This window comes from Corvus moneduloides, chromosome W, assembly GCF_009650955.1.
Source record: "Corvus moneduloides isolate bCorMon1 chromosome W, bCorMon1.pri, whole genome shotgun sequence".
Lineage (NCBI taxonomy): Eukaryota > Metazoa > Chordata > Aves > Passeriformes > Corvidae > Corvus > Corvus moneduloides.
The window spans coordinates 4,731,088-4,797,692 of record NC_045510.1 but is presented as its reverse complement, the minus strand read 5'-3'; the positions used below and the strand labels follow the sequence as shown (position 1 = coordinate 4,797,692).

The following is a 66,605-nucleotide window of genomic DNA, read 5'->3' as shown; positions in this document are numbered from 1 at the left end:
CCCATGACAGAGATCTCTATAAGCAACTTAAGCATTTACTTATAAGTTCTGGTCCAAGTCAGTTGCCTAAACATGAGCTAAAAAATCTTCTAGAATGGACCCGACTTAATTTCCCAAACGCTGACCGTTCAGCCATCTTTACAAGAGACTTTTGGGACACAGTGGGAGTTAAACTCTTTAATAATATCTCCTACCGGGATATGGCCGCCGCACAGCTGCTCCCAGCTTGCAGAGCGCTGGCAGAGCTGTTTGCTGCGGTGGCGCCGCCGGCAGCAGTCACCCCGCCGGGCCCGGCTCCGGCTGCTAGTCCGCCCCTTGCCGCCGCGAGCCCGCAGCGGAGCATGGCCCCCGCCCCTCCGCCGGACCCCGCGGCTCCAATACCCGCGGTCCGCCTGACTCGCGCCGCCCCGCCCCCCGCGCTCGCGGCCCCCACACCCCTTACCCCGGCCCCAGCCACCCCACCGAACCCTACGGCCCCTCCCGCCATCCCCGCCCCCGCCATCCCGCGCGTCTCCGCTCTCCCATCCCCCGCGGCCCCTGCTGCCCCATCCCCCGCGGCCCCCGCCCTCAGTGCCAGCGTCTCCGTGGCCCCGCCCCTTGCCCCTGCCCCCCCGTGCCCCCCCCCGGTTCCGTCATCGCGGCTCCACCCCCCCCTGCTGCCGTCACTGCTACCCCACCCCCCGCTGCTGACATCATGATGGCCCCGCCCCCCGGCGGTACCCCGGCGGGGCCAGCGCCTACCCCCCTGCTACCTACGGGTGTTACCCCTCCCCCAGCCGCGCCGGTTATGGCCATGGCTGCCATCATAGCCGGCCCCCCCCAAAGCCAAGCGGCGACCCTTCTTCCAGCCCCCCAGGTCCCCCCCCCCCACACGGCGCCGATGATAGCCATTGTTCCATCCGCGGCCGCCGCTGCTGCGTCTTCACAGTCCCCTGCCGTTCCCGAACCACCGGTGCCTACAGCGCGGGCCACGGCCGCGCTGCTGTCTCCGGCACCCCCTGTTACTGCAGGAACCCTACCCCCCCACCCTGCCGTTCAAGCGCACACAGCACGCCCCGAGCGGTCGCCCAGCCCCGTGGCAGCACAGACGCCTGTATCTACTCCCGCCCCTGCCGCCGTTTCTGTGCCGTTCCCCGATCCCGGCACACCATCGCTTGCGCTGGGAGCGCCCCAGTCCCGCGAGCCACTTGATGCCGGTACCGCGCTGCCTGCACGGAGGTCTGCAGTCTCCTCCGTTCCTGCCGCTGCTCCAGCCCCGCCTCCCGGCACCGCCGCCCCGCCACCACCCACCCCAGCCCAGCCTACAAGCTTCCAGCAGCAGCACGCCGCGATCCAGCCACCAGCCCTCCTGCCTCCCGCGACCGCAGCCCCAGCCCCTGGTTCTGCAGTCCTGCCATCTCCTGCTCTGCCCCAACCGCCTGCCACACAGACTGCGGCCATTACAGCCTACCGCGCGGACCTGATGACGCAACACGCGCATGCGCAATCGCTGCAACACGCGCATGCGCGATTGCTGCAACTCCCGGGACCAGCCGCGCATCCAGCCGCGCATCCTCCTCGCCCGCCGCCACCGAGATCGGCTGCGCCACTCCCGAGCTCTGCTGTGTCATCATCGCTGCCCCTGCCGGGTCCCATCCCCGCGCCGCAGCCGCCCCTGCCGGGGTCCCCCGACACCGTACAGCCGTATCCCTCCGCGCAGCTCAGCCCCGCCTCAGAAGCCGCGAACAGGGGGGGAACGCAGAGCAGTGATGCAGCTCCACTGGCAGGGGAGACAGAGAGCCCCTCTGCCGGAGCTGATGCTTTAACACAACTAAACTCTGAAAAGCAGCCAGATTTGTTTGCAATGACCCCCAGAGTCCCGCCAGCGAGCGACGGGAATCTTGCAACCCAGAAAGAGAAAATGAGTTCTGAAAGTTTGTCAGCGCTACCTTCTGAATCAAAAAATCCTCCAAAGTGCTCAGATTATTCTAAATTAACAGATTGCCATGAAATAAGACCCCAAATCTATAAAGATGAAAGTCTTAGTCTATTAATTAAGCCTGTGATAGCTAGCCAACAGCCTGACAGTCCTAAAACGTGGGCTGCTATCCACACTCTCGAAATTAAAGAACTAAAAAGTGCTGTAAGATACAGTGGTATTTGCTCACCGTATCTTAAACAACTGCTAAAAAGTACCCTAAAAGGAACACATCGAACTTTAAAACGCATTTTAAATCAACAGAAAGGGGGAGAAGCCCAGGATACACCTCAAAGGAGGTTGAATAAGGCTTTGTATGTTTATAATTTTTTGAATAGCTCTGCAGAAGAGCCTGATCCCCCCATCTTCAGACATTTCTTAAACAACAAAAAAGCAAAACTGAAAGAGCACCCCCTAGTTTTAATTAAGAATTTAGCATCAGGAAAAATAGAAAGACCTTATGATCTTATAATGTGGGGAAAGGGATTTGCATGTCTCTCCACAGGTGAAGGAACCAAGTGGATGCCAGCAAAGAACGTGAAGCTGTACCACGCATCAAAGCCCACTGTCGGTTCCACTTCAGCCAGTGACCCCACGAGTGGAAGCCGAGAAGCCAGCACTGAAATGTGAACTAGGCAGAACCACTGAGAGAAGATTGTCTGCCAGAAACAGCTCAAGAAAAGAATGGAGTTTTAGCATTATTTGTGTAGATGCATGTTGCTTTTAATCTTATGTTTTAATTTTTGTAATGAAACTTTACCTGTAAATCAACCAAAGACAAATGTTTGGGTTGCTTTCAGCCAAATCTGCATGCTCCGATACCATCTGTCTATCTGACACAAGCCCTGACAAACCTGTTTCAACCTGTTTAGTTGGAATACCTTTACCAGAAGGTTTTGGTAATGTTACTTTTGATAAATATTATGCTGTATGAACTTATCCGATCATTCTGTTTCCATTCACAAACAGTTACAAAACCTAAGGGACCTAGCTAACCAAATTACAACAGATAACCTGTCTTGGCTAGACAGTTTGTTTGATGGTTGGAGCTTTGCACCTTGGCTAAGGGAACTCTGTAAAATAGGCTTGATTATTCTAGTAGTAATAATTATAGTTTTAGTAGCAGTACCTTGTATACTTCAGTGTGTGCAAAAAATGACGAGTAAGACTATGTCTAATATCTTAATTGTCCATCGAAAAGGGGGACCTGGATGTTGGGGAAGATGAAACAGGAAAACCTTGGAAATATGATTGCCTGACAAAAGATTTTGGGAATATGAAAACTACAGGCAACATCGAAATGAAAGCCACTTTTGAAATACCAGGTCTTAGTTACTGAACAACTAGAAAACAATGGTATGGCCACTGAAGATAATCCCCTCTTGATGGAACAATACCCTCTGCTTGCAAACAGGTCCAAGGGTCAGAGCAGACCCTACTAGCTCAGCAGAAGGGGTCCAAAGAGTAGTTTTTAGAAGTTAAGATGTAACACTTTATGGTAATATAAGAACTCTTATAGGCTGTATGTAAATGCTATAGGATTTGTATCTTGTATTAGATTGGTTACTGACAATTAGAATATTCAGTACAGAAGATGATTTATTGTATTGTAACCAGGACTTCAGACATTCTCTATTCCTCTCTTCCACTTCTACTCTTACTTCCACTCTTGCTCTTACACCCTCTCTCTCTCTCTCACCTGCTTACTCTCTTGGGCCTGCTCAGAGCTGAGTCTAGCAGCTCTGAGCAGTGCCCCAATACCCACGCCCTTTACAATAAACCGACTGTGTCCCAAGACCTGCCTATAGAGATCTCTCCATCCGTCTCTGTCCTGACCGAACCCGCCCGTAACCTACACTACCAGTCCAGCAGGCCAAGCATTATTAAAAGTTAACATTGTCACACACGCTTGGCCAGATATTAAGAAAAATCTTGAAAAACTAGATGATTGGCAAGATAGAGGATTAGACGAACTGTTAGGAGAAGCACAAAAAGTTTATGTGAAGAGAGGAAGAAAAGGCCAAAAGCAAAGCAAAAATCATGGTGGCCACAATGCAAGGGGTTAACACATTTAAACCTATGATCCCCTCTAGGGCAGAAACCCCTAGAAACAATGCCCCAATGTTGGGGTTTTTTAGGAGTTCTAGGTTTTTTTCTGTTAAAGGAATTTTCCCCCCATACTGTTACTAAGACAACAAATCGCTGGATACTTAAGAAAACAAAGAGCTACCCACTGAGGGTGGGGTGTGCCTGGCTACTCTTTTGTTTCACCTGTGTGTGGGGTCAGTTCGGTCTCGTTCGGAGAGAGAGGAGCTGCTGGTTGTTTTTCGGCTGCTTTTCTTTCTGCTGGAAACAACACCGGGATCCCAAAGCTGCCTTCCCTGCCCTGCTGGAGGCCGGGCTGTGGCCGCCCTGCCCTGCCGTTGCTTCGAGCCTTCGCTATGTTGTAGCTGTGCTCGCCCTGCCTGCCCAGACCTCTGGGGGGTTCCCCGCTTGGATACATCGCGTCTGCCACCCGGGATTTGTGATCGTCCCTGCCGTTCCAGCCCGCCGTTCCAGCCTGCTGTTCCCGAGGGTCCGGCCGGACACCGGGGCCAGCTGCCCAGGGGTTTGTGAAGCCTTTGTTCCATCCTTCCCTGGGACCCCAGACCACCGGTGCCGCGTGCTCCCCAAGCTCTCTCCGGAGCGCCCCCTGCAGCCGCGGGGGAACCATCGCACCTGCCCTGCTCATCGGGAGCTGCCAGCGCCCCTGCCGGCTGCAAGAAGAACTGCACCCAAGGGAAAAGGGCCCGACAGCCGAGAAGGCTGGGACTGGGTTTGTGATTGTTTGCTGTTACTGCCATAGTTATTGTTGTTTGTTTGACTGGTTATATATATAATAGTAAAGAACTGTTATTCCTATTTCCCACATCTTTGCCTAAAAGCCCTTGATTTCAAAATTATAATAACTCGGAGGGAAAGGGGTTACATCTGCCATTCCAAGGGAGGCTTCTGCCTTCCTTAGCAGACACCTGTCTTTCAAACCAAGACACCCAAGTAACAGGGGAAGAGGGAGGAGCAGACCGCTAATGGGAGCAAGAGACCGAAACCCGAATTATAGCCAGGATGTTTCAAACAGTGCCTTCTTTTATTGTGGAAGGGAGGGCCATTTTAAGAGGGAATGCCCAAAGTGGAATAGAGACCTGGAGGTATGTAAAGAAGTACAACAGGACAGAATACAGGACTAGGGGTGTAAGGGGCTCTACCTCTTGGGGGATAAATATAATTCAGAGCCGTTGATAATGTTAAAAGTAGGGCCCCAGGAGGAGGCATTAGAATTTATAGTTGATACTGGGGCAGAAAGAACTTGTGTGGTTACTATTCCAAAGGGGTGTAATGCAAGTAATGACACAATAAAAGTAATGGGAGCAAAGTGAGAAGGTTTTAAGGCTCCTGTAATCTAAGGGGAAACTAGAATAGGGATGTGAGATGTTTTATTAGTTGCTGGAGTAGGTTGTAAGTTATTAGGGAGAGACATGCAGATACAATTAGGAATAGGGGTTATACCTGAAGAAGGAAAAATGACAGCCAAAGTGCTACAGCTCCACCAAGAAGATGAGGAAAGAATTAACCAAGAAGTTTTGGGCTGGAGAGGGGAATAGGGGAGGATTGGATATTGACCCCATAAAAATAACAATTGAAAAGGAAGAATGTCCTATACGTGTACGTCAGTACCCCATATCATTAGAAGGAAGAGAGGGCTTAAAGCCAGTAATCAAAGAATTGATAAAGGAGGGGACATTAGAACCTTGTATGTCTCCTCATAATACCCTTATTCTCCCAGTAAAGAAGCCAGATGGGACTTATAGATTAGTCCGGGACTTAAGGGAGGTTAACAAAAGGACTAAGACTTGATACCCAGTGGGTTTTTTTTCCCCAGCTCCTTTTCCTCTGGAGAGTTGAACTTTTGTTTTCCTGGGACTTCGTTTTTTTCCTTTTCTCTCTGCTGGACTGTTTCAACATCAGTATACATCGGGAGGACTTTCCACCAAGGCCTTGGCCCCAGAGGTGGGCCCACCACCCCGTTCCAGCTCCAAGGAGGGGGAGAGAGAGATCTATGGAAGGACTCTGAAATTTTCCCGGGTTTCTCTCAGCAGAGCAAGAGGTTTTATTAATTTAGCATCATTATCCCTTTTCCTGTGTGTTTGTTAAATAAATAGTTTTTATCTCTTTCACTTTCCTTCGAGGAAAATTTATTTTTTCCCGAACATGGTGGGGGAGGGGTGGTTGTAGCCTGTCTTCTCTCAGAGGATATATTTCTAGATTTGGCCATGTCATAGGTTAGCAAGCATAGTCCCGGAAGGGACGTCCTTGCTAAGGGGTGCTTACAGTTTCCTCTGGGAACTGATAGAACCTATCAGCTGGCCAGTTTGAATATGGACAATTCTCTAAGCCACTTAAAGTTGTGATCACCTCTGTGATCCACATTTAAGAATAGGCAAACTCCCCCTCCAAGCTCTCTCTCGTTTCCGGCGCTGGGACAGGTGGCTGCGGGCCCCGTGTGGGGGCCAGCGGGCCCAGCCAGGCCCTGCTCGGGCCAGGCCGGGCTGGGCCACGGCCATCCTGAAGCCATGGACCTGTTCCAGCCATGGAACCCCCCCCACTGCCTTGCCGTGGGCAGCCGGAGCGGCTCGGCTCTCCCCCCTCTCCACTGCGATAAGAAAAATTCAACATCCCAGCTGCAAAGCTGCAAGGCCGAGGTGAGATTAACCCTTTTTACTGCTGTGAAGAGCTGAAAACCTGAGGGAAGAGAGAGAGGAGATGCTTAAAGCTGAAATTCTCTTGTGAAGCTATGATATATCAGAGTATCCTGTTGTAATTTCATGAAGATATGGGGGGTGGAGTGTTCAACTCGTGAGCAAAAGCACCTGCGTTGAGATAGGCAGATGCTGACGCAGCTGTAATTTCATGAGAAGTTTGGACAGGGAGAGATGAACCAGATGAGGACTTTTGCTCCAAACGGGAAAGGAGAAAACCTCAGTCCGTAGAGATGAACCAGATGAGGACTTTTGCTCCAAATGGGAAAGGAGAAAACCTCAGTTCCTAGAGATGCTCCCAGAGATAGTCCTAACGATGAAGATGATGAAGACCCTTTGCTCCCAGGGAAGGAGAAGGGCCTCTGTTTTTGTTTCTGAACGGCTCAACCTTAAAATTATACCCCAAAAAACTTCAAGAGTGGACCCTCGAAAGCAGTTGCGGGAAAAGCTGCAAGTCGGGGGAAAGGACTCACACGCAGGCAGAGAGACTCCTCTTCCTAAATGGACTGAACAATATTTGGAAGTGGGCGGCTGGCTCGTTGTGATACTGTTTTCATAGCATGAGCAAGAAGAGACTTCTCTTTCTAAATGGACTGAACAAGGTTATTATGGAAGTGGTAAACAGACTGAACATCTTAAGGGTTGTCTTTTCACATTGTCAGTGGGAGAAGGGAGGAAGGTGGGGGGAGGAGGAGAGTTCTGAAGGTGGTATAATTTTTTTTTTCCTCTTTTAGGTCTGTTAATAAACTTCTTTATATTCTTTCAAGTTTGGTGCCTGTTTTGCATTTCTCCTAATTCTTATCTCACAGCAGATAAACAGTAATGAGTATTTTGGACCAAACCACTACACTAAATTGGTGTTTCTGCCCGGTTACAAACCGAACCCGTGACAAAATGGTGGAGAATGCGGGCAATTGATGAGAACTGTGAGATAATGATTAATTAGGAGGAATACTGGGCAAAGCAAGTATTAAGTCATAAGTTAAGTAGCATGATAGTGAGAAACTTATATTGCAGTTGTATTGAACTATCTAGGAGTGGAATATGGTAGAAGTTGAATGTAATTTTGATAATAATTCTTAAATGTGTCTTCACAGAGGTGAGGGGTGGAGAATGTCATAGGTTAGCAAGCATAGTCCCGGAAGGGACGTCCTTGCTAAGGGGTGCTTACAGTTTCCTCTGGGAACTGATAGAACCTATCAGCTGGCCAGTTTGAATATGGACAATTCTCTAAGCCACTTAAAGTTGTGATCACCTCTGTGATCCACATTTAAGAATAGGCAAACTCCCCCTCCAAGCTCTCTCTCGTTTCCGGCGCTGGGACAGGTGGCTGCAGGCCCCGAGTGGGGGCCAGCGGGCCCAGCCAGGCCCTGCTCGGGCCAGGCCGGGCCGGGCCACGGCCATCCTGAAGCCATGGACCTGTTCCAGCCATGGAACCCCCCCCACTGCCTTGCCGTGGGCAGCCGGAGCGGCTCGGCTCTCCCCCCTCTCCACTGCGATAAGAAAAATTCAACATCCCAGCTGCAAAGCTGCAAGGCCGAGGTGAGATTAACCCTTTTTACTGCTGTGAAGAGCTGAAAACCTGAGGGAAGAGAGAGAGGAGATGCTTAAAGCTGAAATTCTCTTGTGAAGCTATGATATATCAGAGTATCCTGTTGTAATTTCATGAAGATATGGGGGGTGGAGTGTTCAACTCGTGAGCAAAAGCACCTGCGTTGAGATAGGCAGATGCTGACGCAGCTGTAATTTCATGAGAAGTTTGGACAGGGAGAGATGAACCAGATGAGGACTTTTGCTCCAAACGGGAAAGGAGAAAACCTCAGTCCGTAGAGATGAACCAGATGAGGACTTTTGCTCCAAATGGGAAAGGAGAAAACCTCAGTTCCTAGAGATGCTCCCAGAGATAGTCCTAACGATGAAGATGATGAAGACCCTTTGCTCCCAGGGAAGGAGAAGGGCCTCTGTTTTTGTTTCTGAACGGCTCAACCTTAAAATTATACCCCAAAAAACTTCAAGAGTGGACCCTCGAAAGCAGTTGCGGGAAAAGCTGCAAGTCGGGGGAAAGGACTCACACGCAGGCAGAGAGACTCCTCTTCCTAAATGGACTGAACAATATTTGGAAGTGGGCGGCTGTCTCGTTGTGATAATGTTTTCATAGCATGAGCAAGAAGAGACTTCTCTTTCTAAATGGACTGAACAAGGTTATTATGGAAGTGGTAAACAGACTGAACATCTTAAGGGTTGTCTTTTCACATTGTCAGTGGGAGAAGGGAGGAAGGTGGGGGGAGGAAGGTGGGGGGAGGAGGAGAGTTCTGAAGGTGGTATAATTTTTTTTTTCCTCTTTTAGGTCTGTTAATAAACTTCTTTATATTCTTTCAAGTTTGGTGCCTGTTTTGCATTTCTCCTAATTCTTATCTCACAGCAGATAAACAGTAATGAGTATTTTGGACCAAACCACTACAGGCCAAACCAGAACAGTCTCCAAATTTATTTGGGCAAGCCTTAGAGGAAATATTGCAGACCTTCCCTAAATCCCCTAGGATAAGAATTACTCAGTATGTAGATGACCTTTTAATATCGGGAGAAACCGAAGTTAGAGAGGCTACCATAACACTTTTGAATTTTCTTGGGAGCAAAGGATTGAGGGTGTCAAAGAAGAAATTACAATTTGTGGAATCAGAAGTGAAGTATCTTTGTCATTTAATAAGCAAGGGTAGTCAGAAATTAAATCCTGAAAGGATCACTGGGATCTTATCCCTTCCCCCTCCTTCTTCAAAAAGGCAAGTTAGAAAATTGCTAGGGCTACTAGGCTATTGTCGGCTGTGGATTGAAGGATATACTCAAGCAGTAAAATTCTTATATGAGAAATTGATAGAGGGAGACAAGGTAAAGTGGACCAAAGAAGATAACAGTAAACTAGAGGAGTTAAAGCTTAAATTGATCTCAGTACCAGTATTAGGTTTACCATCAGTAGAAAAACCCTTTTTCCTGTATGTGAATGTATGACACTGAACCGTGACATAAATCAAATCCCTCCTGATGGGAGAGAATTTTCTAAAAGTCCTTGCAAGGAGTTTCAAAGATAAACCGAGACTTTTCCTTGATTTTCAATGCTTCCAGATAGCTGTTTATTAAGTCTTATCAGAGGAACAGAGCCACTAGCGTGACCCAGGTACAGCATAGAGCACAGAAAAGCAGGAGTGAAGGGTCTCTATCAAGATTTACACAGCCTTTTAAAGATATTTTAACCAATAGTTACTGAAAACGTACATTATTTTCTCTTTTCTACCAATTATTCAGTAATTTCTAGTTCTTGTCTGATCGTTGGTAATTTTTTCCAAGGTTGGTGGCTAAAACAGTGTTGTTCAGGGGGGTAAGAACCCTTAAAAACAGGCAGAGAAATATTCTTGGCACTCTGGGTTCCTACAAATGTGGAAGATGGAGTAGCTCATGGGGTTTTAGTTCAAGAATGGGGAGGGGTAAAAAAACCTGTAGCTTATTTATCTAAATTATTGGATCCAGTGAGCTGTGGTTGGCCAGTATGTATTCAAGCCATAGCAGCCATCGCTATCCTAGTGGAAGAGAGCCGTAAACTTACTTTTGGAGGTAAACTAATTGTATACACACCTCATGCAGTTCGAAATGTGCTGAATCAAAAAGCTGAAAAAAGGTTAACTGATTCAAGGATGTTAAAATATGAAGCCATTTTGATAAACAGTGAAGATTTAACACTGAAGGTAGACAAGACTTTAAATCCAGCTCAATTTTTATATGGGAAACCAGAGTGATTTAACACACAATTGTTTAGAAGTTAACCAATATCAAACGAAACTCTGAGGAGATTTAGCAGAACAGGCCCTCCCAGAAGGGGAGAAAGTATACGTGGATGTTTCATCTAGATATATACAAGGGAAAAGAATGTCAGGATATGCTTTAGTTGAAAGGGAGAGTATGCAAACCATTGAAAAAGGGAAATTACCTTCTAGTTGGTCTGCTCAATCTTGTGAATTATACGCTCTAAAAAGAGCACTGGAGAATTTAGCATATAAAAAAGGAACTACGTATACTGACTCAAAATATGCAATTGGAGTAGTGCACACTTTTAGAAAAATTTGGGAAGAAAGAGGGTTGTTGAATTCAAAAGGCAAAGGGTTGATTCATGAGGGACTTGTTTTAGAGGTTTTAGAAGCACTAAAATTGCCCGAGAGCATAGCTGTATGGCATGTGTAGTGGTTTGGTCCAAAATACTCGTTACTTACTTATTTACCTTCTGTGAGATAAGAATTAGGAGAAAGCAAAGCAGGCACAAAACTTAAAAGAATATAAAGAAGTTTATTTACAGACCTAAAAGAAAGAAAAAAAGTCAGACTAAACCTTCAGAACACTTCTCCTCCCACCACCTTTCTCCCTTCTCCCACTGACAACGTAAAAAGACAACCCTTGAGATTTTCAGTGAGTTTACCACTTCTATAATAACCTTGTTCAGTCCACTTAGGGAGAGGAGTCTCCCTAAGTCATGCTGTGGAGACATCTCCACAAGAAACAGTTCTCTCATGGCTTCAGTGTCACAGCAAGACAGCCGCCTGGGTTGGTTCTCTGCTTGCATGTGAAAGTCCCTTCCCTCAACTTACAGCTTTCCCTACAACTGTTTTTGAGGGTCCAATCTTGAGCTACTGGGGTACTATTTTAAGGATGAACCATTCAGAAGCAAAGGTTCTCTTCATCTATCTCTGGGAGCATCTTCAGCTCCAGGAACAGAGGTCTTCTCCTTCCCTGGGAGCAAGGGTCCTCATCAAATTACAGCTACTGTCATTTGCTTATTTCAGCACAGGTGCTTTTGCTCACAATTGCAATTTGAATGCTCCAATCCCCCATGCTTTCATGAAATTACAACAGGTACTCTGATGTATCATGGTCCATCACCATAGCTTTACAACAGAATTTCAGCTTCTAAGCTCAAAGCATCTCCTCTTTCTCCTCCCTCAGGGTTTCAGCTCTTCCTTCTTCACTGACTTTGGTGTCTTTATGGTGTTCTCTTCACTTGCCATCACCCTTCCCTTTCCTCTGACTCGGGAGAGGATTGATGTCTGCAGGCTTCATCTGTTCTGGAGGAAACTTACAGCACTAAAAGGGTTAATCTTACCCGGTCCCGCAGCTGGAATTCGCTTTTCATTGTTGGTCACATGATCTTTGCCAGGCAGCGGGACAGCCTCAGACGAATCTTCGGCTGCACTGGAAGGGGGGAAGGTGGGGAGCTGGACCACGCCGCCTGCACGGAGCAGGGCTGTGAGGGGGTGGCGGATGGAACAGGGCTGTGCCACGGCTGACCCGGCCGGGCCGAGCAGGGCCCGGCCTGGCCCCGCTGGGCCGCCTGCAGGCCCCCCCCGATACCTCTCCGAAAGCCGGAAGACAAGAGAGCTTTCCTGGGGTTTGTTTGTTCTTAAATGTGGATAACAGAGGCATGTCAAGCTTCTTAAGTGGCTTAAAAATCTGCCAATATTCAAACTAGCCAGTTGATAGGTTCTTTTAGGTCATAGAGGAAGCTGTAAGCACTTCTTTTCAAGAGAATCGCTTCTGTGGCTGATGAAGCCTTCTTTACTGAAAAACCAAAGTATGCTAAACCATGACAGCATGTCAAAGGACACTGTCTTGGTTTGAAAGACAGGTGTCTGACAAGGAAGGCAGGAGCCTCCCTCGAGATGGAAAATGTAACTGCTACGGTGCCTGCTGGGCTAGCATCCTGACACCGAGCAAACTTCTGCCTGCCCTGAGTGGGTACAGATGGAGACCGAATGCGGAGCGGGGGGACGGGCGAAGCACCAGCTCAGGTTCGCCTCGCCTCCCATTGTCTAGGGCACGCGAAGGAGGTAGGATGAAAGCGGAGGGGCTCCTCGTGGGGGAAGAGGGTTTATTCAGGAGCAAAATCCATGGAGCAAGCCAAAGCCTCGCAGCTTGCGGGGGCGTTTTGTACCCCTGCCAAAGGGATGTGGAAAATGCACAGTAACCAATAATACACCAATCAGGGGGTGTTACAGAGGCAGGGAGAAGGAATTACAACAAATGGGGGAAGGGGTAGGCGGGGGAGGAGTAACAGAGACCAATTAGCTGCTGAGGAACCTAGATCTCTCTGGAAAAGAGGCCAGATATGAGAAATATGGGGAAGGCAGGGCTGCGGCCAATGATAAGGCATGGATTTATGTATTTTTCACAGCCTTATGAATGCTCAGGGCTCTTGGGCTGGGGCAGCATCCAACCAATGGAACTTTGGGTCTACTTGATCCAGCTGACCCTGGCTTTGGCCATGGCTCACTGCAACATGTAACCTCCTTCCCTCCGAATTATTATAATTTTGAAATTAGGGGGCTTTCAGGCAAAGATATGAGGAATAGGAATAACAGTTCTTTACTATGTTATATATATATATGTATGACAAGGCAAACAAGCAACAATAACTATGGCAGTAACAACAAACAGAACCAGTAATCCAGTGCCAGCCTTCTCAGCTGTCAGGCCCTTTCCCCTTTGGTGCAGTTATGGTCACAGCTGGCAGGGGCGCTGGTGGCTCCCGGTGAGCAGGGCAGGTGCGATGATTCCCCTACAGCTGCAGGGGGCGCTCCAGAGTGAGCTCGGCGAGCACACGGTAATAGCAGCTTGGGATCCTGGGAAGGGATGGAAAAATGGCTTCACAAACCCCCTGGGCAGCCGATGCTGATGCCCGGCCGGACCCTCGGGAACAGCAGGCTGGAACAGCAGGGATTAGCACAAATCCCGAGTGGCAGACGAGATGTATCAGACTCCGGAGCTGCAGCAGGAACCCCGGGACGTCCCGGCAGGCAGGGCGTGCGGAGCTACAGTGCAGCAAAGGCTCAAAGCAACAGCAAAGGAACGGTGGGGGCAGGGCAGCTGTGGCCCGGCTCCCAGCAGGGCAGGGAAAGGCAGGCTTGGGATCCCGGGGTTTTCGCTGAGGAACCTGAGCAGATGGTGAAAAGGTCCCTCTTTTAGTGAGGTAGGGTGTTAGGGTCCCATTGTAATGGCTGCGCCAGCGAGCAAGCGCCACACACGGTAAAAGGAAGGCAGCGGAAGGCAGAAACCTGCAGCAATGATGAATTCTCTCCACAATGATGGCATCCTTTTTTTCCCTCCGAACACCGGGAGAACAAGAGCCCTAGGGGCTGTACCCAACCCTGTAGGGTATGCCCAGCCACTGCCCTGGAGGGATGTCTGCTGAGATAAGGAGATGGAGCAATCTCCCAGCAGGACTCTCTGGAAAGGGAGCTACTCTTCAGTTATGGTGAGGAAAAGATAGACCCAGAATCCTCTGGGAGACCCTATGCAGATCTTTTGTAACCCATTGGCCTTTACCTTCTGACACCCACCCCCTGTATCCCTATAAAAGCTAGCCCTCTGCCCCTGCGAGGGAGAGGGCTCGTCCCTAGCTTCCCCTTCGCCGGAGTACGGACCAGGAGTACGGACCAACAATAAAGCTACTTCGTGCGGAACCAGCTACATGAGCCTCTCGTCTCTCTCTGGTCTGGCCTGGAGGCTGCCCTGCAGAGCTGAGCTGAAATCACGAGCTGATAATCACTAAAGAGCTGACAGCTTCTGCACGGGCCCTCCTAGCTAGCAGCTATGGGAAGATACCAGGCTTCGGGAAGGCGATTCCTTTTGGGACCATCTCTCCGGACCGGTCACCTCTTCCTCGGTCAGAGCTACTGACCCCTCACCTGCTGTAATACAACCCCTTTTTCCCAGTTCAGATCTCATGGCATCCCTGCCCTACATGAGAAAACCCCAGGTGAAAGAAAGTAGCCAGTTGGACCCCTCCACCTGTGGCCAGGTCTTTTTGTCTCCTGGCAACACATTTAGGGAAAATTCTTTAATAGAAAAAGAAAAACAAAAGGAGAACTCCTAAAACCCCAACAGATACCAAAAAGGGATGACCCCAGAGATAAGAGGGAATAATTTGGCAGACCAAGAAGCTAGAGATGCAGCAGAAAATGGGAGTGAAAAAGTTATGCTGATTTTGACTCAAAGCCAGGGAGAATGGGAAATTCCAAAATTTATTACAGCAGAAGAGAAAGAATTAAGTAAGATAGGGGGAGAACAGGATCAATCTGGAAAATGGAAACTCCCTGATGGGAGACAACTACTCAATAAGCCCCTGTCTAAAAAAATATTAGAAGATATGCACCAAAAGACTCATTAGGGTACCCAGGCTTTGTGTGATCACTTTTTAAGGAATTATGGGTGCATTGGGGTTTTTGGACTAGCAAAGCTAGTAACTGAGAGATATATGAGTTGCCAAAAAGTAAATAAAAAGGTTATGAGAAAAACACCATCAGGAGGTTGGGAGTTAGCCATGCGACCATTCCAAAGCATCCAAGTGGACTTTACCGAACTTCCTCAAGTACAGAGATGGAAGTTTCTATTAGTAATAGTAGATCACCTGACTCATTGGGTAGACGTGATTCCAGCTGTTAGAGCCACAGCAAACATAGTATTGAAAACCCTTTTGGAACAAATCATTCATAGGTATGGAATGGTTAACAAAATAGATCCAGACAGGGAAACACACTTTACATCAAAGGTATTACAGCAAATTACTCAGGCCCTGGGAATAGAATGGGAGTTACATACCCCGTGGCACCCACAGAGTTCGGGCCGGGTAGAGAGAATGAATCAAACTCTGAAAAAGACCTTAACCAAACTGATGATTGAAACCCAGATGTCATGGATAAAGTGTTTGCCTTTAGCATTACCGAGGGTCCGGACACAACCCAGATAAGATACAGGAGAGTCGTCCTATGAAATGATGTTCGGATTGCATTTTTTGAGCTCCCATCAGGAAACTGCCACTTACAAGGAAGGGGAAGCAAGAGTTAAAAAATATGTCACCATAACTGCACAGACTTTAGAAAATTTGAGATTGAAAGGAATAATCCCTCAAACCACACCTTTAGATTTTAAAATCCATAATATCCACCCTGTGTTGATGCCTTCTCTGAGCTGCCCTTCCCCCTCCCTGGTCAAACAAGCCAGGACTTGTCCCTGTCATGTGCTCTGAACTCCTTTGTTCCAAGCACGGGCAAAACCAAATGTAACTCAAACTCTTTAGCAGTGTCTGATTGGCCAGTCACCCCAGGTCCACCCCCAGTTCTCCCCTTTCCCCTTTTCCGAATAAAAGAAGGACCCAAGAGGGGGCCCGCTCTCTTTGGCTTTGCATTCCTTCTGCGAACATCTGTGTGTCTCTGTCTCTTATTGAAAGCAGGACTATAGCTTAAGCTGAGAGCTATATTTCTCCCTCTTTGCTTCTACTGGTGATATCAGCTTTGCAGCTACCATTTGCCACTTTCAGAGCTACTGAAATGCTAGATTGACCGTGCTACCTCTCTAGGCTGCTCGAGGCTTTCTAAGGCATTGAACTACAAGCGCTAGCCGGTAAAAAGCTGTGAGTATTCCACAACCCTGGGGAATGGGTATTGGTTAAAACATGGAAAGAACAATCTTTAACTCCACAATGGGAAGGTCCTTTTCAGGTACTGCTGACGGCTGAAGCAGCAATCTGGACCAAAGAAAGAGGGTGGATCCACACCAGCCAGATCAAAGGACCTGTGGAAGAACCTAAGGAGTGGACCATAACATAGATGCCTGGTGATATGAAATTGACTCTTAAGCGGGGATTGGGTGGTAATGAACTGGGATGACCCAAATAATCCCCCAAGGATAACAGACAACTGGGAAGTAAGGAGAAGCTTATATGAGTGGTTTCAAGTACCCACTGGAGAAACTCTAAGGAAACTCAGATACCCTCCCTGGGGAGGGATAATTCCCCTCCAAACAGGACGATCTGGTTTATATAGATCTCAAACCCAGAAAATATTGGCTATAGTTTGTGATTTGTATAAAGAAGAAAATCGCTTATATCCTGACCTAAGGGTCGAATTACAGCCACCTCCTGTACCAATGCATATACCGTGCCTTATACACTCCAATACAAGACATGCTAGCTGGGTTATATGTAAATGTACAGATTGTAAACGAAAATGGTATTGTAGCTCTCATAAAAGGCACCTGCATTGTATGACGTCGCACAAGTGACCTACCAGTTTTGAACAGACAGCTGTTATTAGAAGTAGAAATAGTTAGTTTAATCTGTGGTTAGGAATTATTGATACCAAGTGAGTGGGAAGTCCCTGAAGAGCAATGGGAATCCACAATATCCGAATGTAAGCAGAGGTTTGCCTGGAAATTGGATAAGAGAAAATAACCTGCTTTGTGGATGGGGATTACTAGTGCCTGTTGAAGAGTGAAAAACCCCAATACTGAAGTGCCAAAAGTGATTTACTTAGAAAAAGAGCGATAGGGAAATAGAGGGCAAGACCGGGTTGGCTGCTGTACTCGCCACCAAGAAGATTATAGGCACCTGCTACGGGTAGCAACCCCATAGGCATGGGAGGTGGGGATATAAGTCATACCAGACCTCTGTTACTCCTTTTTCGTCTCTTCCCTTTTGGAGCTCAAGAAAATTCATGTCACAAATGCTATAAATCGCTTTACTTCAGTAACACTCAAGGTTCCTTTTTCACTGCTCACACTCATATGGACAGTTACTGTTATGACCCATCCAAATTAGAAACTTGCACGCAAGACGGGCAAACATATTGGGTTGCAGAAAATTTAGGATTAGATGGTCAAAGGATTATAAGAAGTGAGTGTCCAAAAGGAGAAAGATGGATTTGCTTTACATTTGCCCTAGGGGGTGGAATCCAGGTCCACGATCTGGTAAAAGAACAAATAGTAAATGAAGTGACAAAACAAACACCACAACCTAACCCCAGGTCAACCCCACATGAAGATTTATACACAAAAAGCAAGCAACAATTAGAAAAGGAGATTGAAACCTCTAGATTAGGGAAAAACCTATTTGTAGATCTGGGAGAAAGAATAAAGAACTAAATGTAACTAACTGCTGGGTTTGTGGAGGGGCCTTAATGACAGAAGAAGGGCCATGGAAAGGCAGTAGCCTAGGCCCTGTTGAATTCCTTAAATGGAACAGAAAAAATATAAAAGGGGAAAACCGGCAAGAAGGATGGATTTTAAGTTCAACAGTAATAGAAGAAGAGTGCCTCTGGCGAACTGGGAAAAATTTTCTTAAAAGAGTAAGAAATACCCCCTGTAAAAGATATAAAGCTAGCAATGAGACTTCTACATGGTGGATTCCTGAAGAACCAATGCAGTATTGGGTCCGCAAAAAACTTAAGGGGAAGAGTTGCAAATATAATACCAAAGTTGAACTTTTCTTGTGTGAAGATGCAGGCAAAAATCCCTGTTTTAATATTCCAGAGATATCCAAATTTTGGAAAAATATAAATCAACAGGGTACTGACTATTGGAAAGCACCAGATGGCCTATTTTGGATATGTGGGAAAAGAGCTTACCCAAAACTCCCCCCCAGTGGAAAGGGAGTTGTACTCTGGGAATTATACAACCAGGATTCTTTCTTTTACCAGGACCGAACAGGGATGATTTAGGGGTACCAGTTTATGAGGCCTTAAAACGAAAAACAAGGGCAGTAATTGGAGGATCTCAAAAGTGGGGAAATGAAGAATGACCCCCTGAACGGATACTTGAAACATATGGGCCAGCCACCTGGGCTCAGGACAGGAGTTAGGGATATCAAACCCCAATTTATATGCTAAACATTATCATAAAACTTGTCGCTGTTGCATGCGGGGATGGCAAAAAATGACATAACTTCAGGTCAGACAAGATGATCGAAGCCGACCCTTTAATGCCAAAACCCCATCTTTTTATAGCATGGATCGCAAAGGGGAAATTACATGATTGGCCCCTTGGCTAGCCACCCACCAAAGTGAGTGGCTGAGGGGTATAACCACCCATTTCAAAATATTATTCTCAGTGAACCAAAAACAATTCCACTATGTTCTCATAACAGCCCTGCACCTGCAAATGTTTACCAACTAGCAAACCATCAGACAGATAGCTTGCGTGAGAATGGAGACTTTCACATGAGACAGTAAAAAGTGGAGAATTTTTCTCTGCTAGCCTCCTCAGCATCTACAAAGACTCCAAGCAGTCATGGAAAAAATAATGAATAAAACTGCCTTAGCACTGGAATTAATATCAAACCAACAAAAACAAACAAGGGCTGCTGTTGGAACCCTGGCTTCTGAGAATTTCAGCCTTTCAGTGCTGACAAGCAGTGATTCTCAGATGCACACAGTATTTGACCCGAAACCTTGGGAAGAGCCTCCTAAATTGTGTGATAACACTGAGGTTATTGCTGTGTAATTAAAAGTTATATCACTGGGTGGAATATGTAGAAATGTAGAAAATTACGCTTAGGGGATATAGGTAATAATAGGTTACAGTATGGAGGATTTGGGGTGTGGATTTATCTCTTCTTCTTTCTCCTTCTTCTTCACAAATCTAGGGGTTATGGTATTGGTTCAGAAGTCCTGCACTGCGGGATATGAAAAGTTAGTAATTGGGTTGTAATTAAAAGCATATTACTTGTTATTTCATAATTGGTTAATTTAGACTTTAAAAAGCCTTGGAAGTTAAGACTCATGGCCATTTTCCACCCTGCCAACTAAGAGGCACATACTGTGCAGCTGTATTATAGATAAGATATAATAAACAACAAAGTCCGAACAAGAATTCTCGATCTCCTGCATCTTAATTCAAACTCTGAGTAAAAGAACTTGAAATTCAGAAACAGAGAAAATTAATAGGCTGCAGTGTATCAGAATAGATTGGCATTGGACTACCTATTAGCAGAAGAAGGGGGTGTGTGTGGGAAATTTAATACATCTGATTGTTGCCTGAAAATAGATGATAATGGAGATGCCATTCTGGATATAGCCAAGGATATCCGGAAAATAGCCCATGTCCCAGTTCAAAAATGGGAATCGATGCTAAAAGCCAGCTGGTGGGACAATTTATTGGGAACAGAATGGTGGAAAAAGCTTTGCTTTTTCCTCCTATATGCAACAGCGGGTTTATTATTTCTGCCTTGTATGATTCCTTGTTTCATTCACCTAATCACCAGTGTGGTACAAAGAATGTCAATAGTGGCAATGCCTATGGACCCCAAACTAGCTACATCTGGATCGGCACAAAGGTAATAATGGTGTTAAAGAAACAGAGTAAAACAAAGGATCTTGACCCCTATGAAGAGGCTAAACTGATTCTTGAAAGGCATGAGCATATTACTAAGGTTAAAAACAATTATTGCTCAAGCCAAATGGTTTAATAAAAAAAGAAGAGGAGGGATTGTGATAAACAGCTATTATAGCATTGGCTTTCACGGGTAGTGAAATGTAAGAAATATTATGTATTGGAATATGTTAGGAAAAAATATGTGCATGTTAAGAATAATTTTGCTATGCAGATATTTACTAGTTAACATTATAACTAGGGTTAAAGTTACAAGATGATTATATAGCTCGAGTTATAAGATACCTATATAATTTGAATTATAACTTTTTATACAATGTAATAGCTAGTATATAGTTAACTAATCGCTTAATGCTTAAATAAATGGAAAGCCAGGTGGATAATCTCAAAAATAGACAAGATAAGAGAAGCAGCAGGATGTGCTACTGAGAAAGGAATTCAAACAGGTTGGACCCAGAAAGACCTAGGAACATCATAACTGTGCATGCTCCAAAGATAAAGTTGAAAAGTTCAGAGTAAAGGAGAACTCAAGCCTTCATCAGAGAAGACCCCCGAAGACTCTCATATCGTAATACACATGCTCTAAAAGGCGGGTCGGGGGAGGGATTATGTTAATCCCTTCTAAAAAAAAAAAGTAAATTAGTTCACAGAAAAACTATGCATATGCATTGTGGTTCATTAATATGCATAATGTTAAAGCATATAACCGGGAAGTTTGTGTAAGTGTGCGTGCCTCTGGCTATGAGCTAAGCACCCAGCACTGTCCTTTGCCTTAAGTGACCTTTGTCCCCTATTGTCCCTTATTAAATTTATAAAACCCCAAAAAAAGAGGAGTGGGCTTCGTTTCTCACAGCATATCTGACAAGAATCCCCTAATTAGGAACCCGCCTGGTGAAGTAATTCCCCCAGTTCTAGTACCTTCTAGATTCTTCCCCCCTTAGGATGAGATCCAGGCCCTGTTTACAAAAGTATGTCTCAGAAAGCTGGTTTCAGCCTTGGTTTCTAAGGAGAACCAAGATAGCATAGGGATCTTGGAATTTGTTTTGTCTTTCTGCCTAGGAAAATGTTGAAACCAAGCTACAATATGAAGCTACAAAGCTACAGGTATATGTGTAAAGGATACAGAGAATATATAAAAGAAAAAAGGGTAAAAACCTGTTCCGGTTTGGCCAAATTTAGAAATACATCCTCTGAGAGAAGGCACAACCACCCCTCCCCCACCAGGTTTGGGAAAAGATAGATTTTCCTCAAAGGAAAGTGAAGGAGATAAAACTATTTATTTAACAAGCACACGGGAAAGGAAAATAATGCTAAATAATAAAATATCTTGCTGTGGAGAAAAAACCTGGGAAAGTGTTAGAGTCTTCCCTTTGGTCTCCTCGGAGCTGGGGCTTGGGCCAGGGCCAGGCCCTCTGTGCCTGGTGGAAAGTCCTCCCGATGTGCTCTGATGTTAAAGCAATCAAGCAGTCCAGTAGAAAAGGGAGAAAAATCTGAAATTCCAGGGAAGGAAAAATTCAACTCTCAGTCTCTCTCCGGAGAACAAAGCAGCTGAACCACTGGCCAAAAAAACTGTCCTGGGCGCAGCAAGCTGGGTGCTTCCTCCCTCCCCTGCCGCAGCTGGAAACAAATTGCTATCTGTGTGTGACCTTGAACAAGCTGCAAACTGCTTTGAAAAAGTTTTGCTCAGTTTTTTCCTTCCCCCTCTCAGGCTCAGTTTAGAGGCATAGAAAGGCACAGGAATTAATTTCTGGGCATAGGCAGAGATATGGGATACACATCATAAGGTCACCCCAAGACAAAACCAAAATGACATCACCTGTTCAAAAGAGGAAATCCAAGAGCAAATCAGTTTGCATAGTGAGTTACAAGGGGGAGGCAGGACCCTCGCAAACAGTTGAAAAGACAGGCCCAGAGATAATCACCCAATCCCTGTCCCTGGGTGACCTGTGAACAGTTCACCCACTGGACAGTTGAGTCCATATTGACCTGGCTGCTTCGACTATGGGATGCTGCGTCCCAAGAGAAGAACCTAGAGGATAGTGAAGCCGGACAACTAGGATCTCTGTCCTGGGATGTGGTTATTGACCAGGGGGTTGGAAAGAAGCAAGAAAATCTCAGCCTCTGGAGGTGACTGCTGTCAAGTGTGAGGGAAAGATACCTTTGCAGGGAAGACCTCTATGTGCAGCAAGGCCAGTAGAGCACTATGGAGCAAGGTATCCAGTGCCTGAGACAACTAGCTGTGATGGAGATAATTTTTTCGGATGACAAACAATTCCCTAAAAGTCCAGACTGTCTGGTGTACATCACAGATGTGGATGGAATTTGTATGGCTTGGGCCAAGCATATATTCCCACTACCTAGCACTGAAGCAATGGAAGAAGGGAGAAGACACAGTGGGCACTTTGATTACCACACTCTGGAGATATGAAGACACTATTGTCCCGTTTAAGGCCCACGTCTTGGCCATGCAAACAGACCTGGCCAAGCATATCCAGAAATTGGAAGATAAAATTGAAGAAGGCCATCAGAAACTCAGGAACTTAGGGAGGGAATGATCCATGTCTCACCAGTAGAGACCAGAGCCCCTGCTATTAGGAGAAGGTGCCCCCCTGGCCAGGGAGAGAGGGTACACACCACGAGGTAATCTGTGGTTTTACCTGCATGACCATGGAGAAGACATGAGGAGATGGGATGGAAAACCTACCTCTGCCCTAGCAGCATGAGTACATGAGTTGAAAGGAGGAGCAACTACCACAGGAAACTCGTCAAGGATAAATGCCTCTCTGGTCTCTCATGGGCAAGCCCCTAGGCAGAATAGAAGGGATGATGTTATGTCTGATCCTCTGGAAGGGGCCTCCAGGTCATACTTATAGGGAAGGAGAAACAAGTACAATGACCAGAACTAGAAAGGCCCTGCCTCCAGCCAGGTGGAGGAAAGGAACAATTGGATATATTGGACTGTGTAGATCTGATGGCCCACAAGAGTATAAGGCTTTAGCTGATACCAGTGCACAATGTACCCTGATGCCATCAAGATATGTAGGAACAGAATCTATCTCCATTTCTGAGGTGACAGGCGGATCCCAACAGCTGACTGTACTGGAAGCTGACGTGAGCTTGACCAAGGGGGAGTGGCAAAAACACCCCATTGTGACTGGTCCAGAGGCCCTGCGTATCCTTGGCATAGATTACCTCAGAAGCGGGTATTTCAAAGACCCAAAAGGGCACTGTTGAGCCTTTGGGATAGCTGCTGTGGAGACAGAAGAAACAAGACACTTTAATGCTTTGTCTGGTTTCTCAGAGGACCCTTCTGCTGTGAGACCACTGTGGGTTGAAGAACAACAGGTACCGATTGCCACTGCAATGGTGCATTGCCAGCAATACTGAACCAACCAAGACTCCATGATTCCCATCCATAACATGATTCATGAACCGGAGAGCCAGGGAGTGGTCAGCAAGACTCACTTGCCCTTTAATAGCCTGTGTTGGCTTTGCACAGCCTGGTTTTTGGTAGCAGGGGGGCCACAGAGGTGGCTTCTGTGAAAAGCTGCTAGAAGCTTCCACCACGTCCAACAGAGCCAATCTCTGATGGCACTGAAGATGGACATGGCGCTGGCCAAGACTGGGCCAATTAGAGATGATTGTAACACCTCTGTAATAACATATTGAAAGGAATGAGATAGATTTGTCTTTACAAACAAACTGTGGGTCTGCTGATAGGTAAAGCTAGATACTGAGAGATGAAAGAAGCAAAGGGGAACCATAAATTCCATAGGAAAAGAAAAAAAAGGGGGGTTTACATTAAAAGGGGATCTGTATTAGGCGATTCAGGAAGCCTGTACCTCTCAAGTACCTCAGCCAATGGGGAAAGAGAGAGGGAAATGCAGCCAGGAAATTAGGATAAAAAGGAGGCTGCGTCCTCTAACAATTTGAGAGACCCCATGGGAAATGCCCATGGCCTCTCCCTTTATTCGAATAAAGTAACAGGACTCTGTCTCCTTTTTGGACATAAACCTCTGGTGTTTGTGGATTAGTTTTCCTGACAATATTTAAGAAGAAAATCAAAACAAAGTGGGGGCGCAGTTTTAATTCCAGCTAGAGAAGAAGATGAGGTGAGAACGTGTGAGGGAAAACAACATGGAGACACCAAGGTTGTGGTGGCTGGTGAACATACATTACAAGGGACAGAGAGTGTCACTGTTGTACCGGGGACGGCGAGAAGAATGACACAGAATTCAAGTCCAGGATAAAATGGGATTATTTAATTAATTACAAACTCGTTTATATAACTTGGTTCGCAAGAATGGCTAAGGCTATTGCTCTCTTAACCATATACCTCTGTGCCGGTTTGGCCAAATTTAGAAATATATCCTCTGAGAGAAGGCAGGTTACAACCACCCCTCCCCCACCAGGTTCAGGAAAAAAACCTAAATTTTCCTTGAAGGAAAGTGAAAGAGATAAAAATTATTTATTTAACAAACACACAGGAAAAGGATAATGATGCTAAATAATAAAACCCCTCGCTCTGCTGAGAGAAACCTGGGAAAATTTCAGAGTCCTTCCATAGATCTCTCTCTCCCCCTCCTTGGAGCTGGGATGGGGTGGTGGGCCCACCTCCAGGGCCAAGGCCTTGGTGGAAATTCCTCCTGATGTATTCTGATGTTGAAACAGTCCAGCAGAGAGAAAAAAGGAAAAAACGAAGTCCCAGGAAAACAAAAGTTCAACTCTCCATCTCTCTCTGGAGAAAGAACAAGGAGCTGAAAAAAACTGGCCGAAAGCAAGCAGGGTACTTTCCCCACTCTTGCTCTGCTGCTGCAGCTGAAAAAAAAGTTGCTATCTCTGTGTGACCTTGAACAAGCTGCAAACTGCTTTGAAGAAGTTTTACTCAGGTTTTTTTCCCTCCTCTCAGGCTCAGTTTAAAGGCACAGAAAGGCACAAAATTAATTTCTGGGCATGGGGCAGCGATATGGGATGCACATCACAAAGTCACCCCAAGACAACCTCTCAGAGTGATTGGCTGAATGCTACGACACCCCATTCAAAATATTATTCTCAGTGAACCAAAACATTCCCACACAGCCGACACCTGCAAGATAGTTTACAAATTCTCGAACTGCTTTCCCAGCTAGTTTGCATGAGAAAGAAGACTTTCACAGGAGGCTGTAAAAAGCTGGAAAATTTCTCTGCTAGCTTTTTTAGCTTCTACAAGAGAGTTCTCAGTAAGACAGGTCCCTAGTACCACAGGAGCCACTTTGTGTTGGGGTGGCCAAGGGGGCTTCCCCAGGATGCTTGTTCTGTTATGTTAATCTATCCCAGTTTAGATTCCCCACTTTAACATCAACAGAAGCAAGAAACCAAAACAAGAGGAGAAAACATGCAGCTGTCCGAGGATGATGTTTTTAGCTTAGATTTGTTTTCTTATGGGTGGTGGTTGCAACCTATCAATAAATTTTAAGAGGTGTTAATGTAGAAGCCTATGAGGACACAGCATGAGTGCCAAGAGACTATATAAATGGAGATTTTGTAGAATAAAATGTCTTTTCTGTCCTTTTGCCTTCTGACGGAGGTGGTGCGCATTATTCGTGAGTGTCGCGTCCGTCTCAACTGCAACAGTCTAGGAGCTCACCTCCCTCTCTGGACAGGAGGAATGGTGGTTGATTGTCACTTAGGATCACATTTGGCTTGGCAATTCCAGTAGGCCTGATAAGGCCACTTGTTTATTCACAACTAAAGCCACAAAAGGACTTAATGTGAGACAACAATCCTGTATCTGTATACTCCCTGCTGCCTGCTGGGCTCTTCCAGGGCAGGTTAAGGGATGCAGCCCCCCTTCCAGCCCCAGGAGCACATCCAGAGGAGAGATGTGAAGCAGACACATTGTGAGCTGCTTGGCAGAAAACCTGCAGCAGGCAGGGTGGGAACATCTTTGCCATAGAATAGCCTCTCACCTTGTGGTTAGGGAGAAGCTTTGAAACCTCTCAAGAGAACAAAATTGAAAGTGGGTCTCCCATGTCCTGGTAGTGTGCTGTGGCCACCATGCTGTTGGGTTAAGATGGGCACTGTCCCTTTCTACCATCAGGAGATGGTAGAAACCTTTACTGCCCTTGATGCCTTTTTCTCTGGTTCTAGAAATACGAGCCAGACACAGTTAGGGTGATAAAAAGGGGTTACCTTTATATAAGGATCTGTAGTGGTTTGGCCCAAAATACTCATTACTGTTTATCTTCTGTGAGATAAGAATTAGGAAAAACGCAAAGCAGGCACAAAACCTGAAAGAATATAAAGAAGTTTATTAACAGACCTAAAAGAAGGAAGAAAAAAAATTATACCACACCTTCAGAACTCTTCTCCTCCCCCCCACCTTCCTCCCTTCTCCCACTGACAATGTAAAAAGACAACCCTTAAGATGTTCAGTCTGTTTACCACTTCCATAATAACCTTGTTCAGTCCATTTAGGAAGAGGAGTCTCTCTGCTCGCATGTGAGTCCCTTCCCATGACTTGAAGCTTTTCCCACAACTGCTTTTGAGGGTCCACTCTTGAAGGTTTTTGGGGTACAATTTTAAGGTTGAGCCGTTCAGAAACAAAAGTTCTCTTCACCCATCTCTGGGAGCATTTCATCTCTAAGAACAGAGGCTCTTCTCCTTCCCTGGGAGCAAAGGGTCTTCCTCATCTTCATCTTTAGGACTATCTCTGGGAGCATCTCTAGGAACTGAGGTTTTCTCCTTTCCCATTTGGAGCAAAAGTCTTCATCGCTTCCATCTCTCCCTGTCCAAACTTCTCATGAAATTACAGCTGCATCAGCATCTGCCTATCTCAGCGCAGGTGCTTTTGCTTACGAATTGAACACTCCACCCCCCATATCTTCATGAAATTACAACGGGATACTCTGATATATCATAGCTTCACAACAGAATTTCAGCTTTAAGCATCTCCTCTTTCTCTTCCCTCAGGTTTTCAGCTCTTCACAGCAATAAAAGGGTTAATCTCACCTCGGCCTTGCGGCTGGAATGTGGCTCATCGAAGTGGAGAGGGGGGAGAGCCAAGCTGCTCCGGCTGCCCACAGCAAGGCAGTGGGGGGGGGAGGGTTTCCACAGATGGAACAGGGCCCATCGGCTCCAGGATGGCTGTGGCCTGGCTCGGCCTGGCCCGAGCAGGGCCTGGGCCGGGCCCACTGGCCCCCACACGGGGCCCACAGCCACCTGTCCCAGCACTGGAAATGAGAGAGAGAGCTGTGGGGGGGTTTGTCTATTCTTAAGTGTGTATCACAGAGGTGGCCACAATTTTAAGTGGCTTAAAGAATTGTCCATATTCAAACTGGCCATCTGATAGGTTCTGTCAGGTCATAGAGAAAGCTGTAAGAAGAACATCACTTCCGAGACTTAGCTTGCTAACCTATGACAGGATCCTTAGGTGCACAATTTGTCAGGTGGAAAACACCGAAGATTCACACCCCGCATAACGTGTACAATTTTTATAGATTTTGCAAATTAGCATATCTGACAAGAGTTCCCAATTAGAAGCACACTCGGTGAAGTCATGCCCCCCATCTCTAGCACCTTCTAAATCCTCCCCCCTCAGATGAGGACTAAACCCTGTTTATAAAAAATATGTCTCAAAGAGCTGGTCTCAGCCTTGGTTTCTAAGGAGAACCAAGATAGCATAGGGGTCCTGGAATTTGTTTTGTCTTTCTGCCTAGGTAAATACTGAAGCTAGGTTACAGTAATAGACTACAGAACTACAAATATATGTGCAAAGAATACAGAGAATATATAAAAGAAAAAAGACAAAAATCAAGACAGCATCACTCTTGCGATGAGCCCTTTGCAGAAGGATGCTACAGGCAGAAGCTTCAAGAACACAAAGTAGAGGAACAGTTCAGGTCTGAACAGTGTTGGATCTTTGTGTTCAATGCCTGCTAAAAGATTGAGGTCTTCCTGGGCATGCACAGCACAGCCTATGGAATTGACATTCCAGTAGGATTAGGAGGTGGCTGCCTCTTACACAGGAGTTTTCAGGGACATGATTTTGGACTTACATGCCTGTATTTTCTGCTTAGGATCCAAAAGTTCAAGTCAGCTCATACAAGCTAAATATCCAAGGCAGTTGGTGCACTGGGGGAATAATCTGGGTAAATCTCAAGAAGGGCACATGCTCAGCTGCCTCAGTCCTGATCTCAGCACCAGATATGTGCTAGGCTGCCTCAGAGCAGTTGTTAACCTCCCAACAAAGCTGAAAACATGCATTTCATTTCCTGACACCATCAGCAGAAGCTCATACCTTTACACTTCCACCACTGCAAGCCCTCAGCAGCTGAGTGTAAATAGTTCCATGTTTCAGGGAAGCAGAATTAAGTAACAAAAAATGTGCCATTTGTTTTGGACTTGATTGATGAACACAATGACTAGGTAATAATTCCCACCATGTGTCAACTACTTATGTTTCACACCTCTCTTCCAGCTTTCTCTGAATGTTTTGTTGTTTCTGTGATCTGCTGCTAACAAGAAGCTGCATGTGAAGGTGCTTCCCATGAAAAGGCCCTTTTCCTCCACTGGCAGTACATGTAATTTTTAGAAAGCTTTCCCTTAAAGGCAAAGGTACATTTTAAGGCAGGTAAATAGAGAGCTGCAGTCACAATTAGAGCTCTACAGTTTTCAGCCATGTAAATATTTGTCATAGTTCAAATATTTTCTTCTTCCCATCTGGGTGAAGTCCTAGCTTCAGAGCTATGGAAGTTTTTAGCTCTAAACAAGAGATTCAAAAATAGCCTCCTGCTCAGAGCATTTATACAGGCAGTAAGTTCTTGCTCTGCTTATTTCTAAACACAGAGTTAAACCCAGACTCTCGTGCCAGGGAGGTGCCTGGACACCAGACTACTGGCTGCTCGGGAAGTAATTTCTCTTTTTCTTCCCACTCTGTCAAACTTTTCTTTATGAGCCTTTTCCTGGAGCTGAGTTCCACTTTCAGGAAACGTTTTGGTTTTATTGAACCACTGCTTTGTCAGATTTCCCAAGCAGATCTAGTTGCAAACGCTGCCTAAAATGGAAAAAAACCCCAACTTTTTACTTTAACAAGTAATTTAAATTATTTTTTTTTAATGGTGCAATAAATACCAGTTGTGATTTATAAACATGAATAGACTGTTCGGTATCGTCTCCTGGATACCTGTTAAACGATGTGCTTCTCTATTCTCATCCTGAGCTGCCATCTAGCTGCAGCCCTTGGCCTTGCTCCTGGGTCTGGTTTCGGCTGATTTCTGGTCTGCAAACAACAGTGGCCTTGAGCTGAGAGTGGACAGACGGTGTGTCCCGCGGAGAGACACGAGGACGCTGGCTGATGGGCACGCACGTTTTACTTCCACACCTCGGGCTCGCACATGGGGATGTGCCATCCTGACCGGTCCCTCACCCCTCCCGTCGCCGCGCCTTTACCGACGGTCCCTCCCACTCCCTTCACTCGGCACGGCGCAGCGCCAGGACTCTCGCGAGAGCGGGTGGCTCTAGATGCTCCTGGCACCTCCTACATTTCCTCTTCCCTGCCGCTGTCTGGAGGTGAGGACTTAAGGCCGTCAGTGAGCCGTCTCAATCCGCCCCCATCCTGCTCAGGGCGCTCTGGAGAGGCGATGAGGGGGCGAGAGCTTGAGGTCTCGGTCCGCCTCAATGTATTCGCCCCTTGGTATTTGCAGGGCTGGCGCGGGAGAGGACGGGTAGGGGTTGGAGATCGCGAGCTTGGGGGTAGCTGGATGGTGTGAGGTAGAAGCAGGCCCTAGGGAGAGGCTATGGCAGTGGTGATGACTTTCTTAGGACACCTTTGGATTTAATTGTGAAAAGACAGTGTAATTTCTGAGCAGCTCCTGTAGTTAGTTATCGGCAGTAAGGTGAACAATCCCGGTTCTGCTTATCAGTGTTAGAAGCTTTAATATGGGGTTTTTAATTGCTTTTTTTGCAGCTGAGATCCAAAAATGGTGCGCTACTCTCTGGATCCAGAGAATCCCACAAAATGTGAGTTGTTTTTGTGAATGTTTGAGTAGAACTTGACCAAAGTCATTGAGATTGTAATTCCAAAAGTTCATCTTTTTTTTTTCTCCTGCAGCATGCAAGTCACGGGGATCCAACCTGCGAGTGCATTTCAAGGTAGGCAGTGTGTGCATAGTAAGAAATGCAATTTCATTTGGTTTTGGTTTGGTTTTGGTTTTTTTTTGTTGGGCATTTTTTGAAGAAAGTGTCTCTTATTCTGTATCATTACATGGTTGCTTAAGGGTGGTAGTGTAGGTTATGGCCTATGTTTGCTTTAGCTGCTTGTAATGGTTTTCATCCACAGGATCAAAAATAAGATACCGTGTCCTAAAGAGTTTTCTCTCTAATACAGATAACAAAATACACTAGGAAAACGGTTACAGTGAATTTAGCAGGAGGAATGGGGCTAAGTGAAATGTGACATTTGTTTCATTTGTCTTACTCTGCCTTTCTGGTTGTTTGGAAGGAACATTGGATTCACCTGCTTATGTTGCTGCTCAAGAAGTATGGCAGGGGAGGCATGCGGTGTTTGGCATGAGGGCATAGGTCCCTCTGGAAAAGGTTTAGGTGTGGCAGTAAATCCAGGACACGTTTAAGTTAACCATGAAACCAAAGCTGAGCAGATGCTTTTCTGCTCCACAGTGGTACATAATTCATGTGAAAAGAGATTTCTGTTATCTTGATTTGCTTTTTTACTATGATCAGGTAGGATTATAGTTACTCTCTGACTTCTGCATTTAGTATGTCTTAAGCACTAATACTTTAGCCTTAATTTTTCTTTCTTTTCTCCCCTTTATAATTCACTTACAGAGATACTTAGATTGTTTCTATCTTGTGTTCTCATCACTTCCTCTGAGGTGCCATATTTGACATTTTAGTAGGAATTTATCCTTCAGGCTCCTGCTTCTTTGGATTAGCGGCCAAGGAGGAGCTATGAAAAGCATAAATACTCAAATTTTAATTTTGTTGGTTGGAAAGATCTAGGCATTAGGTAAAAAACAATAAATATGTGTTAGAGCTGCAAATTCAGTAATGGCAGTCATCCCAAAGGTTAGAAAAGTAGATAGCAAAAAAAAAAGTGTTCTTAATTATTCTTCATTCTTTAATTTAGGTGTGGGGCTTTTTAATGTGTGAGTGCTTCCTTTAAATTGAGTTTGTAGCAAAAAGAATAGGATCCAGGAAAGAGGAGTGGTTTTGCTCACATTGTAACTTGTACAGATGTGTTAACAACTTCACTGTGCTCTGTATTGCTAGAACACTCGAGAGACTGCCCAGGCCATCAAGGGCATGCACATCCGCAAGGCCACCAAGTACTTGAAGGACGTCACCTTGAAGAAGCAATGCGTTCCCTTCCGGCGCTACAACGGGGGAGTTGGTAGATGCGCCCAGGTGAGGTCCAAGATGAAAATGTGGGAAGGATGCTGTGTCTGATTAAAAGGAAAAAATGATTTTGAGATGGTATGGAGAATAGTCTGTCATTGTTGATTATAACTTTGTATTAAAATATAGAATCATAGAATGTTTTGGGTTGGAAGGGACCTTAAAGATCATCTAGTTCCAACCCCCTGCTATGGGCAGGGACACCTTCCACTAGACCAGGTTGCTCAAGAGGGAGAGAAGAGTTAATTCTGGTACAGCATTACATCTACTTGCAGTGTCAAGCAATTGATCAAAATTATTTGTTTTGTTATGCAATGTTAATAGAAGAGGATGTAATGGCAAGTTAATGGTGCCTGAAAGGTAAATTGTATTGTACTGGGACAAAAATGGAATTATTGTTGTCTTCTTCCAGGCCAAGCAGTGGGGCTGGACGCAGGGACGCTGGCCCAGGAAGAGTGCGGAGTTCTTGCTGCACATGCTCAAAAATGCAGAGAGCAATGCTGAGCTCAAGGTAGGCTGTGTCAGCATTACTGAATGCAAAGTGTTCATGTCGTGCTGTGTGTCAGCACTCCTGAACTGGGTGTTTCTGACATGGAAGGCCAGGTAATGACTGCTTTGTCAATGAAACTGAATTGTATCAAGGTGTTGGTATACTCTTTGTTTGAATTAGGCTGTGTGTGTTTTTCAAGTTAAAATGAGAGTAATAATTTTTCACAGGGGGATAGTTTGCACATGGTTATCAACTGTTTAAGTGGTGTTTAGGTCTCCTAAAAACTACAAAACAAAGCAAAATGTGAACTCTTGGTCAGTTTGTATCTTTGTAATATACTCGGTGCTTAATTTAGTAATTTTGATGGCAGTGGTGACTGTCTTAGGACACCTTTGGAGAAACCGTGAAATAATAATTGTCTCTTTCTGAGCCATCAGCATAATTTTAAATTGATTGTGATGCGTAGAGGGGTGGTCTCTGTTTTTCTGATTTTGGAACTTGCTCAGTTCTGTGACATTGCCAAGTTCGGCTATTTTATTTGCCAGCAGTGGTATGTGTCTGGGGGGGGGGTGATTATTCATGTTTTTGCTGTGGAGACTATTTATTTGAAGATAAAAAACAAGTCACAAATTTTATTCCTCTCCCTGCTAGGGTCTTGATGTGGATTCTCTAGTCATTGAGCACATCCAGGTTAACAAGGCTCCCAAAATGCGCCGACGCACATACAGAGCACATGGTAGGATCAACCCCTACATGAGCTCCCCCTGCCACATTGAGATGATCCTCACTGAGAAGGAGCAGATCGTTCCCAAGCCAGAGGAGGAAGTTGCTCAAAAGAAAAAGGTAGAGCATCATACCCTTAAGTCCTCTTTAATGTCAGCAGCAGGAAAGCTGATTGTTCATACTTGGCATTTTTCAGGCAGAAGGGTTGCTGTGATGACTATCTTAGGACACCTTTGGAATACCTATGAAAAAAACCAATAAGTTCTTTCTGAGCAACCTCAATATTTATTGTGAACACAACATTGATAACTTCCGAAAATGGTTTTCAGGGGTTTATATCGTACAGGGAGTTTGTTCTTCCCTTCCCCAGTCCATGTGTGTGAAACCAGGATGTGCTGCAATAAAATTTAAGTTGCAAGCCTGTAAGCAATGTAGTACTTATAGGGACACTTATGTATATGCAAGTATGATCAGTGGATCATTTTGTAAACAGGTAAACAAATTTCTAACAGTTCTCAGTACCTTCAAAAGATAACTGTACATTTATTTGTAACATGTTTTGTGAAGGTATTGTCTCATTTTGCCACTTTCTCATTTCTGTGTTTGTTTTTCAGATATCCCAGAAGAAGCTGAAGAAGCAAAAGCTAATGGCTCGGGATTAAATCTGCTCTGACAGCTGTACATAAATAAAATGAGAAAGTTTAGATTTATTGTGTGCATTTCTCTGCTTTGGCTTCGGTAGGGTGTTGCTGTGGGACAGCCACAGGCAGTGAGCACAGTAGTCGGGATGCTTGTTGTTGCAACGCTGGGGATGCTGTTGACTTACCGCTATTATTCATATATAAAGCGAGAACACGCTCGCAGGAGCGTGGAACGTGGGAACACGCGCAGGCGTTCACTTTCCTTACCCCACTGTCCTGGCCCGTTCGGGCTGCCTGATGGTGGCTGCAGCCCGAGTGCGGTGACTAGCAGCCACCGCCGGGCGCTGACGCGACTTCTGGGGGCGGGGCGTAGGCCACATGACGCGGACATCGCCTTCTCCCATTGGCCGCGAGTGAGTCGGAAGTGTGGGGACCACTTCCGGTGTGGTGGAGGAGGCTGCGGCGGCCGGTAACGGCGCTGGATTGGTGCCGGCGGAGGTGAGTGTGGGGTGGCCTCCGACGGGACTGAGGCTGCTCCCCCAGAGTCTTTTCGTGGTCTGCCGCTCCTCTAGCCTGGCTGGGGGCTGCCCTTCTATGGGGCCGGAGCGGCTCCGTTAACCGGGAGCGGACGGAGTGAACCCCGAAATGTAATAGCCCATGCTAAGGTGTGGAGCTCTTGTGTTTCAACGCGTGTTTGAGTGGAACTTCACCGATTCGGAAAAATCTTTGTGCTCCCGCCTTTCTTTCAGCGGGAGGGGGAAACGCTGCTGCGTTTTTCTTATTTTTTTTTTTTCTTACTAACCAAGGAACAGAGCATCACCAAATCACAGAAGAAACTTGTGAACGGTATTTTACTCTATTAGGACGGGTGTTATACTTTCAGTGGCTTGCTTTTACATCTGGCAGAGCTACGACTTATTTTTTGGTCTGAAATCTTCACACAAACTGGCTGCAGAGACACGTACAGTTAGCTCAGAAGGCCAGCCTGGGGTGTTCCCTCCAGCCATGTTCTTTAGCTGGTGGATGAATCCACAAGATATTGCTGGAAATTTTGTATCTAGGAAATTCTGGCAGAGAGTATCTGAATTATCTTTTTGAATGGTTTTAAAGGATTAATTCATTTGTGTTCTCTTGACTGAAGATTTCTCTCTGACTTCAGAAAGTAGATCCTGGAAAACTATATTTGAAGCAGCCAAAGCTACACTTGGAAGTAGTCAACTGAAAACTGATATTTTGTTCTTCCACAGGGCTAAAAATCTTTAGGATAGCTCAAAAAAAAGAGTGAAATTGATCCCAGATGAAGTGTGCACATCTACCTCTTCATTCTCCATCTTGGAAAGCTTTTGTTTTGCTTCTTAATGTAAGAATTCAGAGAGCAGCCTAAAAAGGAGGAATGTGAAGGGCAACGTTTCTGCTGTGCAGCAGAGCATATATATTGCCCATTAGCGATATATATAATATAATACAATATATATTGCTCATCATCACTGAGAGGGTGTGCCGGTTTGGCCAAATCTAGAAATATATCCTCTGAGAGAAGGCAGGCTATAACCACCCCTCCCCCACCAGGTTCAGGAAAAAATGAATTTTCCTCAAAGGAAAGTGAAAGAGATAAAAACTATTTCTTGAACAGACACACAGGAAAAGGGATAATGATGCTAAATCATAAAACTTCTCGATCTGCTGAGAGAAACCTGGGAAAATTTCAGAGTCCTTCCATAGATCTCTCTCTCCCCCTCCTTGGAGCTGGGACGGGGTGGTGGGCCCACCTCTGGGGCCAAGGCCTTGGTGGAAAGTCCTCCCGATGTATTCTGATGTTGAAACAGTCCAGCAGAGAGAAAAGGGGAAAAAAATGAAGTCCCAGGAAAACAAAAGTTCAAATCTCTGAAGGAAAAGGAGCTGGGGAAAAAAAACTGCTGAAAGCTGGCTGGAAAGAAAAGCAAACTGGGCGCTTCCCTTCCCTCTCACTCTCCTGCTGCAGTTGGAAAAAAAAAAAAAATCTCTATCTCTGTGTGACCTTGAACAAGCTGCAAACTGCTTTGAAAAAGTTTTGCTCAGTTTTTTCCTCCCCCCTCTCAGGCTCAGTTTAAAGGCATAGAAAGGCATAAAATTAATTCCTGGGCATGGGGCAGCAATAGGGGATGCACATCACAAAGTCACCCCAAGACAGAGGGACAGCTCTAATCCTACTTAACTGCTTCCTCTCCCAGTTGTACCTTTCTGCCCCTGTGCTTTGGTTTTCCCCTTTTTTTCATCGCAGACTTCAGGTTCCTGTTTTTGAAGAGTTCCTCCTGGTTTGTGGAGAGAGGGAAGGAATAATTTTCTAATAGTTTGGCCAGTTGTATGGGATTGGTGTGGGATCAAGTGATTCTTCTTGCACAGGAGGAAGTAACCCATATTTTCTTCTCTCAAATCCTGACTGGGATTCTCTTCCCCCCTCCCACTGACCTGCCCTTCAGTGGTAGCCAGCCATTGGGTAGATTTGAGTCCTGTTGTTTAATTTCACCTTAAATAAAAAGGGAATATGAAAAACAAACCTTTTGGACCCGCTGTTATAATATAGTAAGAACTGGATTAATATCTGCAGCTTGCTGCCCAAACTATTTTTGTGTGGTTTAAGCAAACACTTTTATTTTCTAAATTTGTTTTTCAAAGTTGCAGCTGTAGGACTAATGAATTAATAGCAAGCTCCTTTTTTGTTAAAATATCAAGAATGTTTCCCTTGTTGAGAACTTTATAAAATTGAACCACACAGGATTTTTGAAACATTAACAGCTAGTGTATAATTTAAGAATGTTTTATGTTTGAATATTGACTAAAATCTTTCTTCATTATTTAAAGACTTTTTTTTAGCTCATGGCATACAAACAGTCATCCTAAGTTGTTTTTGTTTTTTTTCCTCACCAGCTTTGTCACAGAACAAGAAGAAGCTATGGTGTGCATTCCTTGCATTGTCATTCCGGTCCTCCTCTGGGTCTACAAGAAATTCCTGGAACCGTATATCTATCCCATTATCGCACCTTTCATTAAGCATGTATGGCCCAAGAAAGCTGCGCAGGAAATGACAGCCACAAAACAAGGTCGAGAAGGCAGTGGTGGAAATCCACAGGCACCTTCAGCCACAAAAAGAGATCAGGAGGATGAATGTGGAATTTATAAAGTAAGATTAATGCATTTAGCTAACCAGGGAAACTGCGGATAAAGTACCCAGCAATAGTTAAGCAGGGGCACCGTAAAACAGTAAATCGTTGCATGTTTTTACAGACATTTTTGAGGCTATTTTCTTATGAAAGGGAGTTGCTGGTACTGAGCCAGCTAGAAATAGTTGCTTCAAGACTGCTTCTGGTAGGTCTTGGAAGGATAGGAATTGCACCTGTTTTCTGAAACAGCTTAGTTAATTTCTTTTTTTTTTTTAATGCCTGGCTATTCTTTTAGAGAAGAAAAAAGTCAAATAATTGGTACATCACACCAGATACATGAAGCAGAATTAAAAATAAACAACAAACCACTCTTCAGCCACCTCTGCCTCTTGTAATGGGGGAAAATGTTTAGTGCATCTAAATTGTGCATTTATTATTTATCTCTTCTTTCAAAATGCAAAGGTTTATATATCTTGTCTCTGCCCTCGTTCCCCTCCTGAAGTAATAATTATTTGTAGATCTAAAGAGACACCACCACTTTGGTTTTTGCTGCAGATTTCTTCATAGATCATTACTGGCCCTGCTTCTAAAAGCCATTTTCATCACCGGCTGTTACTGTTCTGGGTGTGAAGTCCTTTTTTGACATCCCATTTATCATGCTGTCTTTTATTTGCAGTTTGAAAGCAATGGCGTTGCAATTGGAATTGCCACAAAGAGGTCCACAGAAGTTTGTGACAAGAAAATGGATTAAAGGAATTAAATCCTAAGGATTTTATTCCCTTGTGTCCAATATGAACTCATGGTATTTCTCCTCTCACTTTGAGACTTTTTTTCTTTGCATGTTTTAGCTGAATAAAACCCCTTATCACTTACAGGAGAGAGTTTATTTTGCCACAAAAATGGCGGCTAGTACATTTATTAATTTAAAATGTTGGAAAACTGAAGTTTTTCTATCTTCCTCACTGGAACTACTTTTCATCTATCACCTATTTGATGTGGTTGGAATTTATGTTTAATAACTTAGGAATAAATATAGCTTTGAAACGTAAATGTATCTTAGCATCTTAATTTTATTAACTGCTAGTGTAATCCTTCAGGCTTTCACCTTAAAAGCTATGGCTATTCTTGACCTTGCTTAAGAACTATGGATTGCATTGTGGTGACAAATGTGTCATGGTTAAATTATGAAGAGTTTAGATTTGTCATGCCAAATCTCTGGATGAGCTAAAGGAGTTACGCTATATGTAAAATTTACTTAACTTACTAAAAGCAGAAAGTCTTGATATGCTACTTCCATTAATCATTTTCCTGGAAATATTGTGCGTTTCTTTCCTGAAGAGGAGCAGCAGAGGCACGATGCAAGAGAATTGTTGCCTTATATTCTGTTGCAGTGGTTTAGAATGCTGTAGTTCTGTCTTCCAAGAAAAGCCCCACCCTCCAACTAAAATCTCTTTAACATGCTTGAGGAATTTGAATTATAATAAACCAGGATTTTATTTAAAAATAAGTTGCTTCATACAATTGTTCTTAGTCTTCTGAGCTATAAATATATAAAGCGATAACAAAGTTTTTGAAAACCTGGAGACAGACCCCAGGCAGAAGATCATAAAACTACTGACTTCATAATAAAGACCAGCTTTGCCTCCTCCTGGGAAGATGCATTCTGTTACTGACCCGCATCCCAATTGTGAAGTGTTTTAGATGTCCCTGTGCTTAGTAAGGAATAAAAATTAATTCCTGCTTTGTCCTCTCTGCCAAAACAGAGTGCTCTTTAAAAGATTCAAAACCATTTCAGCAGTTTTAGATTGTTAAGATTTATTTTCCCTAAAATCCTACCTAAGATATGCCTAAAAAGGCTATGCTATTTTCCCATTGTTTTTGACCTCTGTATCATTGGATATTTTGCCCACATTGTTGCAACAAATTGTACCCTTATCAGTGAGAACTTCACCTGGTAAAAGGTGGGTGTAATTTTTGCTGGGGTGGATTGGGTTTTCTAAACCAATCAACCTCCATCTCACCCTAAACAATAAGTTCCTCTCCTACCACTACTGTCACAGTTCATGCTCTAAATCTGAAAGCTGGGAGCTTTCTAAGGGTCTAGAATCACCTTGCAATGAGAAAGGAGTAAACTGCCTGAGAAAGTCACTCCCACGTATTTCAAATTGAATCAGGGGAAGAAGGGGATGCAGAGATTAAATGATTTGCTAAGAAGTTGTTTGTTAAAAACAATGCATACAGCTTGCTCGACACTTATTGTGCCTACCAAAGCAGGATGAGAAGATAGAAGACTATTGATAAAGGAAAGGAATCTTAAACAAAGATCCTGTTTTCGAACCTAAAACTAACTTAAACCAGACTTGAAGTTTGGACTTGGGCCAGGAACATAAAGAGCATGCGCAGGGAAGCAAGGTGAAAAGTTCAGAATCAGGAAGACCCTTTACTTCATCTCAGCGACCCCTGCCCCCGACCACCAGACGACACTGCACAAGCGCAACGCACATGTAAATGACTTTTGGGCTCATTGTAATATGAGGCGAGGCTAGGTAATGAATATGTATACGCGTATTGGGAAACTTTATGAATATGGAACTTGTAACCCAATATATACCAAGCTGAATGCAGCTGTCGGCACGCATGACTTTGGAGGAACTATCCCCCATGCGTCCCAGTGCTGGAATAAACATACCTATTTTACTACTTATTCCAGTAGTGGAGTCTTTTCCGCATATCAAAATGGCTGTAGAAATGGAGATTGATGGCAAGTGTGCAGCTAAACAGAAGTATGTGTTCTGACATTGTGAGGATATCTGAAAAGATTGTCCCTTTGCTCTGCTTCCTGTCTGTCATACATGAAATCCCTATTTGTGCTTGGTCTTTGCATATTAAGTGCTTTAATTAATTAATTTTGAGTTAAATATTTTTAAATTGAATGTTAAAATTAACCCATCAGCCCAGGTACAAAAATCAAGTTCCATTATCAGTGTTTTCAATTGTTCAAAGTAGTTTATTAAGAGAGTTGCACCCTTCCCAGTTAAAAATTCCCCAGTTAAAAATCCCCAACTTATGCTCCCTTTTCAAACTTCAAACCACCTGTACACCATAAAAGTTATCTTTCCTGTGTTTAGTGTATACTTTTACAAGTGTTTTAAGATGTGTTGGATGTATTTTAATACTTTTTTAGGTGTTTTTACTTGCACTTTGGTTCCAAGGCTAACTCCAAAAACCCCAGTTCTAACAGCCAGCAGCTATTTTTAGCCCCATAGCCGTTACCCTGTAGGCAAGCTCCATGGCAACCTGAATTTTAATGAAGGCATTTTAGCACCCTTATCTCAACTAATACCACCCCTCTGACAACGATGAGCCATTGGTGGGCGGAGATGATCTGTCAAAGGGAAAGCACCAATCACTTTAAACCAAAGGGGCGGGCTGTGGGTGGGCTGTGGGCGGGCTGTGGGTGGACTGGGGTGGAGCAAAGGCACTATAAAACAACAAGACAGGCTTCAAAAAAACAGACAGAGAGAGTGTCCCCTGCAGGCTAGTTGTGGTGGACATCAGTGCTGGGCATTAAAAGCCTTACTCCTATTAAGGAGCCTTTAGTAACCTTTTACTTTTGGACCAGCCAAAAGCCAGCCCAGCACTGCAAGTCCTTTTTCTCTACCTGAGGTCCAGTGCTGTCTCAGCCAGAAGATCTCAAATCCCTGTGCTCCTGGGGCATACCATCTACTGAGCCATAGGATCCCAAATTTTTATATTTTTCTAATTTCTGTAATTTTTTCATTTTTTTCCGTTTTCAATAAATTATTTTAATTTTTTTATTTAACTAAGAGTTGTCTCATTTCTCACACTGTCTCAGGGCAGGTAACCTCAGCCACTTTTAAAATGTTGGGCATCTCATAAACAGGCCAAAATTTTAGAGTATATCCACCCCTAACAGGTGTGAGCACAACAAAAAATAGAGCAAGAGCTGTACCAGGGCTCCTTCAATTTGTAAATGTATGCAGTCAACTTATAAAGTGTACATAATTAATTATTTTGAGTTATTTAGGATATTATTATACAAGAAAGTACAACAGACTAACATGGCAAATAAAGTGTATAGTAAATTAGACTGTAGGCTTGTTGTGGTTTGACGCAGCTAAGCGTCAAGCACATGAAATCTGTTATTTTCATAAGGGGAAAATAAGAAAATATTGAGGAAAACTAGAGAGCTGCGAGGCAAAACAGGTTCAAACTTAAATGGTTGCAGTACAAAGAAAGAGTTTATTACTAATAGAATTTAATGTAAAAAGAAATAACAAGAAATTAAAGCAAACCACCCCCCCCCTTTCCAGCACTTTCTTCCTTTTACCCAACTCGCACAAAGGGTAGCAGAACATGGGATTTTAGTCAGTGTTGCAGTTCTTGAAAAGTCTCTCTCTTATGCTTAAGGAAAAAAGGGTTTTCTTCAGCTGCACATGGTTCTCAAACTGCCACCAACAGCAGACCTGCCCAGAAAGAAACAATCTGCTGTGGTGTAAAACATCTCTCCCATGAAAAATCTCACAGTTCCTTTACACTGCAAAACATGGGCCATCACATGGGGTTATTAATCTTTTTAAGGATGCGTTACTTTGGCCTGAACACAAAGGCTTTCTTCGCCACAAGTCCCTAAAAGCCTCTCACTGCTTCTATATAGCCTGGCATAGGCCCTCCTCACAATCTTCACAGGCCACACGTGAGTTCTCCATCCCCCCATCTACTTCAAATGGATTAAAGAGACGAACAGTTTGGGATATTACAGTTTCTTACCACGGCATGCAAGAAGTTTTTTTAAGCTACACGCGAGAAATGCAGCATTGCCCTCTTTTCTCCCGTCACCATGTTCAGCTTCGTCTCACGTGACTCACTTTCTCTCTGACTCTGAAGCCACCATGTTGAAGAGTGTTCTTGTTCAGGCTTTACAGTGGAGGAAGCCTCGCTCTCTTTGTGCTGCTGGCTGCATGGTGTCTTCTTCAGTTTGGCACAAAGTGTGCTGGCTGCAGACAGGAGGCTCCGCCGGCTCCCGTTGGCTCCGCGTGGAGAGGAGAGGGACCCGCCGGTCCCAAGAAGCTGTGCCAGATGGGGTTAGCTGTGTGGCAGTCCATGGCTGGTTTTAGCTGCCTGCGGCTCTGGGATAGTTCCCCCCCAGCGACCCAGGATCCATGCCGCGGAGTTGGGAAAAGGGGAGGGGGGCAGGGGCCCTGGCCCGGCCCGGTGGGGCTCGGTGGGGCCCAGAGGCTCTGAGGGCCCCCACCTTCTGGCAGGCGAGCTGGAAAGAAAGGGAATTCCTGCCTTTCCGCGCGGTTTAAATATGTAAATTGTAAGAAGCATCATTAGTCTAAAAGACTGTCCATCAACTCAGGTTCAACCCACTACACTAGGCTTGTAACCGTGTGCCAGCACTGTATTTAAACACCAGGCCTACCGAAAAGACTGCAAAAAGCAAACCAGGCAGATAATGTGAGGAAAATTATACCATTTTGTGCTTTGTGGAATGGGGTTTCAGTACTTTTATTAGCTGCAGTTAAACTCTAACATGAGTATTCTGCATCGTGCAACTTTCCTGAATGAGATACTTCACTGGAAGTTCTGGCAGATTGGTGTTACAACTCTTCTGTTCCTGTTCTTTTCCAAAAATAGGTCAATAATCCTATTGTGTTGTGAATAGCAAAACAATCAGGAGAAAGCAAAGGAACTGCCTGAGCCTGATCATCTGCTGGGATGCAAAGAACTGTACAAACCCTTGTTTAAGAAAAATAAGTAGACAGGAATTAAGGAAATAATTACATGAGAGAATAATATATATCAAGTAATAATAATATATATCAAGTAAATTGAATTTAACTGAGAAAATTCCCATATTTTTGTTACTCACTAAAACCAAGATTTACAATAGGGCTTAGGCACATAATGATGTAGCAGCTTCATTTACACTAAAGACTTAGAAAATTGCCAAGTAGGCATCTTTAGGACCCAAAGTACTTCTGCAAATCTAGTCCTAAGATCTTCAGCATTAAAGCTGTCTGGTTTTATTTAAATACTGTTGAGGAAGGATCAAAAAATCAATACTTGAAAATAGTTGAAAAAGAATTCAAATCAACTAATTTTGAATATTTTTTTATGGACAGGTCTAAATGTTTCATGGTACCTTCCATGTGTTGGTTTGCACAGGTAGCTGGATGCCAAGGACTTAATTTAAATACATGTTTAAAAAACTGCAAGTATATGCAAAAAAAATCTTAAAAGTTGAGAAAGTTTTATGTTGCTGATTATTTTCATGTGCCTAATTCTGCAAGCAAAGAATTGAAGATGATCAGACCCTAAGGATGTCTAAACTGATAATGAATTTTGTGCAAAATTATCTTTATTCAGATGTGCTCATAGCACACTGTTAAATTCTCCCCACAAAGCTGATCTAATGACAGTAATACAATATGTTGTTATTACTGAAATATAGCAATCACACCCCAGCCTTCTGGGAGCAGTTGGGCATGCTGCTAAGGTTCAATCCTTGGAGTCATTCCTTCTTGATCTCTGTACAATGCAGAATTTTAGGGCTGAAAGAACAGTTGTTTCAGAGGCTAAAGGTAAAGGAAATGAAGAAAAATTTAATTTAGACTTAGATTAACTAAATCTGCATTCACTGAGAAGTAATTCTGTTTCATTAAACTATTACCATCCTCATGAGCTGTTGAAACCAGGTGGGGCAGTGTTTCCTTGCCTCCTCCCCCCAGACTATCTTTCTGTTAATTGCCCATCATTGTCCTGCCACCTGACTCAGAGATAACTCCCTCTGGACTATCTTCTGTTAATGAGTCTAATCAACACTTGGCCTCATGACTCATTACCCCATTGTGAGATGCTCCACCCAGAGGGAGGAACCAACCCATCGTGGATATAATCTGGGACTCTGAACACCAGAGACTACCCTTTCCACTGGATTTCCAGAGGACAGGAGCTACATAGCCACCATTGGACCTTCTGAGGAAGAGCAGACCCTTTTTCTACAGGATCACTGCTTCAGAGGACTGCAGCCACCATTCTACCAGACTGCTACCACCACCCTGCCTAACAGGGACTCAGGCTGTATCTTGACTCTGTCAGTTTGAACCAGTGTTTTCTTTTATTTGTTTTCTTTTCTTTTTTTTAATTTCCCCCATTAAATTGTTATTCTGACTTGGTGCCTCCCATTGGTTTGTTTTCAAACTAGTACAGACTTGAAAGTAGGGATTATCTTCCTTGTGCAGTTTTCTAATTCTTCCAGCCACTCCTGACAGAAAGTCAGCTAGTTTCATTGGGAGCCCAACTTAAATGCCTCTATGCTTCCAGGTGGGGTTGTTGGAAATTATATAACCGTCCTAATTAATTTTTCTAATTAACTGTTTAATTAACTTTTGAATTAATTGTTTTAATCATAATCAGTGTATTAGTCTTAAGCAGTGTAATTTTCCACTTTAGCCAGCACATAGCTAAGCTTTTTTCACAGAGTGCTATTGTTAGAGAGCCGTTATTAGATCACTGAAACTTTAAGTTTTGCTAAACTAACCCTGATAAGCTTCAATGAACAAAGCTTGGGGGAGCTAAAGTCTGAACACCTGGAATCCAGAATATATAGCCCTCCAAGGATATGTTGAAGTAACCAGAAGATAAAGAAGAGACTAACAAAGACAATTCAATATGTGCTAGAGACTCCCTGTCTGGGAAAAAGATAATAAAAAGAGTGAAAAATGTGGACTAATTAGCATGAGAAGCGAGAAATCAATAACCAGTAGAAGATAGAATACTAATTAATGAAGATAATTATGTAATTTAGAACCACTGAACAATGATTTCTTTGCTAAAAATGTATAGATAGGTGAAAAGTTTTGGAAGTCATGTGCATGTAGGTGGAACCATCCCTATGCACCTTGGCCAGAATAAAGTAATACCTACTCCCTAATACTAAAAAAAAAGTGTTAGAGAGTTTAATTTATCCCAATGTTTTTGGTGATGCAGATGGGACAACTGCTTCTGACGTGTCACGGATTCATGGGATCGAGAGGGGCTTCAGCATGCACCAAATGTTTTTCAGGGAGATCCTCTGATCCCCTGATCTAGTGAGTTCAGGGCAAGGCCCCATGGATTTTATTACAGCATTACTGAGGGCATAAAAGGTATACCTAACTATGGCAGCTGGTGAGGGGTCAGTAGCTCTGACCGAGGAAGCTGTGACCAGTTCGGAGAGATGGTCCCAAAAGAGATCGTCTTCCCGAGGCCTGGTGTCTTCCCTCAGCTGCTAGCTAGAGGGCCCACGCAGGAGCTGTCAGCTCTTTAGTGATTATCAGCTCATGATTTCAGCTCAGCTCTGCAGGGCAGCCTCTAGGCCAGACCAGGGAGAGAGACGAGAGGCCCGTGTAGCTGTTCCGCACGAGGTAGCTTTATTGGTCCGTACCCGGCGAAGGGAAGCCAGGGACGGGCATCTCTCTGCCCTCGCAGGGGCAGGGGGCTAGCTCTTATGGATACAGGGGGTGGGTGTCAGAGGGTAAAGGCCAATGGGTTACAAAGGATCTGCATAGGGTCTCCCAGAGGATTCTGGGTTTGTCTTCTTCTCGCCGTAACTGAAAAGTGGTTGCCTTTCCAGGGGAGTTCTGCTGGGAGATTGCTCCATCTCCTTATCTCAGCAGACATCCCTCCAGGACAGTGGCTGGGCATACCCTACACCTAACCATAAGCTGTGGCTGAAAATCACTGCAGAAATTGAGCTCTATAATATAATTGGGTTATAAAAGTGGTGATACAACTGTAAAAAAGGAGTATGATATTTGGGTTATAAAAAGGAATCACTAGTGATGATATAATTGGCTATTTTCTATTAAATATCAGCATAAAACTATGCGAGTGTCAAAGGGTGTGGGTTTGAGTCCTACTGCTTAGTTGGAAAACTATATAAGTGAGAATCAGGAGGTGCACATGTGGGTTCAAGTCTTACATGCCTACACATTAGCTGGACACAGTGCTGCATGCACACGAGCTGCCTTGTAGAGGGTTTTGCCAGATGGTCTGCACCTATTAGACCCTATGATAATCGTTAATGCCTGAAATGTAAATTATTTCGTGAATGTGTTATAGTATTTTTGAGCCTGCCTGACTTGGGGATGCCTGTAATGTATATATATATTAAAAAAAAAAAAGAAAAATTCATTTGCTGTAAGAGTGTTAAATGCAAGTGTTTGTTTATTGTGTTTTTACGTATTTGATGTGTATTAAATGTTTGTTTATTGTGAATGTTAGAACATAAATTGTCAAAGCATCTCCTAAGCTAGGCTTGTGTGTTTAGAGTGCTCTCTAGTGTTGGCACAGCGAGACTTACTGTTTTAGTGTTAATTATTGAGAGTGTGTTTAATCTTCAGTTATCTTTTAGTAATTGCAAGGTCTGGATTTGCATTAATTGTGGATCTGACACTAAAGTGGTTGTCAGCAAATTAGAGATTTGGTATCATAATGGGATTAGGCTTGTGTTCACAAACCTGGGAAGGGGGAATACCAAGATGTTCACCTTAAGGTTGTATTTTACAACACTGGATGAAGTTTAAAGGCAACCCTTTAACTTGGAAACAGTTAATAGAATACTGTAATCGTTGGTGGCCAGAGTATCCATTAGATGATCAAGAGAAGTGGCCTGTTAATGGTAGTGTGGGTTATTATAAGGTTTTACAGTTAATGTAATTTTGCCAGAGAAAAGAGAGGTGGAATGAAGTGCCTTATGTAGATCTGTTCTTTGAATTGAGAAACAGTCAAGATTTGAGAAAGATGTGTGGTTTGATAGCAAGGGAACTGAAGGATTCTATGGTGTTAGTTTTGGAGAAGTACAATAGGTGGAAATCTCCTGAACATGGTTGTTTGTCGTGTAATACTGGGAAGTGATGTATGAAGCATGGTTGTGCAGAGGAAGACATTGAACTGTTGGTAGGCACTGGAAGGAGGGAGAGAGGAGCTGAGGCTGCAGCTGAGGAGTTTCCTCCAGCTGCAGGTGAAGGAAGAACAAGTGGTAAAGCTGACAGAGGAGTGGAAGAAAGGATTTCGGGTTTGGAAAACAATGAAGGGTTTAGTCTGGTGGCAGGGAGAACACACAAAGGAGGAAAGAGAAGGAATGAGGAAAAGGGAGTGATCCAAGCCCCTTTCCAGAAGGCAATGGGGGCAGAATGACTGATTACAGTTAAGGTACTTTTCTTGGTGACAGATTTAAGATCTTGGAAAGAATTGGCAGGAACATGTTAGGGACCGAGTCCGGAGAGCTGGCCGGATAAACAACACGTACACCTATATGATTAAGCATTGTTCTCCCTTTATTGTTCAACTATGCCAACTTATATCTACTTTTGCAAAGATTCACGCCCAGTGGCTCTAGACGGCCTCTAATCAGCGGGGGAGCTGGCCAGTGTATACCTTGCCAAGGACTCTCAGGCCTGCCTGCAGCCAGGTGCTTTCCAGGCCTGTCTGCAGCCAGGGGCCAGTTCAGGGGCTTTTTCTCAGCAACCCTGGGTTGTCCAATCTTTCCAGGGGTATCATATGCCCTTGTTCCATAAGGAATCCCTCTACAGGAACATATAGGGAAGATCCTGAGAAAGTGGCTAAAATCTTTGAAACCATCGTCAGGACTCAGGATCCATATGGGAACGACATAGAGGTAGTTTCAGATACACTGCTAACTCTGGGTGAAAGAATTATAGTAATAGCAAAAGCGAGGGAAGAGGTTGAGAGAGTGCGTGCTCAGAACGTTCAGCAGAGAATGGTGGATTGGCATTTCTCTCTTGCAGATCCCTGGTGGGATCCTAAAAACCTGGGTCAAAGAGAATTATTTATTTGATATCAAAGATTAGTTATATTTGGGATGAAACATGCTATTCCAAAAGCTATAAATATGTCAAAGTTATATCAAGTGGTCCAAGGAAAAGATTAATCCCCTTCTGATTTTCACCAGTGACTCATGGATGTGGCCAGAAAGTACACTAACTTGGACCCTGAAAAGGAAGGAGATGCATTACAGTTAGCAGCATTATTCATGGGACAATTGATGCCTTAGGTTTTAACTTTTATATTTTTTAAATTCTGTACTGCTTAGTGTGTAACTCTGAAGTTTCTTGTAGCCTGTTAATTTCTGCTCTCTCGTGCTAGGTAGACAAAACAAAACATCCTCTCCAAGGATGCCCAGACTGTCCTAGGCCCAAAAAGTGTAAACCAAAGAGCCTCTAAGGGGGGGTAAGCTGAGGGGAAATTACATCATTAAACTGAAGCTTTAATTGGAGAATTAACCCTGATATGCAAATGAACCAAACCTATAAAAGAGTGAAGAACTCATGACCTGTCGTCCATCTTGGGGTCCATCTTAGCAATAGCCTCTGGCTCCCCAGGGGGTACCTTTGAAGGCCTTTCAAATAAATACCTACCTTTATTCCCTTACTCCTGTCCAGTCTCTGTTTCTAGGAGGCCTCTTAAGGCATCAGTTCTTTGGCACCACCAGAAGGGACAACGAGGCTTCTGAAAATCCTCTGGGACTCAGAAAGATCCAGCTCAGCTCGCCCCCGCTTGCCGGCACCGGGGGGGGGGGGGGTAGTTGCTACAGTCCAGGAGGCAGAGGAGCCCCAAGAGCCCAGAAAACTCTCCAGATCCAGCACAGAGGTACGTGAGTAACTGAATAAAGGTGGTATTCTGTTAGCACCTGTGTTGGGTGTTAAGAGATCTCTTACAGTTTGTTTAGGGACTTGGAAAGTCCGGAGGGGGTTTCATTTGGTGTTTCCCCTTTTAGTTAGCTTGTCAGCTCGTGAGAGCTTGTCAGGGAACTCGTGTGAGAGTTCCAGGGAATTTAATTTTCCCTTTGTTGGTTTGTTGCTAGATTCTGTCTAGCTAGCACTTTTTGGCATTCAGCCAGGTGGTGCAGCAGCTTAGAGGCTTGAAACCTATGACCAGCCACAGTTTGAATCCCTGGGGTTGTGGGTTCGAATTCTACCTTCTCCAGTTTTCTCTCTTTGCTTTATAGAGTGTTTTTAGATCGCTTTGCTTTATTTTTGTGAATTTTCTGTTTATAAGCATAAAACCATGGGCTGTAATATTTCTTGTATGGGGAATGAAATACCACTAAACTCGCCTTTAAGTTTAGTATTAGAAAACTGGGGAAAATTGACTGGCAAAGATAAAGCCCTTACAAAAGCAGAATTAATTCGGCTTTTCACACTGATCTGGCCAGTTTATAGGTTAGATAACCAGCAAAGGTGGCCCCAATTTGGTAGCCTAGATGAAGAATTAATATCAAGTTTAATATCAAGCCTCCAAAAACACCACTGCTTCTTAGAAATCGAGTATGCAAGACTCTTTGTAGTTATAGCCCAGTTACAAGAATCAAAGAAGGAGCACATACTGCTTTTAAAGAAAAAAGAGAAAAAGGAAAAAGCAGCTTTAGATGGCTCTGCCAGTGAAAAAGGAGGAAGTGGAGGCAGCCCCTCCTCCTCCCCCTCTGCCGCCGCTGGCGGCCCCGGCCGCAGCCCCGGCCCCTCCGCCGCTGCCCGCGGCCCCGATCCCTCCCCCTCCCCCGCCCGCGATCGCAGCCGTGGTTTCGCTGCGGCCGCCGAAATGGGGGGAGAGGAGGGAGGGTGGCCCTGGCCACCAGGAAGCTGGCCGTGACAGCCCTGCTTAGCGCATGCGTCCTACTCAGCTCTCGATTGCATGCCGCCCCTGTCTCTCTCCACCTTTCTTCCAGTCATTCCTGGGTGGGAGGGACCGAGGGGAGGGGACAGCCAGTGCGTACAGCCCACGTCACCTCCCTTAGAGGTGAAGCCGGGAGGCAGGGCTTTCCACCAAGAGGGCGGGGAGGGAACCTCCCGTAGAGGGAGTAGTGTTCCTCCCACTCTCAGGCCCTTGAATTTCCATAGCAACGCCGCGCGCCTGGAGGCCGGCTCAGAGGATGACGTCATCAGAGTGAGCCGAGTTCTTTCGGTAAAGAAAACTGATGGTAAGAGTTACCGATTAGTGCAAAATTTAAAGGTAATTAGCAGAATTACAGAAGACATACACCCAATAGTAGCAAACCCCTACATCCTTTTGACCACACTGACAGATGAATTAGGGTGGTTTACTGTTGTGGACCTGAAAGAGGCCTTTTCCTGCATTCCTGTGCATAAAAACAGCCAGGAGCTTTTTGCTTTTGAGTGGGAGAATCCCGAAACGGGGAGGAAAAGTCAGCTTACTTGGACAGTCCTACCCCAGGATTTCAAGAATAGCCCAACAATATTTGGAAAACAGCTAGCAAAGGAATTAGAAGATTGGAGGAGTGTTCCGGTTTGGCCAAATTTAGAAATATATATATACTCTGAGAGAAGGCACAACCACCCCTCCCCCCACCAGGTTCGGGAAAAAAATAAATTTTCCTCGAAGGAAAGTGAAGAAGATAAAACTATTTATTTAACAAGCACACGGGAAAGGAAAATAATGTTAAATGGTAAAATCTTTTGCTGTAGAGGAAAAACCTGAGAAAGTGTTCGAGTCCTCCCTTTGGTCTCCTCGGAGCTGGGGCTTGGGCCGGGGCCAGGCCCTCTGTGCCCGGTGAAAAGTCCTCCCGATGTACTCTGATGTTACAGCAATCAGGCAGTCCAGTAGAAAAGGGAGAAAATCCGAAATTCCAGAGAAGGAAAAGTTCAGCTCTCAGCCTCTCTCCAGAGAACAAGGAACTGCAAAAAAACTGGCCAAAAGCTGACTGGAAAAGCTGCCAGCCGGGTGCTTCCTCGCTCCCCCCTGCCCCAGCTGAAAAAAAAAACCTGCTATCTTTATGTGACCTTGAACAAGTTTCAAACTGCTTTGAGAAAGTTTTGCTCAGTTTTTTCTTCCCCCTCTCAGGCTCAGTTCAGAGGCATAGAAAGGCCAATAATTAATTTCTGGGCATAGGCAGCGATATGGGATACACATCATAAGGTCACCCCAAGACATTCCACCCCTTATCCCATATTGTTGGCTCAATGTCCAAACTAAGATATTCTAATTCTCCACACACATTAATACATATGTAAATATATATATGCAGCTATGTATAAACAGTGACAGTGACAATCAGCAAGCAGGGGTATGCTGGCATTTCACACTACAGGTGGTTTTCACACAACAATCAGATCTCCCTGTGGTACACAACGTGTTGTTCCATCTTTCTGCATTACCCACCATGTGCAACCAGGTCCCTGAGCAAAGACAACCCCACGGATGGGTTTGTCTGTACTCGAGGCAGAATTAATCCAAACAGTCTTTCCTAACAGACCTCTGACATGCACTACTGGGACCTTATCTCCATCTACTGTATGCAGGGATTCAGACTGGGCTGGACCAGCTCTATTGGTGGAACCTCGGGTGTTAACTAACCAGGTGGCCTTTGCTAGATTCTGTTCCCAATTTTTGAAAGTTCCCCCACCCAGTGCCTTCAAAGTGGTTTTCAACAATCCATTGCACCGTTCCACTTTGCCTGCAGCTGGTGCATGGTAAGGGATGTGGTACACCCACTCAATGCCATGTTCTCTAGCCCAGGTATTAATAAGGCTATTCTTAAAATGAGTCCCATTGTCAGACTCAATTCTCTCAGGGGTGCCATGCCTCCAAAGGACTTGCTTTTCAAGGCCCAGGATGGTGTTCCGGGCAGTAGCGTGAGGCACAGGGTAGGTCTCCAGCCATCCAGTGGTGGCTTCTACCATTGTGAGCACATAGCGCTTGCCTTGGCGGGTTTGAGGCAGTGTGATGTAATCAATCTGCCAGGCCTCCCCATACTTGTATTTGGACCATCGCCCACCGTACCACAGGGGCTTCACCCGCTTGGCCTGCTTGATCGCAGCGCATGTCTCACAGTCATGGATAACCTGGGAGATACTGTCCATGGTTAGATCCACCCCTCGGTCTCGTGCCCACTTATAGGTGGCATCTCTGCCTTGATGGCCTGAGGCATCATGGGCCCATCGAGCTAGGAACAACTCTCCCTTGTGTTTCCAGTCCAAATCTACCTGTGACACTTCTATCTTTGCAGCCTGATCTACCTGCTTGTTGTTTTGGTGTTCCTCATTAGCCCTACTCTTGGGGACGTGAGCATCTACATGGCGGACTCTCACAACCAGCTTTCTTACTCGGGCAGCGATGTTTTTCCACTCTGCAGCAGCCCAGATTGGTTTTCCCCTACGCTGCCAATTAGCTTTTTCCCACTTTTCCAGCCATCCCCACAGAGCATTGGCTACCATCCATGAATCAGTGTAGAGGTAGAGCTTTGGCCACTTCTCCCTTTCAGCAATGTCCAGGGCTAGTTGAACAGCTTTGAGTTCAGCGAGTTGGCTTGATCCACCTTCTCCTTCAGTAGCTTCTGCAACCCGTCGTGTGGGGCTCCATACGGCTGCTTTCCACTTTCGTTTCATCCCTACGATGCGACAAGAACCATCGGTGAAAAGAGCGTAGCGTGTGTCTTCTGATGGCAGTTGGTTGTACGGTGGAGCTTCTTCAGCGCGTGTCACTTGTTCTTCATCAGCAAGACCAAAGTTTTCACCTTCAGGCCAGTTGGTAATTATTTCCAAAATCCCAGGGCGATTCAGTTTTCCGATTCGGGCGCGCTGTGTGATGAGAGCAATCCATTTGCTCCATGTGGCATTGGTGGCATGGTGGGTAGAGGGAACCTCTGCTTTGAACATCCACCCCAGCACCGGTAGTCGGGGTGCCAGGAGGAGTTGTGCCTCAGTGCCAATTACCTCTGAGACAGCTTGGATTCCTTCATAGGCTGCCAAGATCTCCTTTTCTGTTGGGGTGTAGTTGGCCTCAGACCCTCTGTAGCTTCGGCTCCAGAATCCCAGTGGTCGACCTCGAGTCTCACCAGGCACCTTCTGCCAGAGGCTCCAGGACAGGCCATGGCTTCCGGCTGCAGAATAGAGCACGTTCTTCACTTCGGGTCCTGTCCTAACTGGGCCAAGGGCTACCGCATGAGCGATTTCCTGCTTGATTTGGGCAAAAGCTTGTTGCTGTTCAGGGCCCCAGTGGAAATCGTTCTTCTTGCGGGTAACCAGGTAAAGAGGACTCACAATCTGGCTGTACTCGGGAATGTGCATCCTCCAGAAACCTATAGCGCCTAGGAAAGCTTGTGTTTCCTTCTTGTTGGTTGGTGGAGACATTACTGTGATCTTATTGATGACCTCAGTGGGAATCTGACGCCGTCCATCTTGCCATTTCACTCCTAGGAACTGGATCTCTCGGGCAGGTCCCTTGACTTTGCTCTTCTTAATGGCGAAACCAGCTTCCAGGAGAATCCGGATAACTTCCTCTCCTTTCTCAAACACATCTGTTGCAGTGTTCCCCCACACAATGATGTCATCAATGTACTGCAAATGTTCTGGAGCCTCACCCTTTTCTAGTGCAGTCTGGATCAGTCCATGGCAGATGGTGGGACTGTGCTTCCACCCCTGAGGCAGTCGGTTCCAGGTGTACTGCACGCCCCTCCAGGTGAAGGCAAACTGAGGCCTGCACTCTGCTGCCAGAGGAATGGAGAAAAATGCATTGGCAATGTCAATAGTGGCATACCACTTCGCTGCTTTGGACTCCAGCTCATACTGGAGCTCCAACATGTCCGGCACAGCAGCGCTCAGCGGTGGAGTCACTTCATTCAGGGCACGATAGTCCACAGTCAATCTCCATTCTCCTTCCGATTTGCGCACAGGCCAGATGGGGCTGTTGAAGGGTGAGTGGGTCTTGCTGACCACCCCTTGGGTCTCCAGCTCACGGATCATCTTGTGGATGGGAATCACAGCATCTCGAGTTGTCCGGTACTGTCGGCGATGCACTGTCGAGGTAGCAATTGGTACTCTTTGTTCTTCCACCTTCAGAAGGCCGACTGCAGACGGGTTCTCTGATAGCCCAGGCAAAGTGTTCAATTGCTTAATGCCCTCTGTCTCCACAGCAGCTATTCCAAAAGCCCACCTGAGTCCCTTTGGGTCTCTAAAATACCCGTTCCGGAGGAAGTCTATGCCCAAAATGCACGGGGCCTCTGGGCCAGTCACAATGAGATGTCTCTTCCACTCATTTCCAGTCAGGCTCACCTCAGCTTCCACCAAGGTCAAATTTTGTGATCCACCTGTTACACCAGAAATAGAAACAGATTCTACCCCCACATGCTGCGATGGAATTATTGTACACTGCGCACCAGTGTCAACCAAGGCATCATATTTTTGTGGTTCTGATGTACCAGGCCAACGAATCCACACAGTCCAAAAAACACGGTTTTCCCTGACCTCTACCTGGCTAGAGGCAGGGCCCCTCTATGCCTGGTTATCCTTCTTTCCCTGGGCCTGTATCTTAGAAGTTCCTTCATGGGAATTGGACATGCCGTCGTCTTTTCCATCATTTCCGGCAATTTGGCTACAGGCAACTGGAGCTACTTCCTTTTTGGTAGATCCTCCTTTCTGAGACTTGCGCTCCTTCAATTCACTCACTCGTGCTGCCAGAGCAGAAGTGGGTTGTCCACCCCACTTCCTCATGTTTTCCCCACTGTCACACAGGAAATTCCACAGCTCACTTCGTGGGATGTACCTTCTCTCTGGGGAACGTCCGCGGAGAAGGCACTCTTTAATCTCCTGGTGATTCCTTTCCATCTTATCTTCCAATTTCTGCATACGTGTTTCCACAGCTGCAATTCTTGCATGTGTTGGGCCATGCACAGAGTCTGCATATGCTCGGAACTTCACTGCCATATCTTTCACAGTCTCATTTGCACCGTAGTCTGGTTTCATTATTGCTAAAGCAGAAGCGTATTCTGGTGGCCCAAGCTGTATGAGTTTTCGCCACATGTATGGAATAACTCTGGCCCGGTCTGGACTCCTCAATCCTGGGTCATGTGTGAAGACAACCTCTACCACCCCTAGTTCTCTCAGGCGTTGGATCCCTTGTTCTATGGTCTTCCACGGGGTTTGCTGCATGTAGAGATCATCTCCACACATATATCTTTCCATCACGCCTGTCAAAACTCGCCTCCAGAGACTGGTAGAGTTAGCCTCCCTTTTCATCTCTTGGTCGATCACTGGATCTTGTGACAGGGATCCCAAATGCCTCGCTTCAGCACCGTCCAGCATCACATCATCACCTGCCGCATCCCAAATACGGACCATCCAACTTATTATGGATTCATCGGACCGTCGGGTGTAATCCTTTCTTAGGCTGTGAAGGTCCTTTATGGACATGGACTCAGTAATGGTTTCTGTGCCTGAGTCCGCTGGTGGTTTTGAGGTTCCTTCCCCTGTATCTTTTGAGGTTCCTTCCCCTGCATCATCATCATCTTTCACTGGGCGATCAGTTTTGGTTGTGTGCTTTTTCCTCGTGACAGGAGCCACTGTCAGTGGCTTAGACTCTCCATCTGTTTTGGGCTGGCTGTCTGGTTTATCTGCAGCCTGAGTGACTGGGGTGTCTGCAGGCTTTGCTGATTGATCTTCTTGCCTCTCTACCTTTACTTGCTGCTGCAGTGTGCGATAGGCATATGCCAAAGCCCAACATATTGCAAGGAGCTTGTTCTCATTAGAATTGTCATTGTATCTCTCTTTCAGATATTTTCCCACCTCAGCTGGTTTCTGAATTTGTTCAGATGGGAAATCCCAAACTATCGGGTCAGAGAATTTCTTTAGGGTTTGGCCGATGTCCTCCCATTCCCCACACCACTCAGGATTTTCCACCTCTGGGTCAGGTGTCTCAGCAGTCACCCTGGAAATCTGAGCTCTTATTCTAGACAAGCTGCGAGACATACAGAGCACATAGAGGAAGCTTACCAGATTAAATACCAGGAGGGTGGTCTCTTTAACATCCAGGGGATACTGAACATTCTCAAAAGATAACCTATCAAATTTAAAGGCAAGGGAAACCCCATCTCCTCCTCCTCTAACAATCTGGGTGCAATTACTAATAAATTCCCAAAACAGGCTACTGAAGCTAGGACTGGGGTTAGGACGGAGAAACCACTTATCATACACACGTCGAACAGTTGCCTGTACCTCTATCAACTTCTTATAAATCATTATCACTGAGCACAGCAAAATAGAAATCCTGATTCGTCTCCCTTCTCTGTAAAATTTACATATCAAGGACAAGATTGGAGCAAGTTGTGGATAGGCAAACAACCCTAGGGACCAAAAAAGCACTAGTACCTCAATGAAGCCTAAGGACCAGAAAGACATGAGTACATCGAGCCAGAGTGACATTATGAACTCAGCCAGCATGGTGACTACTTTACTCCAACACAGAATAAGTAAATTCAACCCAAAATGTAATTAGCACAAGTTTTTTCACTGTCCTTCGAGCCACACAGTTGGGCGCCACTAAATTTGTTCCGGTTTGGCCAAATTTAGAAATATATATATACTCTGAGAGAAGGCACAACCACCCCTCCCCCCACCAGGTTCGGGAAAAAAATAAATTTTCCTCGAAGGAAAGTGAAGAAGATAAAACTATTTATTTAACAAGCACACGGGAAAGGAAAATAATGTTAAATGGTAAAATCTTTCGCTGTAGAGGAAAAACCTGAGAAAGTGTTCGAGTCCTCCCTTTGGTCTCCTCGGAGCTGGGGCTTGGGCCGGGGCCAGGCCCTCTGTGCCCGGTGAAAAGTCCTCCCGATGTGCTCTGATGTTACAGCAATCAGGCAGTCCAGTAGAAAAGGGAGAAAATCCGAAATTCCAGAGAAGGAAAAGTTCAGCTCTCAGCCTCTCTCCAGAGAACAAGGAACTGCAAAAAAACTGGCCAAAAGCTGACTGGAAAAGCTGCCAGCCGGGTGCTTCCTCGCTCCCCCCTGCCCCAGCTGGGAAAAAAACCTGCTATCTTTATGTGACCTTGAACAAGTTTCAAACTGCTTTGAGAAAGTTTTGCTCAGTTTTTTCTTCCCCCTCTCAGGCTCAGTTCAGAGGCATAGAAAGGCCAATAATTAATTTCTGGGCATAGGCAGCGATATGGGATACACATCATAAGGTCACCCCAAGACAAGGAGACAAGAGCCAGGAGGGGTTATCCTTCAGTATGTTGATGACATCTTGATTGCAGCTAAGACCAGAGATGACTGCATCCAATTCACTGTAAGCTTGTTAAACTTTTTGGGACAGAGTGGATACAGAGTTTCCAAAGACAAAGCACAGATCGCCAAGGAATCAGTAGTTTCCTTGGAACATGAGATCTTCCGTGGACACCGACAGCTCCACAAAGAACGGAAAGAAGCCATCTGCCGACTTCCAGAGCCACACACCATGAGAGAGATGCAGGCCTTTCTGGGAATGGTAGGTTGGTGTCGTTTGTGGATAGCAAATTATGGGTTGTTGGTGAAACCCTTGTATGGAGCAATAAAAGCAGCTGAAAATGGCATTATAATTTGGACTGAAAGCACAAGGGCTGCATTTAAACAGCTGAAACACTCTCTAATGTCAGCTCCAACACTGGGCTTACCAGACTTGACTAAGCCTGTTGAACTTTTTACACGAGAGACTTAATGTGGCACTGGGCGTATTAGCACAGCGCCTCGGAAGCCAACGGAGGGCTGTGGCCTATTTTTCCACACAGCTGGACAATGTTTGCCAAGGGGGGCCTGGGTGTTTGAAGGCCATGGCGGCTACTGTCATCCTGATTCAAGAGGCCCGGAAACTCACCCTTGGACAACACATTGTAGTGTATGTGCCACATGCAGTAGCAGCTGTACTGGAACAGAAAGGAGGACATTGGCTGCCCAGCAACTGAATGCTTAGATATCAGTCACTGCTGTTGGAACAGGATGATGTTACCCTGAAAACAACTTCTGTTGTTAACCCTACCATGTTTCTGTCCTCTACCTTAACCGACGATGTGCCTGAGCATGACTGTTTGCAGACAATCGAGGAGGTCTATTCCAGCAGACCAGACCTGAAGGACATGCCCCTAGAAAATCCAGACTGGGAGCTGTTTACAGATGGGAGCAGCTTCATGAGAAATGGTAAATGAATGACAGGTTATGCAGTAACAACCCAGGACAAGGTGTTCTAGGCGAAGGCCCTGCCAGCAGATGTGTCATCGCAGAAAGCTGAACTGATTGCATTAATGAGGGCCCTGGACCTGAGCAAAGGAAAGAAGGTAAATATATGGACTGACTCTATGCATTTAGTGTTGTCCACGCCCATGGAGCCAACTGGAAGGAGAGAGGACTGTTGAACGCTCAAGGTAACCAGATCAAACATGCTGAACAAATCCTTGCCCTCTTAGAGAGCATCAGAAAACCCACAGAAGCAGTTATCATGCATTGTAGGGGTCACCAGAAAGGGAAAACCACTCCAGAATTGGGAAATCGCTTTGCTGATGAAACAGCAAAAGAAGCTGCAGAAAAAGGTATTTTTGCAGTAATTCCACAAAAAGAGATTGATTTGTCAGGGTTCACCCCAAAATATGATCAGGCAGACCACAAGTTAATCAATTTTCTTAAGGCTGAGATCACAGAAAATGGATGGGCTGTTACACCAGCCAATCAGGTTGTAGTCCCACCTCTAATTCTTCAAGAGTTAGCTTGAAGAGAACATGAAAGCACACATTTCGGGGTTGAAAATCACCTGAAACATCTGAAAAAGGTAGTCATAGGAAAGGGAATGGCAGATATTGTACAGTCAGTAGTGAGCAAGTGTGAAATCATCTGCAAAAACAATCCTGATACGAGGAAAAGAGTTGTGTTAGGAGTAACAAAGGCAGGGGATCTTCCTGGAGATTACTGGCAAATAGACTTTGCTGAGTTACCACACAAAGAGGGATACAGGTACATACTGGTATTGGTTGACACCTTCAGTGAATGGCCTGAAGCTTATCCCTGTCACGCAAACACAGCCAAGGAGGTGGTGAAAATTTTGCTTAATCATATAATACCAAGGTTTGGGGTTCCTTTGGGTATGTCCTTGGATAGGGGACCACATTTTGTTGCAAATGTGATTCAAGAAGTTAGCCGGATTTTGGGAATTGCTTGGGATCTGCACACACCTTACAGACCCCAAGCAAGCGGTAAGGTGGAACTCATGAATGGGACCCTTAAGGCACAAATTAGCAAAATTTGTCAAGAGGCATCCATGATGTGGGTTTGGGCCTTGCCTATAGCTTTACTGAGGATCTGCATACAACCGAGGCGAAGGGATAACATCAGTCCCTATGAAATATTGTATGGCAGACCATATCAAATTCCAAATGTTCCAGGAGAAATTCACATGAAGGGAAAACTTAATTTATAGAAATATCTAATGGCTTTAGGTTCCACTTTGCAGAAGCTCCAGAATTACATTGTGTTATCCAGACCCATAGGACTGGACACCCCTGCACATCCCTTCCAGCCTGGAGACTGGGTCTATGTTAAATGGTGGGACAGTGACCCTCTACAGGCCAAGTGGAGAGGACCATTCCAGATTTTGCTGACCATCCTCACCGCAGTCAAAGTTGCTGTCAAAGGACCCTGGATTCACTACTCCACAGTTAAGAAGGCTTCTGCTCCTGAAACAACTGAGAAAACAGAGACTGATACAAATGAAGATGATGTAGTTTAAATGATTTTTTCCTCTGCTTATTATCTACACAGTTGGTAACCCTAACTCAGGTTTGGAACCAAATTTTGCATATGATTCTAGTCCAAAGTGTACCCAAAGACATTCATTTGGATACAAAACTAAAAATTGACATGTAAACTGAAGTGAAAAGATCAACAAAATTTGTTTACAATTTGAGAACTAACTTAGATCTTACAATCAGCTTTGAATGTTATCCAATGTATCTTCCACACCCTGATTTCATGGTTACCAAACTGACCCTGGATTAAAGATTGTTTATAATGATTGTAATTATAATTCTTGTTTATAAATATATACAGCTGTTAGACACATATTATTAGAAGATATTTAGAATATTTAGAATAGAGCCTGGACAAGACAGAGGCCTTGTCAGGCCTCTAAAGGGGGGGAAAATGATTTCTTAGGTTTTAACTTTTATATTTTTTAAATTCTGTACTGCTTAGTGTGTAGCTCTGAAGTTTCTTGTAGCCTGTTAATTTCTGCTCTCTCGTGCTAGGTAGACATAACAAAGCCTCTCCGGGCCTGCTCTTCAAGGACACCCAGACCATCCTAGGCCCAAAAGGTATAAACCAAAAGCCTTTGAGAGGGGGGCAAGTGGAGGGGAATTACATCATTAAACTGAAGCTTTAATTGGAGAATTAACCCTGATATGCAAATGAACCAAACCTATAAAAGAGTGAAGAACTCATGACCTGTTGTCCATCTTGGGGTCCATCTTGGCAATAGCCTCTGGCTCCCCAGGGGGTACCTTTGAAGGCCTTTCAAATAAATACCTACTTTTATTCCCTTACTCCTGTCTAGTCTCTGTTTCTAGGAGGCCTCTCAAGGCATCACAGTTGGCTCCATATATTAGAAAGAAACTTCAGACACTGGAGGGGGAAGATTCTAGGAACATAAACAGATTATTGGAAACTGCCTGGGAAGTATATAATAACTGAGAGAATGTCAAGGAAAGCAGGGATAGGAAATTCATAGCAGCTTTAATGAGCCCGAAGGTCCAGGGGGGGAGGATACAGAATAAGGGATTAAGGGAACCCAGAGAGGGGTGGCTCTCATAGTCAGCCTCTAGGTAGAAATCAGTGTGCAAGATGTAAAAAAGAAGGTCATTGGACACGTGACTGCCCATGAAGAAATGGGCACACCCCTGATCAGGCTGCAAAGCTCTTAACATTAGATGAAGCATAAAGGGAACAAGGGGAGTAATCCCCAGCTGAATCCCTGGTTACCCTGATGCAGGGGAATGAACAGGTAGATTTTCTGGTGGATACAGGGGCAACTTACTCTGTTCTAGATTCATGTAAAGGAGCTTTTAGCCAAGATACTGTAAATGCCATTGGTGTCACTGGGGAGAGTGAAAATCTGCTGGTTTTCCAACCTTTAAAATTCAAGATAGGTAAACAGTGGTTAGCACATCAATTTCTATATATGCCTGAATGCCCAATGCCTTTGTTAAGGAGAGATATTTTAAGTAGATTAAATGCACAAATAATATTTGAAAATGGACAAATACAAGTATGTATTCCAGAAAGTAAAGCCATGTAGGCCCAGGTTTTTATGTTCTTACAGCAACCAAACGCAACAGAGGGAATCCCAGAGGAGGTGGAAAATGCTGTCACTCCATTGGTGTGGGCTGCTGGAATTCCAGGGAAATCAAAAGCAGCAGAACCAGTAAGAATGCAGTTGAAACCTAATGGCAGACTGGTAAGACAGAAACAATATCCCTTGAAATTAGAAGCTAGAAAAGGGTTAGAAGAATTAATTGCTACATTTGTGCAACATGGATTACTAAGGGAATGTGAGTCAGAATATAATACTCTTATCCTACCAGTAAAGAAGCCACATACTAATGAATACAGGCCAGTGCAAGATCTCAGTGCTATTAATAAAATACTGCAAGACATACACTCCATGGTAGCAAATCCTTATACACTTTTAACTGCAATTAAGGAATCTGACACTTTTAACTACAGTTAAGGAATCTGATGAATGGTTCACTTTGGATCTTAAGGATGCTTTCTTCTGCATACCCCTTGAAACTGAAAGTCAACCCTTGTTTGCCTTCAAATGGGACGTAAAACCCAATTAACATGGACTGTTTTCCCTCGAGGGTTGAAAAATAGCCCCACTTTGTTTAGGAACCAATTGGCAAAAGAATTGGAGATCGGGAAAAAGGAGAACAAAGAAATCACTTTGCTGCTGTATGTAGATGATATTTTAATTGCTATAGGAACTCAAGGCAGATGCATTGAAATGACTATAAGTTTGCTAAACTTTTTGGAACAAGCTGGTTACAGGGTATCCAAGAAGAAGGGCCAAATTGCAAAAGAGCATGTTACATATCGGGGATTCACCATATCCTGAGGATAATGAAGCCTTGGAACCAAAAGGAAGGAGGTGATTTGCCAAACTCCGGAGCCAAGATCTGTATCTGAGTTAAGAACATTTCTGGGAATGGCTGGTTGGTGTCAGCTATGGATTCCTAATTATGGACTGTTAGTAAAACCTTTATGAGTCCCTGAGAAACCCTAAGGGGGTATTACAGTGGACTCAGAACGCCATATGGCTTTCAGAGACTTAAAGAGAGCTCTGTCGGCCCCTGCATTGGGATTACCTGGCTTGACCAAGCCTTTTGAGCTGTTTGTGCATGAATGCTTATACCTTGCATTAGGTGTGTTAGATCAGAGGTTGGGGACGTGGAAAAGAGCTGTGGGATATTTTTCCAAACAACTGGACAATGTAAGTAAGGGATGGCCCACCTGCCTTAGATCTGTAGCAGCAACTGTCCTTTTAATACAAGAAGCCCAGACATTGACCATGGGCCAGAAAATAGCTGTTTATGTTCCACACATGGTTTTCCTCTGATTTAGAACAAAAGGGAGTCACTGGTTATCCCCAAGTCGAATGCTTAAATATCAAGTTGTCTGTTGGAACAGGATGATGTGGAACTGAAAATGACTACTATCTTGAATCCAGCTATGTTCCTTGAATCTGTATCAGAATGCCAAGAAGCCTTACAACATGACTGTGTTCTAGCTATTGAGCAGGTTTACTCCAGCAGAGAAGGTTTAAGGGATACTCCAATAGAAGATTCAAACTGGGAACTGTTCACAGATGGGAGAAGTTTTGTGCGTGAAGGAAAGCGGAAATCTGGGTATGCAGTAGTGACACAAACCGAGGTAATTGAAGCCAACCTGTTACCTGTTACCACCTCTGCACAAAAAGCTGAGTTCATCACTCTGTGGCAAGCCCTAGAATTTTCTGAAGGTAAGAAGGTCAACATATGGACTGATTCTAAATATGCATTTGGAGTAGTAGATGCCCATGGAAAAGAAAGAGGGCTCCTTTCCAGCACAAGGATCTCCTGTCAAATATGGAGACATTATTAGACAATTACCAGAAAGTGTTCAATTACCAACCAAAGTGGCTCTCATGCATTGTGAAGCTCATCAGTTTGGAAATATGCCAACTAATGTAGGAAATTGATTAGCAGATAAAACTGCTAAAGAGGTGTGGAGATTGAAGAGGCACGGACTCTGCTGGGTGTTAGCAAGCAAAGCCAGTTTATTGTACAAGTTACCAGTGTTTTATAGTTTACTACTCCTGGGCAAATCCATAGGTTCAAACCCCCCTGCCCCTATTCCCATAGCAACACTATGGAGTCCTTGCAGATTGCCTCTTGCGACAGAGGTGTCCTGGCTAATCATCCTTTTGTGCCACAGGCTCAGGTCATGGCGTCCTGTTCGTCCCGTGTTTGCCTCTTGTTCTTGCCTTGGGCTTTCTTTAGTCTCTGCTTCTTGTTATTGCCTTGAGTTTTTATCTGTCCCATGGCTTTCACAGCACCAAGGGTAGAAGATCTGCACAGCTATCAGCTTTCGTTGCTCTCTGGCTCCTGTCAATTTTCCCTCTCTGTTCAATGATCATTATTTGCTTTATTGATTTATTAATTAATCTCTGAATACATTGAATCAAGCAAGGCAAGCATATCACTATGATTAACAGCACTCCTAATACAAACATTCCCATCTTAACTAAATTTTTGATCCATCCAGTGATCCCCCAGTCTCCAAAAAGACTATTAAACCAATCAGCACTATCATCTACTTTTCATTTTGCTACACTATCTTGTAAAGCTTTAATACTTACATGAACCGATTGTGAGTGATCAGAAAGGTTCATACAGCACATTCCATCAAAGTCTTCGCATCCATGTCCATGCACTAGAAGCAAAAAACCAATAGCAGCTCTATTCTGCAATGTAGCATGTCTAATTGAATCGATATTGGTTAACAATCCTGTTAAAGCAAGCAAAGTAGCATTAGTTTGTCGAGCTAGCTATTGGGGTTTTAAGAGTTCTAGTCTTTTTTTCTGTTAAAGGAGTTTTCCCCCCATACTGTTACTAAGACAACAAATCGCTGGGGTACTTGAGGAAGACAAAAGAGCTACCCACTGGGGGTGGGGTGCGCCTGGCTACTCTTTTGTTTCACCTGGGTGTGGGGTCAGTCGCTCTCTGAGTTCGAGAGAGAGAAGCTGCTTGTTCTTTGCAGCTGTTTTCTCTTTCTGCGGAGAAAGACCCCAGGATCCCCGGGGGCCCACCTTCCCTGCCCCGCTGGAGGCCGGGCTGTGGCCGCCCTGCCCCGCCGCTGTTTCGAGCCTTCGCTACGCTGTAGCCGTGCTCACCCTGCCTGCCTAGACCTCTGGGGGCTTCTCCGTTTGGATACATCTCGTCTGCCATCTGAGATTTGTGCCGTTCCAGCCTGCTGTTCCAGCCTGCTGTTTCAGCCTGCTGTTCCCGAGGGTCCGGCCGGACACCGGGGCCAGCTGTCCGGGGGTTTGTGAAGCCTTTGTTCCATCCTTCCCTGGGACCCCAGACCACCGGTGCCCCGTGCTCCCCGAGCTCGCTCCGGAGCGCCCCCTGCAGCCGCGGGGAAACCATCGCACCTGCCCTGCTCACCAGGAGCTGCCAGCGCTCCTGCCGGCTGTGACCAGAACTGCACCCAAGGGGAAATAGCCTGACAGCTGAGAAGGCTGGGACTGGGTTTGTGATTGTTTGCTGTTACTGCTATAGTTAATGTTGCTTGTTTGACTGGTTATATATATATATATATAATAGTAAAGAACTGTTATTCATATTTCCCACATCTTTGCCTAAAAGCCCCTTGATTTCAAAGTTATAATAACTCGGAGGGAAGGAGGTTACATCTGCCATTCCAAGGGAGGCTACTGCCTTCCTTAGCAGACAACTGTCTTTCAAACCAAGACACTAGCCCGCACCCTAGGTTGTTAAACAATCCCAGTGCCTTTCTGGCCGCTACTCCTGGAGCAAAAAGGGAGGCTGCCCAACTTCGCTGTAGTGACCAAAAGAGGTTATCATCACAATCAGGGGCAAACGCATGAATACTGCACTTTTCTTTCTGCGGAAATCTATGTTGCAAAATCATGGATGTGTTGGGTGTTAACACCGAGAATTGCCCTAAACTACAGGGGCCTCCCTTAATATATGATGGAATAGCAGCCCAAGCTCTGTCTCCGCAAATAAAAAACACTCCTGCTGGTAGCAATAATGGAGTATTAGTAGAACGAGAGATAATATTAGTAGTGTAATTACAGCAAACACTTGTATTTCTAAATATAGGATGGGTCAGAGAAACATCCCATGCTTTGGATTGGTTGCTCCCGGAATAATAAAACAGAGGTCCATTTTTACGGACCCCAAAAGCTCTATTTCTTGGGGCTTAAGAGTTGCATGAGGGAGATATGGGACCCATTTGTCCCAAGCATCGGCATGATTCTCCGAGTCCATAATGTGAGCTTGAGAGGGACGTGGCCACACATCTAAAGGTAAACCAACAAGGCAAGTAGAAAATGGATTCTCAGGAGAGGCCGTGGCCAAGCATAAGTATCCTGCCCTGTTAGATTGGCTAAAGTTATCCATACATTTGTTTTTGGCTGATTAACAGGCCAAGCAAAAGTGACAGAAAGAAGCATTAATACTAAAAAAGCTTTTGTTAGCATAAAGCAAATTTTACCTTTTAACAAGAGTACTACTAGAATATTTGGCCACTGTAGTGGGCCATTGTTCAGCAAAGACTTCCAAGTGTTCAGGCAAACCATAGCTGTGCCCGCACACTAGAGTCTTTATCTGTATATTTATATGATTACATCTTAAGGGGTCACAATGTTGACAGTCAGCTCTTCTTTTATGAGATGCACAATACCAAAGGCAACCACAATTTTGACACTCACACAGAGTCCATTCTTGATGATCCCTTGTGTGACAAGCCAAGGAGGGAAAAGAAATTAAAAGACCTGCAGAAAGTTCACGTTCAAAAGAGATTACAAACTGGCTGGGGTCAGGGTATTGCCAGTCTAAAGCAAGAATGCTGTCATCAAAAGGGAAAGAAGCATAGTACCATGTTGGGGAAGATGAAACAGGAAAACCTTATAAATATGATTGCCTGACAAAAGATTTTGGGAATATGAAAACTACAGGCGACATCGAAATGAAAGCCATTTTTGAAATACCAAGTCTTAGTTACTGAACAACTGGAAAACAATGGTATGGCCGACTGAAGGTAATCCCCTCTTGATTGAACAATACCCTCTGCTTGCAGGCAGGTCCAAGGGTCAGAGCAGACCCTACTAGCTCAGCAGAAGGGGTCCAAAGAGTAGTTTTTAGAAGTTAAGATGTAACGCTCTATGGTAATATAAGAACTCTTATAGGCTGTATGTAAATGCTATAGGATTTTTATCTTGTATTAGATTGGTTAGTGACAATTAGAATATTCAGTACAGAAGATGATTTATTGTATTGTAACCAGGACTTCATCACTACTTCTTCACTCTCATTCCTCTCTCTCTCTCTTTACTTACCCGCTTACTCTCTTGCTCTCCTGGGCCTGCTCTGAGCTGAGTCTGGCAGCTCTAAGCAGTGCCCCTATACCCACGCCCTTTGCAATAAACCGCATGTTCCAAGATCTGACTTCAGAGATCTCTCGTCTCCGTCCGTCTACGCCCGGTCCAGACTGAACCCCAGAGCACCTACAGTCTGGCGCACAACGTGATTGAAGGCCCGGTTCAGCTTTCTCCATCTGTGGGAGACTTGTCCATGGACGGTAACTAAAAGACCAGTTATAGCCACCTAGAACGTGTCGTGAGCACGGCATACCATTGCTGCGCATCGTAAAAGCCGGAGCTCTATAATTCTGCCGAGACAGCCCTCGAGCACGGGGATTACCTGGCGCTCTTGGAGGGAATTGCCTGGCAGTCCTCGAGCACAGACGGCCACTGCTGCGCAGCGGCTGCCTGGAGCTCTTTGAGGAAGTTTGCTGTGGCACCCCTCGAGCACGGACACGCTGCTAAGCAGTGCTGACTGGAGCTCTAAGGAGGGACCCTGCCGTGCGCCCCGAGCACAGGTGAGTAGTGCTCAGCACCGCCCGCGCTGGAGCTCAGTGCGGACCCACCCTTGAGGTCCTGAGCACGGAAAGCCGTTGCCAAGCGACGCCTAAAACCGGAGCTCTGAGGAAGGACCCAAAAGCAGCGTCCTGAGCGCCGAGTGGAGTGCCTGGCCAGTCCCCACGACGGACCTCTGACTAAGGACCCTGCTCCTGCGACATCTAAGTGAGTATCATACTGGTCTAATAATGGGACAAACTCACTCTGCCCATGACAGAGATCT

The 66,605-nt window shown here is 45.1% G+C and overlaps 2 protein-coding genes and 3 non-coding genes across 6 annotated transcripts; all 5 read left to right on the top strand.

The window, feature by feature from the left end:
* Window positions 1-29,733: 29,733 nt before the first annotated feature.
* LOC116437473 lies at window positions 29,734-29,802 on the top strand. The gene has a single exon (XR_004237320.1). It is a non-coding gene; the product is annotated as a small nucleolar RNA SNORD58 (small nucleolar RNA).
* A 101-nt stretch (window positions 29,803-29,903) lies between these two features.
* Window positions 29,904-33,267, top strand: LOC116437411 (60S ribosomal protein L17-like). 2 transcript variants are annotated; one of them, XM_032095069.1, is made up of 6 exons: window positions 29,904-29,952; window positions 30,044-30,084; window positions 31,222-31,356; window positions 31,760-31,858; window positions 32,489-32,680; window positions 33,175-33,267. In XM_032095069.1, exons 1-6 carry the CDS (start codon window positions 29,913-29,915, stop codon window positions 33,220-33,222), a joined length of 555 nt encoding a protein of 184 aa, XP_031950960.1. In that variant the 5' UTR covers window positions 29,904-29,912; the 3' UTR covers window positions 33,223-33,267. The 2 variants fall into 2 exon arrangements, with proteins under 2 accessions (XP_031950960.1, XP_031950962.1); XM_032095071.1 differs by having other exon boundaries at window positions 29,913-29,959; window positions 30,036-30,084; window positions 33,175-33,222.
* LOC116437472 lies at window positions 32,202-32,271 on the top strand. Its single transcript, XR_004237319.1, has one exon. It is a non-coding gene; the product is annotated as a small nucleolar RNA SNORD58 (small nucleolar RNA).
* LOC116437471 lies at window positions 32,766-32,837 on the top strand. The gene has a single exon (XR_004237318.1). It is a non-coding gene; the product is annotated as a small nucleolar RNA SNORD58 (small nucleolar RNA).
* Window positions 33,268-36,133: 2,866 nt separating the features above from the next.
* LOC116437412 (UPF0729 protein C18orf32-like) lies at window positions 36,134-37,362 on the top strand. The gene is made up of 2 exons (XM_032095072.1): window positions 36,134-36,361; window positions 37,018-37,362. The coding sequence occupies exons 1-2, from the start codon at window positions 36,134-36,136 to the stop codon at window positions 37,090-37,092; spliced, it is 303 nt and encodes a 100-aa protein (XP_031950963.1). The 3' UTR covers window positions 37,093-37,362.
* Window positions 37,363-66,605: the final 29,243 nt, after the last annotated feature.

Bases quoted from the DNA above. Each gene is read 5' to 3' on its own strand.
- LOC116437411 (XM_032095071.1), top strand. From the start codon at position 29,913: ATGGTGCGCTACTCTCTGGATCCAGAGAATCCCACAAAATGTGAGTT. The intron at 31,357-31,759 runs GTGAGGTCCAAG...GTCTTCTTCCAG, and splicing joins GAGTTGGTAGATGCGCCCAG to GCCAAGCAGTGGGGCTGGAC. The intron at 32,681-33,174 runs GTAGAGCATCAT...TTTGTTTTTCAG, and splicing joins AAGTTGCTCAAAAGAAAAAG to ATATCCCAGAAGAAGCTGAA.
- LOC116437412 (XM_032095072.1), top strand. From the start codon at position 36,134: ATGGTGTGCATTCCTTGCATTGTCATTCCGGTCCTCCTCTGGGTCTAC. The intron at 36,362-37,017 runs GTAAGATTAATG...TTTTATTTGCAG, and splicing joins ATGAATGTGGAATTTATAAA to TTTGAAAGCAATGGCGTTGC.